Here is a 72089-nt window from a genome sequence, read left to right as displayed (position 1 = left end):
CCACGGGGCCAACCAAAGCGTCTCATCAGCTTCTTCCTTCATGTTCACTGTGGTTTGTTGTTGTCTGAACTCATGAACGCTAGTTGGTGCTCCAGTATAATCGGTCCGCCTGAAACTCATCCAGTGAGAAACGTTCCGCGGTGCAAAAATAAGTGCGATTAAAATTTGTCCATTTTTTTAGCGCGTTAATTTTTGTGTAATTAATTAATCTTAATTAACGCATTAAAGTCCCGGCCCTATTTTATATATAATGTTAATGCAATGTTTAGTGTATGTATATTGTATATTTCTGTCATGTATGATTTTTTACTTTAAGCACATTGAGTTAATGCCTGCCGTATGAAATGTGCTATATAAATAAATTTGACTTTATTTGACTTGACATGACTTGATTGTGTTCACTGCACATTTTCAGTGCTCAATGTACGTAAATAATATTCAGCAGCATGATCAGACTCATCATGCCGACAAATATAGGAACTTGAAAGAACAAGTGAGAACAGAAAAGATAAATGAATTGTTGGCAGGTTTGAGGAAACAGCCGTCTGTTTTCAGTCATACCCAAGAGACAGCTGTGAAAGTTATTGCTAATGAAATACCAGCAGCATCAAAGCCGTATACTCTGATGGTGAAGTTTGTGAAGACATACATGCTGAAGGCGGCAGAAACCATCTGTCCCAACAAGAGACAGGCTCTAGCATCAGTCTGACAAGAACTGTAGGGCAGGTACGATTTTAAGATCTTGTTGGAGATTTGAACAGCCAAAAGTAAAAGTTAAGTCATTTGCAAGGTTATAATAGTTTAGTTTAGTATTTTAGTTTTAATTTTGTTGTGAATTTTTGCTTTCAAATTCAGTTCGTTTTAATTAGTTTTTAGAGTGAGTTTGCTAGTTTTAGTTTAGTTTTTATTAGTTTTAGTTTTTTTGTACTGGGCTATGTGTTGGGTGCGAGATTCAAAGAGGTCATAATAAATTTTGCCTTTATTTCCTTTGGTTTATCCATCTCAGCCCCAATAAGGTTATTAAATCTCACAGTTCCGGGTGATTTGAATTTTGGTTGGAGTGTAGACATCCCAGTCTACATGTATTCTGCGGCGAAAAAAATGTGATTTGTCATATCATGGTTGAATTGAAGACTTTCACTTGAACACAGTGAAAACACAACATCCAAAGTTTACAGAGTGTTGCGCTGTTGACACTTTTACCATAATAACTAAACGGTTTGCGCTATCTGGAAAATTCCAAAGTTTTCTGAAAGCTGAGAAGTTGCTCTTTACAGCCAACATGGCGTCATTACGGTAATTCCACTTGCACTTCTCCTGGAAGCCCACAAAACAGGAATACACACACTCAGTGGTGGAGAAATAGAAGCACTTGATTATGTATGAAAAAGTTGACAAAGACAAAAACAAAGGTTATTTTCACTATAATTTTAGTTAGTTGTAGTTAGTTTTGTAACCACACAATACAGTTTCAGTTAGTAATTGATTTTTTTTAAAACTCGTTTTTATTTTTATTTCAGTTAACGAAAATGTTTTTTCAATTCTAGTTTTCGTTATTTCATTAGTTTTCATTAGTTTTCATTTACTATAATAACCTTGATCATTTGTTTCATTTTCGGTTGCAACTGATTAAAGCACAGACATTACAGATGTAGCACAACTGGCCCTATTCATTCATTGTGTTGATAAGATTTTGACTGTCAATGGGGATTCCTTGAGTTGGTGCCTATGACAGACACCACAACAGCAAATTACATTTCTGACACTCTTGTTGGAGCCCATGGCAAGGGCAGCCTGTCTACAAATAACATGCTGTGACAAAATTCAGGAGGAAAGTAAAGGCCACAGGTGGATTGAATAGTTTTGGGAGTTTCCAATGTATTTTGCACCAAACATGTGTTGTAACTTGCTACGAGTGGATCATGTTATGGCAGTGGTTGCCCCAAATTATTGATTTCCTCTGAGCCAGAGTTCTAAATCATTTCAGTTTGACAGAATTCTTGCTAATGTGTTTGTTTGATTTACAATCGAAAATTGGACAACAAGTGGAGCAAAAGGGAACATCAATGGGATTAATGGACACAGAATGGCTGCCGGACCTTACATTTATGGTGGACAAAGCACTTGAACAATCTGGAAAAATGATGACCTGACCAGACTTATATTCAAAACAATATTAGTGAAACGTTATTGTTAAGGCACTGCCAAAAGTTTTGATTTGTAAATTGTAAGGCAGGGGATAACTAAACCTGCTTCCACTCTACACTGTAAAACCCAATGCTGCTTGTTTGTTATTATAACATTTTTTTCCTTTTCAATACAACAAAGGTGTGTGCAAAAAGTCATTTTAACTTAAAATACTGAGTCAAATAGCAAGATTAATTTGAGTTAACTCCATTGTCTTCGTTGTCTTGACATAAAATTCTTTCGCAGCATGGACAATCAAATATTTTAGTTGAAACAACAAGTTGGTTTTACAGTGTAGGTGTGAGAATGCTAGCATTACTTAACAGGAGTGGAAATATATGGAAAATTATTATTTTTCAACAATTAATAAGTAAAATGTTGTACTGTGTCATGTGCAACACTGTGATCTGTAAATTGTGATGAACATATCATGAGAGTAAGTTCTTTGATGGAATGTTGAAAATATGACACATATTGTTATAATTGCACGTTTCTTCACATGTTGTGCCTTTGTAAAACATTGTAGTCCCACTGTTATCTTTAAATAATCAACACATAATGACATAAAAATATATAAATATAGTAGCCCATAATACATCATGTTTAGTTTGCAGTGTGAATTTTTAAATCAGAATCAGAAAGTGTTTATTGTCATCGCACAGGGTAGTACAACGAAATTTGCCATCAACCCGTCCAAAATGAATAAAAAACACACAAACAATATGACAGAGGTGAACAGGACAGGAAGACAGAGATGAAGAGGAAGAAATACAGCACAACGTGAGGGGAGGAAAGGAGGAAAAAAATATGAAAAAACCTCAGCAACATAAGCATAATACACTTCACAAACATGAACAGATTTACCTCATGCCACAAGGGAGGGGGGGCCGGGCCAGCATAGTCAGGCAGCCATCGGTCCTGCAGCCATTTGAGACGCTGGACTCAGACCTGCCTGTCTCGCTGGGGGTACGAAGCGTCAGGCTGTAGGCGAAAAGTGGCAGCACTTTTCTGCTACTCAATCTTGTCGATAATGTCCATACTGGTCTCCGGATCGATCCTGCCGCTTTTCCGGGGCCATCAGTCGCTCCTTGATTTCATCCAAAGTGTGTTTTGTGACCACAGTCTGAGTTCCGACAGCTCTGGCCATCGTGTTAAATAACTTATTTATGCTATTTAAGATCTATGTTTTAACCCCTGTTACTAATTTTGTCCTTGCACTGCTATGTGTTCATGAGCCATGTCAAGCTCATAACTCTGCTTCTTGGAGTTTTTAACAGCAATACTGTTTTCAGGGATCACTTTTATTTGAACAACATCTCCAACCTAAATGACAGAATAGACCGTTTGGCAACACCACCCATGACGGCTCATATGAGCGTTTGTCAAAATGAGCGTTTTGCGTCTCACAGTACAGCAGATCTACCGCTCTAAAAATAGCACACACGTCATTATGCATATACATACGGTTCACGGTTGTAAAAGAGGCTTCAGTTATGTTATGTCAAAAATTGGTTACTTTTGTTTTCATATGGGGCATGAACCCTGTTCTCCTGGGTACCGTTTGTTTACTATATGGAACCTTCACCAATGATCATTAAACTATAAATAGCTGGAGAAACAGTAGTATTGAGTATGACATGACTCTGTCATTCAAAACATCGGCCAAAAGTATCTGGCAATAACTTGGTGTCCTTAATGATAGCTATGCTCCTGCAAATATCATTTAGTGTACTCATGTGATCCCATCTTTAGTTCAGGATGGAAAAGGAGCTATGCAGGAAAATTATGTGATCACAATGATGCAAAATCAGACCTCCCCAAACCCATTCGTGTCTCCCTTTGTGGCATTGTGAGATGGAAGGAACCACCTCTTTGGTCATACACATGCACGCAGATGGCACTAGGGATGGGGGGAAAAATTGACAAAAATCACACAAAAAACATTAAAGACAAAATATTGCATTAAAAATGCTGAATGCAAACTGCAAAATTTGAAAAACCTCTGCAAAAACTTACACTTGGTCGAGGTTTTTTTTTTTTTTACCTTTGTTGAAAAAGGGTTGATGCACTAAATTGGACATGGAAACTTCTGAAAAAGCTGACAGCAGGGCTCCATGCTGCTTCGTTTTTACGTCTTGCTCCGGTGCTTTCGTGGACTCCAGAGGGTTAAAGCAATTGGAAGTAACAAATAAAATGATATCCAGCAGCAGGAACTGGTGGCCTTCTTCCAACATGAATCTAACAAGGTGAGTGAAACAACTTAATATTCCCACTGCATTGCAGGAGAGGTGTGCAATCTATCAGACATTAGGTTGTAAACGACTGCACTGTGAGGCATTCACTGAACTGGAGGAAAACAATGTGAAAGAATCCCCTTTGGTCAACCCAGGAGGTCGCCAATATCTCACTGTCACTGGGCTCAACACTCTCAGGTCAGACACCCCTGTCGAGGATGAGCAAAATGTGACCATGTTTTTAATAATTATTATATGTCCCCTTCATGGAATGGTTGGCTGTAGCAAAAATAAGTTATACAGCAAAAGAGAGGAAAAACTGATGGAATTGATTAATATGTTGTCTCTCTTCATAGGTGAAAAATGCATCAAATAACTACTTCTATTGTTTGGATTCAGTTCAGATTTGAACTAATAGTGGCCTAATATCTGTCATATGGCAATGTGAATATTCAAATATGAGTTAGCAAAACTAGCATCAGTCATATATATATATATATATATGCATTACATATTACATTTTTTTAAATTTTGCTTTATTTCGGAGAAATAATTATATAAAAACCACAAAATCCAACTTAAAACCAAGCAGTAATTGCACTTACCATGGCACTTACCATATATATATAGATATATATATTCATTTAAACATAAAAATTATACAAATTATAAGTTTATTTGATAGGGAAATTATTATCTAGATCGTGATGTAAAAAAACTGAGATAAAATTATATTAAGACTAAAATATACCATTTCTTTCTAATATTAAGTCTAAAATAGACAAATCTTTGAATAGAGTTGTTAAACACTTGTTAAATACACTGTTAACAAAATCAATTTAAAAATGTTTATTCACTGAAAACTAAATAGAAAAGCTGAAAGAAGACAACAGCATTATAGTTACTGCTCTCTGTTTATCATTACTATTAGAACCTTTTACAGCGTGGTTAACTACGTTTTTGGGGTCAAAGGTCAAATAAATCATCATGTTTTTGGAGCATAAAAATGACATCATCAATGTAGAAAAAAGTGTCATATCACTGACCTAACTATAACCCATTTGGCTGGCCAGTTAAAACATGTAAAAAAACTTTAAAGCTTTTTTTCTCAGTTTTACCTTTTGCGTAGTTATTGCAGTTAGACTTTGTAGGGCAGTATACATTCTTCACAGAGTGATATGTTTGTAGCTTTCATTGCAGTACAAACAGTCTCCTCTCAAATTATACTTAGTCTCTCTCTCTTTCAACAATCTTTGTGTATTGAACAAGTCAATTAGTTTTTGCTTTTTAGATTATCTGTGCAGTCTTAAATTTGAACAGATCAATACGTTTCAAGGTTTGTGCTTTTATAAACAGTGAGTTAGTGTGTTCTCGATATCCTGCATTATTAACCATCCTTATGGCTTTGTAGCACAGTAACTAAGATACAGTAAGAAGAGTGAGCAGTACAGAGTGTGAAATTATTTTTTATCTAGAATATGCCGTTTTTTCCCCAAAACTGCAATGCAGATCTTAACAAGAACTTAACATGACCTGTAATCGAGAGTGCAAATAAGCTGCTAGTGCTTCCCACCCTTTGGCAATACTGTCAGAGTCACAAATTCCTCTTCACATTAATTGTAAGTCAGACTGCATGCTGTAGTCGTCCCTTCTAAAACACAGGCACCAACTGTCAAAATAATACAGAAACTGCTCTACTTACAGTTTAGTTATTCAGCACACACCACACTTGCCACTTATGAGAGGCGGGAGGGCTGTGTTGGAGTGGCTAGTTTAATCCCTGCTTTAAGTGACGGAGTGAGCAGCAGTCACTCTGAATCTCCTCCAACATCCCTCTGACACATTCAGCTTGACCAAAGACCAACATTTAGTCAGTCTTACCAACAATAAAAAGAGGCACTTTCATAGAAAATGTGTTCTCACTGATGTTTTGACTCTTCCAGAAAAGCCCTTTGACTGTTTTAAACAGTCATTAAAACTACATAGTGAAACTATTTGATTTTGTTATATGAGGCCTGAGGCTGAACAAACACTTCACAAATCAGTCTGTGACTCAATACCATCAGCTCTGTGTTTTCTTTAAAGATCAGATTTCTGACATTGGCAAGGGAAGCACATGTGGTTTGGAAAACAGTAAGAACACTGACAACAGTATTGTGAATTTCCTGATGATTGATAAGCATAAACAACACCGCTTTGAAACAGTTTGCCAGTTAAGGCTAGACGGGAATACATTTCCCATCTAGCCTTGAATCAGACACAAATCTAAAACTCACATTATGCTAAATTCAATCTAGAGCTCACATTATGCTAAATTCAATCTAGAGCTCACATTATGCTAACTTCAATCTAGCGCTCACATTATGCTAACTTCAATCTAGCGCTCACATTATGCTAAATTCAATCTAGAGCTCACATTATGCTAACTTCAATCTAGAGCTCACATTATGCTAACTACAATCTAGAGCTCACATTATGCTAAATTCAATCTAGAGCTCACATTATGCTAAATTCAATCTAGAGCTCACATTATGCTAAATTCAATCTAGAGCTCACATTATGCTAAATTCAATCTAGAGCTCACATGATGCTAAGTTCACCACTAATTGCTGACTTAGTTTTACACCTGAGCAATACTGAATACCATCTAATCAAATTTATGGTTAAATTAATCTAGATCCATCTAGCTGACCTCCCCAGCCTGGCCTGTTTACTGAGGACTAAAGAGTCATGAGCCTGGAGGGATAGCTCAGGGTTTGTGCCCTTTTCGATCCATAATTTGTGACGTCAGGAGTGGACCGGAGAGGTGGGAGGAGGCAAAAGACTCGTGAGGTTTAAGCAGATGAGGACCAAGGCACAAATAAACAAATGAAAAGGACAAGGAAACACCCTCTTGTGTGTATGTTATTTACATAACTGTGTGTGTGTGTGTGTGTCTGTGTGCATGTGGTGTGATGTCAGTTCATTAAATCACTACCCATAATGCCTATCCGACTACCCATAATGCCTTGCGCACACCGGTCTACCAGGAGATTTAAAAATGACGAGCGTAGAAACAGAGACGCCGGCGGCGCAATATGCATTTAAATAAGTATTTTCAGTTTACACTGAATGTTGTCATGTCACATCGCTTATTGTTATTTATAAATAACTGTTATTGTACTGTACTGTAAAATAAAAAAATAAAAAATCACAGAACAAATTTCTATGGTAAATTATGCGCCACTGCTTTTATGAAACTAAGTAGTGGCCAAATTCAGCCAGGATCAGTGAAATATTCAGGTTTAATCCACTTTGTGGCTTTTACTTGCTAAATCGTGGAGATTCAACCTTAAAGCATCTTCTTCCATTTCCACTAATATGTGTCAGAGTGCTGATGCCAAAGACACGTCCATGTCATGAACTGATTTTTAAATTGCGGCACTGAATTTAAGCAGGACGTCCAATTACGCAATGACGCACAGCTACACACTCTGAAAGCTGTTCCATTTGTGCGTTACACCAGTGATAGGAAGGACTCTGGCCTCTGGAGGACCCGACTCTGAAGGAAGGATCCTACCAAGGAAGGATCCTTGACTTTGGGATACAGCTTGTGTCTCTGTCTGATTGTCTGAATGCCGGTTAAGGTGTGGATGTAATGGTTCCTGATGTAGGATAGTAGTCTGTGAGCCAGTTTAAGTGCCTTGTTTTGGATGATCTGTAGTCTTTGGAGCTGGTTGTTGGCCTGTTTACTGTGACAGAACAACCAGGCTGCTACTGTGTCACATGTTGATCTGTAATGGTCTTTTTAAGATGTTGCTGGAATCTTTGAGATGGCAAATTCTTTTGGATTCTTAAGACCTTTGTCTATTGATTTTTCCATGGACAGTTAGGTTTATATCAAGGGAACATAAGCGCAGCCAGAGGAGATCTGAGATTGTATTATGTGATGAAACTATCTGAAAGCCCAGAGCAGTGGAGTAGGTTATATAATATTATTTCTTGGAGGGAGATTTCTCAGCATTCACAAATATTGATTACACTGAGACTACAAGTAACCTATGAAGATCAAAAGTCTAAAGTTACAGGATGGATCTATGGACTGTGAACAAAAACTCTACTCTAGAAGGTGTGGACTGATGCCTCTCCCTCAGCTCTGCTAAATCTATGCTGTTATGTGTATTTGTAATTAGGGCCCAAGCACTAACAGTGGAGGACCCTGTTGAAATTGGTCCGTTTATTATTATAACGGCAAATTAATTGCATTTTTGAAGGCTTTATCACATTCAAAAACTCACCAAACTTGGGACAAAATTCAATTCCGTTGAAAATCTACGTATTTCATTCGTTGGGCGTGAAATGGGCGTGGCAAAAAGACCTACTAGCGCCCCCTAGAATTGAGCCCCTAAAACAGGTTTGTCGTAGAGACACGAAATTTGGTACATACATGTATCATGGGAAGACGCACCAAAAAGTCTCAAGAAGCCATACCCAAAAACAAACAGGAAGTCGGCCATCTTGGATCAAAAATGGCATTTAGATGTTTTAAGCCATTTCCACGCCGCATACATTAACAAACTCCTCCTCCCACAGATTTAATCTAATTGACTTCAGACTTGTTCAGTACCATCAAAAGGCCTTTGACATCAAAAGTTATTAAAAGCTTTGCGGACCGTCACGCTATGGGGGCGTGGCATGGAGGCAAAATATGGCGTTTTGGCATAAAACACGAGACTGTATAACTTGACCATACATTGTCCAATCTGCCTCAAACTTGTCATGCAAGATGATGATCCATCACTGAACAGTCCTTGATTACCTCGCCCCTTCAGTGTTCTCTGGACCAGGCGTGGCCGGCTCCCCCGACGGCTCCACTCTGCTCGGGCCCGTTCATCGCTGCTTGCAGCTTCAATTATAGTTATTTTTCTGATTGGCATTGGACAAAGATGACATCTGACTATGAGCTGCTTATAAATTTAAATCTCCTTCTTGACACCAGTGAGCTGACTGAAGCAAGCAAGGAGGAATTAAACACTAGCTGTGATTCATGGATCTTCTCTGCTGGGCAACCTGCAGGCCAGTGTACAGGTGTTGGATGGTGATGATGTTGCTAGGTGTCGTGTCCTTTGTTTCGCTGGGATTCGGCTGTAACCTGAAGTGCTAAATGACGCCATTCAGCTGCATGATGCTTTTTCTGTGTGTTGATCTAGCGCACTGCAAAAAAGGGGTGTGTAAAAACAAGTAAAAACAGTAAATCTGAGGGAAATGATCTTGCTGCATGGACAGATAATTTCACTTGACAAGATTTCTTTAATTAAGATTATTAAATCTAGAAATAAGCATGTTGTACGCTTAAAATAAGATATTAAAGTAAGATAAATTGGGGCTTTCCTGGTGACACACCTGGTAGAGCGCATACCACAGAGGCCCAAAAAATATCTTTAAAAAAAAAACAAGATAAATTAAGTTATTTGTTTCTTACCAAGATAAAAAAAAACTTTAGATTTAGAAGTGTTAGATAATTTATCTTGTTTTAAGCGTTAATTTCTTATTTTAAGTGTTCAACATGCTTATTTCTAGATTTAATAATCTTAATTTAAGATAATTTCACTTGTCAAGTGAAATTATCTGTCCATGCAGCTAGAATATTTCCCTCGGTTTTGGTGTTTTTATCTTGTTTTTAGGCACACCTTTTTTGCAGTGCGGCCACATTCTGCTTCATGATGAATGATGCACAGAGGGCTGAGGGTTGCATTTTACTGGAGCTGTGATTTGGACAATTTCATGTAACAAATAAAACTGACTGATTCCTTGATTTATTGCTTCACTTCCATAATATTGGGAGAGCCATGAAAGGTAGATGTAAAAAAAAAACACTATAAAGTCCTCACCCAACTCCTCTGCCATACACTTCTGTGTCGTTCAGCAGTGCTGTGTGAGTTCCCTTCAGTTAACTCAGTGACTTTTCTAGTGAGTATTCCCACTGTTCTTATGGATAAGTATTATCTGTGTTTTTTCTCGGGTTATTTTCTCGTTGCCTGTGTGTCTCACTGTCTCACCAGTCCTGTTTGTTTGCTCCATGTTCCAGCTCTCCCATGTGCTTGAGTTTTTTGCCTGAGACCTCCTGCCTTCACCAGCTGCCTTGTAACTTTTTGTTACTGTGGTTATAATAAACATTTGTGTGTGTATATACTTATTGGTGTTTTTGGATCTGCTTTTGGGGTCCAAACATTATCTGTCTGTAACAGGGATTAGTAATTAGTTGCAGATATTTGGTCATAAACTTAAATATTAAATTGAAAATCAAACCATCAGGTCAAAACGAGCAAAAACTAATTCATCCCTTTCATCATGGTCTGTACTAAAATTCATAAAAGTGGATGTAGCCACTGTGATGTCACCTATTGGTTTGTGGACTGGTGTTTTGAAGCCTTGAGTTTGGCATTTTGGCCATTGCCATCTTATTATTTTTGTTTGTTTGTTTGTTGTTTTGCTTTGGAGCCAGACAAAGTAGAGCTGTGAAGGAAGGAGGGGTTGGTCTGACGGAGAACATAATTTATCTTATTTATCAAACAAATGTAGAATCCAGCACAGATCTGAGCGTATATTTTGTCTTACAACAGGGTTCACTTGTGATTTCTCAAATGTTTGTATCTCTCCAATCACAGCGCAAACAAACAAGTGTAATTTAAATACCACGCTGTAATTTAAATGCTCGATTCAGATGCCTCGCCCCGAGAGTTTACAACACCAAAGGACGCAATATGGCCTAAAAGAGGATTTTCTTTTTTTTAAGTCAGCTTTATTAGCAGAGTCCATCGTCACAAATAACAACAGGAGCGAAAGACGGAGGTTTTTCAAATAAAAGTATACTCAAGTTCAGTGAATATTTTACATTTGGAGCACAGACTTAAATTTTTTACAGCTTTTTGGTTGAAGGAGTTAAACAGTGTTTTAAAGTAAGTTTTAATACAAAAGAAGAAGGAATTTCTCAGAGTCAGAAAGTGAAACGCTGACATCCAACAGCTGCAACACAAGAAACTGGTTTTGTTTGGCAGCAGAAAAAGTCAAAAGGAAGGAAATCAGTGGTGCTATCAGCAGAGTAGCAGCGGAGCATTAAACTCCTGGTGAGGTTGAAATTTGAAGAATTTCACGGACGCAGGGTGTATTTATTTTTATTGATGTTTTAATGATACTAATGATATAACCTTAACATGCTTTGGTTTGTCAACATTAAAAAACTAAACACCATAGAGTTTTATCAGCTCCAGGCATCGATACAATAGTCTAAGATCAATTCTCAGACTCAGACGTGTGGACTTCATGCTGACTCAAAGTTGCGTACACGAGCTGAGAGCAGACTGATATCTGATCGTACCCTCTGCTCACGTCCAAACTGATAAATGCAGAGCCTTGCGTAGAAATGATCGTACGCCCACTTTACGCTCACTTTCTGTCGTACGCTTTCTGATAAATGATGGCCAGTTTGCTTTTATTGTCTATTTTACTCTAAATGGGAACATAATTTATATAAAATGTAACATCAGGCCGTATTGAAGAAGACTTGAAACTTGCCACTGGGACCATAAACTCATTAGGAAAATATTAATTGAGGTAATACATTAAGTGCGAATGAATCATTTTTTCATAGATTTCTATACAGTCTGACTTGCAGCCAGTGGAGTCCAGCCCTGCTGGCCACTGGAAAGAATGCAGGTTGTTTGGGGTTGGGTCAGCTGCCATGGAGCTCTCTTTATCAAACAACCAGAAGAATGTGATTTGTTTTGTGACGCTGTTAGTGAGAAGAATAATTTTGCTGAACTGGAAACAAAAACATCCTCCAGTCTATCAAGCTTTAATGAATGATATAATGAAACATTTGCAGTTAGAAAAAATAAAATTCACCCTAAGAGGTAAGATAAATACCTTTTACACAATATGGCAGCCATTTATGGACTATTATACCAAATATAATCCCATGAAAAATTAACTGTAAATTTTAGAACACTTGACACCCTCCAAGTTGTATTATTACTATTTAAATATCCTTCTTTTATTTGTAAACATTATTATTATTGTTTTTGTATTTGATTTGACTCCACTTGGGTTTTTGTTTGTTTGTTGTTTTGTTTTTTTATTTATTGCTTTTTTTTCTACTATCATTGTTCTTTTGTGTTGATTTGAAGCATACATTTACATGTATCTTCTATATTTTTGTATGTGAACAAAAGGAAAAAAACCCAATAAAGAGAAGTTGAAAAAAAGTTGGTTTTTATTTCCTCCCACCAGAAGACATTCTAGAAGTTGTGTAAAATAAGTGACATACCCCTTTAATCAAGTCAAAAACCATAAATCTCATTAAAACATTAAATGGAGCTTTTATAAACTTGCTGTACTGTTTTCACACCTGCCTCATTCAGGGCTGTTTATTGTGGGTTGTTTCTACCCCACTTGGGTTGGCTCATCAACATCCCATTTGAAGCAGCCAGACAAGCACTTGACAGTCTCGGCCTCCAACCAGCTCAATTTCAGAGGAGTTCATTTGAGGTAAGACAGCGTCCAGGAGCCAGGCAGACAGCCAGGGAACCATGTTTAATGAAGCTTACTGCAAGGTTTCTTTGTCCCACCACACAGTACATGATCTGGTTGAAATTATGTTGTTATGATGGGTTCTGTGTGTCTCTCTGTGGGTAGAAACATGGGAATACAATAACTCAATCCAACACTGCAAAAATGGTGTGTCTAAAAACAAGATAAAAACACTAAATCTGAGGGAAATGATCTTGCTGCATAGACAGATCATTTCACTTGACAAGATTTCTTGCAGTAAGATTGTTAAATCTAGAAATAAGCATGTTGAACACTTAAAATAAGAATTTAACTCTTAACCCTTAATAGGCGCTCATTGAAATACTTGCAAATTCCAAATGTCAACCCTAGAGAATATTGGAGGATATTACATACCCGGGGGAAAGGGGTAATATTCTGAGAATTTTTTTTACAAGATTAAAGTGGCAAATCTACGAGAGAGAAATACACAGATTCATGAGATTTAAAGTGGTGAAGTTGCTTTTTCCCCCACTTTTTTCTCGTAAATCTGTGACTTTTCACATGCAGATTTGCCACTTTAAATCTCTTAAATCTGCAACTTTTTTCTTGTAGATTTGCCACTTTAATCTAGTGAATTTGCAGCTTTTTTCTCGAAATATTTCTCGGGTTTGTATTTGTATTTTTTAATTTTTGATATTATTATATTATTATCATACTGATTGGTGTCACCATCTGTGACGTAGCCTGATCTTTGCTGATTAGGTGGAAGAAATCCATGTAGTTCTACGACCAAACACAAAGACATGGGGAACCCATTTTGATATATTAGTTACCAAATATGGTTCTTCGCCCGATAAAGGGTTAAAACAAGATAAATTATGTAACACTTTTAAATCTAAAGGTTCTTTTTATCTTGATAAGAAACAAATAATTGTCAGGTCACTCTACTCGGGCCAGTTCATCGCTGCTTGCAGCTTTAATTTATCTTGTTTTAAGAGTTAATGTCTTATTTTAAGTGTTCAATATGCTCATTTCTAGATTTAATCATGTTAATTAAAAAAATCTTGTCAAGTGAAATTATCTGTCCGTGCAGCAAGATCATTTCCCTCAGATTTAGTGTTTTTATCTTGTTTTTAGACATAACTTTTTTGCAGGGAAGATAACTTCACACATCCACCTCTGATTACATATTGGAACCATAACCTCCAGAGTTCATATTTATACCACCCATGTGTAATGCGAAGACGTGTAAGCACTAATTAATACACTGACTATTGCTCATTAGTATAATTGGCTTTGTGTCATACTAAAGTATAACACACCTCAGTGTCTTCTGTTCAAGACCATTCATTTTTGTGTTTAGTCACTTGGAAACAACAGGTAAAACAACAGTATGCATGCATAATCATTCACTGAGGAAAATGAAAGCTGTTCATCATTCATGCATTGAAAGTAGAAGCGACCATATATGGTCCGCCCAGCTGCCTGTTCTCACTGCTTTTTGGAAAAATCAGTAGATGAACTCTGCCACTGCACTGCTTTGTTCATTTGTTCGAGTAAAGTTTGCTTGTCAGTTGGTAATTAAAAACAACATTAACATGAAAAAAAGACATGCGTTCACGCTTCACATTGTCCACCCACACAGGTGTTCCTTGATTACTGCAGCCCTGCTTTAAGGACTGTGGGCTTCCAGACTGAGGGTGATTGACTCTCTTGTTAACGGTGTCCACGCTTTTGTATTATATAAAGAACAACAATGCTGGTTTTATTGTGGTTTATCCTTTTGACAAATACTGTACATCATACATGGCATGATGTCTCCTGGTGATGCTGTGCATATATTATGTATTTACTATGTCATCCACTTTTTTATATCGGCATAAAAACAACTTCTATACTGCCCTACAAAGTCTAACTGCAGTAAGTACATTTTTGGGCGAAATTTAGTGATAATTAAAAATGAACTTCTTGATGTCTGTTTTATCTTGTGACAAGTTTTAGATTTAAATTTTGTTTTATTTCAGAGTTTATTTGTTTGCAGTAACTACAAAATCCAATTCAAAACCAAAGCAGACTAGCCTGGGTATACCCATACTGCCTTGCGTGCTCGATTTAATTTCGAACCTGCAGCCAGTCTGGCAACTATGGCCGTTTCTTAGCCCTGTTTTAGGGATCCAATCACAGAGCGGGGAGGGACGGCAAGACGATGACGCTACTACTCGACAGACAGAAGCTTGTAGTTTTGTAGTTTTCTTATGGATCCAACATGGCTGCAGCAGACGCGAAACTCTCTTTGGATCTAGCCGTAGACGCCGTTTTAAATAGTTTAGAGCGACAGTTGATTTTAAAAGAAAAACAATGTTTGACTTTACACTCCTGTTTCACCAAGAAAAAGGATGTTTTTGCCTTGCTTCCGAGGATTTGGCAAAAGCCTAATCTACCAACTAGCCCCGCTACCGCTCACTGCTGTAACGCTGGTGATCTCGCTACGAGCTGGGGGACAGCGGAGCCGCCCAGAGACCCCCAGCAGCTCGTCTATTGACCATAAAATCAGTGGATGTGTGTGGCTGAATGACATGAGGGGGAATAAGGCATAAAAATAAATAATCTTGCAGAAAGCGAGAACTGGAGAAGCAAAGCAGCAAGCAACACTCTCTCACAGACACACACACACACACACACACACACACACACACACACACACACACACACACACACACCAACACTGCCGGTAGACTGTGAGCAGCCAGAGCCAGAACATGCTGCAGAAAAACGTTGCAGAAGCAGAATTGAGCATTTTAGTCTCAAAGTAGAGATGGGCTAGTCTGGCTATGTAAATCAATTTCTATCGCTCTACATACGTCATCTGGTATAACTGATACTATTGGCTAAGAGCTACCTACAGACGCTTTTGATAGACATTCGTAGCGTCCAATAAACGGCTCTGGAGGATCGTAAACCACGCCTCCTCTAAGGAGAAATGAGGCTGGTTTCCAGACTAATCTCATTTGTGATATAGTCTGGCGTTATTTCACCCTTTGTTTAGTTACTGCAGTTAGACTTTGTAGGGCATAACAGACAATACAACTTTAACAAGTAAACCAAAGTATTGGACAAATTCAAAATTAAACCTAATAATGCTGTAAGAGGGAAAGTTAAATTAAGTGTTCAACATGCTTATTTCTAGATTTAACAATCAAAGTCAAAGTCAAATTTATTTATATAGCACATTTACAGACGGCTGAGCCGCACCAAAGTGCTTCACATAAAAGTGCAAAAAGTGAAATAAAATACAATAATCTTAGTTTAAGAAATCTTGTCAAGTGAAATTATCTGTCCATGCAGCAAGATCATTTCCCTCAGAATTAGTGATTTTACCCTATTTTTAGACACCTTTTTTGCAGTGTACATTGTTTGAGAACCATGAATGTCTGTACAAGAAGAATTTCCATGAGCTTGGTGAATGGGTGTAACATGGGCCAAGAAGCCAGTACATCTTGGAGCAGATCCCATCATGAGGACTACATTGGGATTGACACAAATCTTGCAGGAGTGGTCGTTTTAACGTTTGATGCAGTTCCTGAGATGTGCTTGCGCTCACCAAAAGGATTGGGTTAAAAAATGAAGTTGAAAAGTATTATTTTAAATGTCTCCCCTCTTCACACCAGAAACCTCCATGTTTCTAATTGACATAAAATGGACAGAAATGAAGTCCAGTGAGATTGTCATTCATTCTATGAACACCACTTTGACCTCTGTTACACATTCTACAGTCACTGTGGTGTCTCTCCCTAATCAACTTCTCACAAAACCTCATCTGAATTTATTACATTTTTGTGGGTTTTTGTTTTCTTTCCACACCCTCTTCCTTCCTCAGTTTGTATGACAGGCTTTCTTTTTTAAAATTGTTTAACTCTGGTGTAGTCAATCATGTTATTTTCTCAGATTTGGGGAAACATCCCCTCGTTCCACAAGACATGAAACAGCTGTTTTTACAAACTCATTGATTTGATTAACTATATTGTAAGTTAAAATTGATTTGGACTGATCCAATGAATTATAGGCTGATCAAGAAAATGACCTGAAACTGGATGCATCAGGGAAATCAGGCAATCAGTACTCAATGGAAATTTCAGAGAAAGGTTAAACTACATAGCAACAGCATGATCAACAAGGGTTTTCTAAACATGCTTTACTACCATATAAAGTCTAACTGCAGTAACTACACAAAAGGTAAAACTGAGAAAAACTGCTTTAAAGTTTTTTTTAATGTGTTTTAACTGGCTGGCCAAATGGGTTATAGGTAGCTTAGTGATATGACACTTATTTCTATGTAATGATGATGTAATATTTATGTTAAAAAATCATGACGATTCATTTGACCTTTGACCCCAAAAATGTAGTTACTTCACTTTTCTGTGAAAGGTTCTAATAGTAATGCAAAAAAGAGTGCAGTAGCTACAATGTTGTTGATTTATTTTAGCATTTACATTTTGTTTTCAATGAAAAAACATTTTAAAAATGGTTTTGTTATAAGTGTGTTTAACAACTCTATTCAAAGATTTGTGTATTTTAGACTTATTATGAAGAAATGTTATATTTTAGTCCATATCATCAATATCATTTGATCTCACTTTTTTACTTCATCACCATCTAGATAATAATTTCCCTTTCAAATAAACTTATAATTTCTATTATTTTTATGTTTAAATTAGTATATATATCAAATTACTGCTTGGTTTTGAGTTGGATTTTGCTATCATTATTTCTCTGAAATAAAGCAAAACTGAAATCTAAAACTTTGTCACAAGACAAAACAGACATCAAGGAGTTCATTTTTAGTTATAACTCAATTTTGACCAAAAATGTAATTACTGCAGTTAGACTTTGTAGGGCTGTATACTTTAAGCATGCAGTACAAGCAATCCAAAAAAGTAAAATAAATAAGAAAGCAAAACACACCTTTTGGTTGTTATTGATTTATTCAATATTTGTATGAATGCATAGAATAGTTTTCAATGTCAGCACAAACAAACATAACCTAAAAAATACAGTACAGCGTTGAAGAGTAATTTTTGGCACACAACATTAAATCAATTTAAAAGACTGACTTAGAAAGGGGCTGATGACCTCACATCAGGCATTAAGGACAGGCCTATGGGCTGAAATATGTGCCACCAGAAACGGAATTTTAATTATTTATATTTTAATTTGAATTGCTCAACTTGAATAATTGCATTAAAAAACTGAATTTGAATCACATAATTTGAATTTGTATAGTTCAATATGAATCATTGCACTGAAAATCTGAATCTGAATTGTAATTCGATATTTAGTTTATTAGTTTGGAACTGAACATTCAGTTCTCACAATTCAAATTCAATTTGCAAAATTTAATTTAAATTTTCTGCTACGAACATCCGGGTAGTTGAGGCAGAGCAATCGATCACAGATACACAGAGCACCTCTTCGGCCAACCAGCACCTCCGTTTTCTTTTGTAACATTTGTTGCCACCCGGTTGCCATAGCGCCTTTTCGGCCAAGCAGCAAATCCATTTTCTGCGCTCGATTGCTCTGCCTCAACTACCCGGATGTTCGTCGCAGAAAATTTAAATTTAATTTTGCGAACTGAATTTGAATTCTGAGAACTGAATGTTCAGTTCCAAACTAATGAATTAAATTTCAAATTACAATTCAGATTCAGATTTTCAATGCGACGATTCAAACTGACCAATACAAATTCAAATGATGTGATTCAAATGTTTTTAATGCAATTATTCAAGTTAAGCAATTCAAATTCAAATACAAATAATTCAAGTTCAGTTTCTGGTGGCACATATTTCAGCCCATATGGGCCTTTATACAATAAGTGATATATTATTTTCAGTCCTAATTAAAGGTAGACACTTTCAGCTGCATTTAAAAGCAACACACCAGAACAAAGGCTTTAGATAACTAGCACTGACACTGTTAATATGGCTTTCCTCTCTGTTTTATTGTGAATATGCCCAAACAGCTTCCTGGATATGCAGCCAAACACTGCTTTTCATGCTGCACAAAGATAGATCTTTAATCATTTGAAAGATGATGAGTCTGTACTCCACATCTGTAACTTTTTTTCAACAGCAGTGTGAGGGCAGATCAGTAGAAAATAAGTCATGTGAAAGTGCATTAGAAAATCATTACAGCAGCACCTGCCAGCTGGTCGAGTCTGCTGCAAAACACATCTAATGCAGTGTCAGACACAGAGGGTGTGGTTAAGTATTAACAACATTCATAGCCACATTAACACTTCTTCTCATTTCTCTTGTTCAAGTCAACTCCCTGAGCTTTCAGTATATTATTGAGCTTCTTCACCCATATCTGCAGCTTGGTCACTTTGGGACTTTCTGCCTCTCCCCCTACGGTCTGCTATTTCTGTGGACTCTTTTAAAAATCACCTTAAGACCAGATATATTTTTAGACAGGGATTTGGATGACCACCATGTATTGTACATATTATTTTATAATTTTTATGTTTCATTGTGTTTTAACGGTCTTATGTTCCCCTATCTTATTTCTTTCTTTTTATTTTCTGTAAAGCACTTTGTGATTTTATCTGTGAAAAGTGCTATATAAATAAATTTTACTTACTTTCTTACTTTACAGACACTTATTCAGAACTGCGGAATGTATCAGATCTGTGATGTTTACATTTCTCTATGCATCCCACAGTATGACTCTTCAGCCAAGAGTACTTGTCTCGGTGTACTGTGCAAGGTGTTAACATGTGTGCAACCTTTCATCCTCCTGCAGCTACTGTACTCCCCCAGGTTGTTGTCTGGATGATGATTAGCATCACTTAAGCTTTCGTGATTAGACAAGATTATGATGTGATGTCTTTAATTGGGCCTTCATCACAAAGTAGGACACAGACAAAGTGGAGTGTGCTCTAAAATAATGTTTTCTCGCAAAAGTCAGAAATGGACAATGATTTCACCCTGAGCTGTCATGATAACTTTGGCTTTTTTTGTTGTTGTCTCAGCTTGAACGAGTCTCATCACCATGCCCTGTTTTGTTACCTTATACAATTCTGAAAAAGCTATCAAAATATACATACCATTAAAGTTTACCTTCAAGGCACTAGTTTTTATTTATTTTTCTTTTAACTTCTAACTGACAACTTGGGTCTGGCCTCCAGTCATCCCCTAATCACTTCACTTCTCGTAAGACTCGGAAGCCAAGAGTTCGCTCAAAATCCTCACTGTCTTACTTGCTGTTAGCTTCCACACTGTCTGCTCTGGTTACAACTAGTGGTCGACCGATACAGGTTTTTTTAAGGCCGATACCAATTATTTTGACATCAGTCTTAACCGATTCCTGATATGTGCTGCCGATTTTGGGCCAATTCTTGAAGCCGATATTGTCTTTTCTCCCTCCATTTACGTGGTAAAAATGACACAATGATAACAAATGTTACACAAGTCTCAATTTAAACAAAAAAGAAACATTTATTAACAAAAAAAAACAAAACATATTAACAGTTGGACAGCAAACAATGTGTATGTAGTTCTAGGCCTGGAGGTGGTGGCGCCTCAGATGATCCACATATTTGATGTGTTTTTCTTTTTTCCGTTATCAGCAGCAGCTCACCAGAGAATGGCAGATGTCGCACCGAGCCTTGCCTGCTGTTGGCTCAGTGAAATGGGATAATTGATCGGCAAACGCATGCACGTATCGGCCGATGCCGATACAAGTAAAAAATGCAAATATTGGACCGATATATCGGCGGACTAATATCTACCTCTAGTTAAAACATTCCTCACGTTGCACAATCTAAGAGACCATGTTCTTGCTTGCTTTCCTTTCCTCACATGCTACCAATACAGTGCCTCAACCTTTCACTTCGGCCCATGCCAACTTAGCTTATTCCTCAGACAACTCAATGATATGTTACTGAAAGTGAATTAGATAACACCATGGTAAGTGAACTAAACACCGCTTTCCCAGCTTCTTGCAATAGCATCCTCAAACACTTAATGCAACCATGAGCCGAGGGTCCTCCCCAGCATATCGCCGCTACCTCCACTGATCCTTGCCTGTCAGCCTGCAGTTAAAGGGACAGGATAAGAGCTGACAAGTCACAGTAGTGAGATGTATTCTGTTGAATATCAATTGTTGTTATCATGTTTAACTCAACGCTAAGCATCACTTTTCATGACCTCATCATGCTTGTGGCCTTTCAAATTAGGTGCTGACCTGGTCTGCCTTTGATAAATATCATATGATTAATGGTGGGGTATTAACCGTTTGATGCCAATCAGTCATCTTTATGATCATCAATTACATTTCTTCATGAATTATTCACTCATTCATTCATTCTTGTTAATCGCTTATCCGCACTCACAGGGCTGACACATAGAGACAGACAATCACATTGTCATTCACTCCTGCGAGCTATTAAAGAGTCACCAATTAAACCTAAGTGCATGTTTTTGGACTGTGGGAGGAACCCGAAGTACCTGGAGAGAACCCACGCTGACACGGGAAGAACATGCAAACTCCACACAGAAGAGCCGCAGGCGGGAGGCGACCTGGCAGCCATCTTGCTGTGTGCTAACCACTACACCACCAAGTAGCTCTTCATGAATTAATTCATTATAATTGATGTACCCTAACCATAAAGTGTTACCACAGAAGCCTTAAAGTGGATATACATGAAATTAAGAGCATATAGATTGGCTGTTAACAGGTCCCAACATGGCTAGCACCTAAATTCAGCAAGTGTGGGGCGCTAACAGCGTAACCTGAGGGGGAACCTGCAGATGGTTGTTGTGCTTCTGCGACAAAGCCATGGGTCTGGAAGGCGTTATCAGCAGTGTAACTGCTGCATTGCAGAGTTGGACACAGAGAGATTCACATGCACTGAAATGCTTGCAGCCAAATTAACAAGCATTACAATTTGTTGTTTGTTGTCAACAAAGAATACAGAAGCTCAGATAAAAACACACTAAGGAGTATGACTTCCTCTCTGGTCAGGACACCATTACTCATCGATAACTGAAAAATATAATTTACTGTTGTATTAATAGGTTGATTGCTTTGTGTTGCCCTGTTAAAATATCTCTTAAGTTGTCACCCAGCCCAGACTGTGACCTGTGCTCCCTGAACACACCAGGAACATTTAAGCATATGGTATGGGACTGCACAGAGGTTTATGATTTTTGGAGGAAGGTAACAGTGATTTTATCTAATGTAATTGATAAGCCTGTACCTCTGGAGCAGACTCTACTTTTACTCAATGATGATTCACATTTGGGGCTGAATGAGAAACAATGTAAGGGTTGGTTGGCTGGCAAAAAACGTGTATAAGATGTATGTACTGTCTGACCTTGTTGTGAGAATCTATACTGTCAATAAAGCAGTTGATCACAAAAAAAATGAAATAAAAGATTTTTAAAAAATGCCGATTTAAGAGTTAATCTTGTACTGAAGTTACAACAGTTTGTGCAGCTGCACCAATCGTCCTGTTTCTATGTTTCATTGATATACAAAGTTAGCTAGATAGCTAGGAATCTTTTGAACCTTGGTTAATATTGTTACAAAGATGCCAAAACCACAGAAATGAGACCCTTGACCAGAATACTGGTATGTTAACTAGAAGGGCACTCAATAGAGCAGAACTCTGCCAAGGCCATGTCTTATCTCCCAGTGTTAACAAAGGGTGAACAAAAATTTGGGTTCCGCCCCATAACTTGGAACCTCTCCATGATTTTATGGCCCATGCTACACCCTTCCACCACATTTCATACAAATCAGGCCAGTAGTTGATCTGTAATTCTGCTGACAGACAAACAGACAAACACACTGAACAAAAAAAAATCATCTTGTCAGAGGTAATAAACGGTAATCTCTCACTTTAATTTGGAGGTGCCAACAAAGTTACCAATATTTAAGTTAACTTTAAACTTTTAAAATGTTTTTGATAGCTATTCAACACACACAAACAACCCTCTTAACAGAAATATGTTAGCATTCTCTCAATGTTTGTTGGGTAGTCTTAAGTGTCCTTTGGAAACTGTGATATTGTCCCATCTGTTGCATTAATCATATTGATGCAATATGTTTAAACATCTATTTTGTCTGCTTTCCAAAAACTACTGTATATGTAAACATCATTAGGAGAGTTCTGTGTGTCTGACTACAAAATGAATATGTCCACTGTACAGGCCTGCTCATTAATTATTCAACACTCTTCAGTTTGTGGACTTTGATCTGAAGATGACAGGGACACACTGTAGCAACGACACTGATTTTTAGAGTTTTTAGGGGATATTGGGAATCTTTAAAGTGATAACAGTGAAACATTTAGATTTTCTAATTTGTTCATGCGTAAGAGACAAAACAATTTAATATTCACTTTAAAATCATATGGGGCTCCCTGTAAAAAAATAACTGCAGAGATTGGGTGGTTTTAAAACATTAACTACAAAAAGTCATCAGTGCCCGAACTTGATTAATGAAACTCCGTTAGCTCTATAATGATTACAATATTATCTAGAGAAAAACGCCTATTTATACTAGAAGTGATCAATCAAAATGCTAATGAGGAATGAAGAAGACATTATCTTCTGTAAGAATGTTTAACATCACCATTAGACTATCTTTGATAGTAATAGTTTTTATGTGCAATTATCTTGTGTTTCATTAAATGAGATTGAGGATAATTAATATACTTCCCATGTATCTGTAAGAACATAAATCTTTTTACAATTTGATGGACTAGAATTATCTTTCACAAATTACATTATTACATTTCCTGAGATGAAAGAATGACTTTCTAAAATGCTGCCTGAACACACGTTTCACATAAAGCCCATCATTCTCCAAATGATGAAAATTTAAACAACTCTTTTTGTGGCATATGAGATCTAATGAAATTGGCTGTAGTCAGGAAGGTGCTATTGTTTCAACACAGTTATTCTGTTTGAAGGACTATTCCTTTTAATTAACTGCCAGTTTATACATTAATAATGTAAAATTGGCTAAAGCTAATTTTTGTTCTCGTGCAAACAAGCCCCGTCACGAATTTCTGTTACACTTTGTATACATCTACATCTATCATGCATTATGAAATTCATAGTGCATTATAATGGATTTATAATGATTCATGTCTATACATAAATACACATCATGCTTACTGATGCACTATATCAACTTTCATAAACATTATAGATGTGACCTATAATGATTTACGGGTTCATGGTTCATGCTATTGACCACTTATAAAACAAAAATGGCTGACCTCATTCGATTAATGAGATTTTGCCATTTTCGGGCAATGTGTTACAGGAATAGCTAATAGTAGTGTCTATGATGTGAATGTTTTGGGCAGTTAGTATTTTGTGCCTGTCATACAAACCAGTTGTATGCTTAATGCTTAATATGCTTAATGATATAATAAACCTTAGACTAACAATAATGATTTTGCACCACTCGGTGCTTGAACCCTAATAATTACCCTTAAAATTAAATGAGTGAAGTAAATAACTTCACGCCAATAGCTGTGTTTCCTTTAGGGGGAAAAGTGGCCACTAGGAAAGTCTCAGGCCACGCCCTCACAAATGTCCGCTCACTCTGCGTGTCTCCATTACAAAAAGGCCCCCAGAGGGATTTACTAGACTCCAGAAGTGATGTATGGTTTTCGATCGTCGCGTAATTAAACACTGGAGATGCAACTGTGGTCGCCGTTGCTAACTGTGCACAACGTCAGCAGCTGATCATAAACAAAGCAGCATGGCTAATTATGCACAGAGTCTCCGCTGATTATAAACATAGTGATCGTGAATTAACCGGCATCGCTAACTGTGTACAGAGTGTCTGGTGCTTGTTGTAAACAAACAGGGATCACTAAGTGAACACCTCCTGCAGCAGCAGCACATACAACACACTGTACTGCTACAGAGCTAACTGTTAGCCTATTAGCAATTTGCAGACTAGACGTTAAGGGGTTTACATCCCCTCTGGCTCTGTGACTGCAGCTGGGAGAGACTGCTGCAGGAGGACTGGGCCATTTTGATTCGTTCTTACTCTTCTTAAGGAGCCAACGGCCCCCGCAGATAAAGTCGCTGGATTTTTCTCCAGTCACTTATTTGAAAAATAGTCGCTAAGGGGGTCTGAAAAGTCGCTAAATATAGCAACAAAGTCGCTTAATTGGTAACACTGTTTCGCCAGCTTTTACTAATGGCACATCCAGCTTAGCGTTCCATCCAATCAGCAACTAGGCTTTTTTCATGGGAGAAAAACGACCCTGCTCTTCCACAAGGCCAAAAAAAGTCAGCACAAAAGCCGGCTCCGGACAGCTCATATTCAAATTAGGGGCGTTTCGGCGAGTGGGACCCGCCTCATTCAGGGTATTGGGCTTTAGTGGAAAGACCCTCAATGACAATGTGTTCGAAAAAAGTTGTGCATTACGAAGGCAGAAGAGGACAGCGGACAAGCAGCCCCACCCCCTGAACTAAGTGTGATCATTCAGTCAGTCACATACACACCCATGTGTAGGGCTGACCGGTTGAGTGATTATAATACTTATAATACATTATGACTACTTATACTTACCTATACACATCTCAACAATCAAATATAGGAAGGACTCATATGCTATAGCAGTCCATGTTGTATCAATAGTTGAGTAAAGTAAAGTGCGGCACATACTGATTCATGTACAATAATTCATACCTTATCACACCATTTCATTGTTGTTGTTAAGTATAATGCATTTTCATGTAGTCAACATCTAGTTTATAAGTAGTCAAGAGCATCCATAAGACACTTGAACATTATAAGTCACATCTATAATGTATTATGGCTGTTGATAATGTGTGTTTATGAGTGTATTCATGAATCATTATAAATGCATTTTGATTAATTATGAAAGCCCTCATAATGCACTATAGGACGGTTCTTCATAGAAAGTGTTACTGAAACGCGACAAAAACAAATTTCTGTGTGACAGCAGCAACCTTACATATCACCTCTGCTGTCACACAGTAACTGCACAATATAAAGTTACTTCAGTGCCTTAAAATGTCACAGCTGGAGATGATTAATGCAGGATTAATGCACCTCAGACAGCAGTGAATCTTGATCCAACAGATCCAGAGCTGCACATCATGCTGGTCACCATTGATGATGATCCCTCCCCCTCCAAGGCCTCTGCACCAATCAAACCCTGCCGATGCAAGTTGAGGATGGAGTCAGCGATGATGCGGGCTGTTTTCTTCTGGTATCCCCCAGATGTCACCATGAGTATGGGGATGCCCCGTTGCCTTGCAGCTCTGAACACAATCTCATCTCTCTTTACAATGCCCTGTCAGGAAAAAACAAGGGAAAAGTTTATCAATCAGTCCATCCATGGCCTTGGATAGTACTTTTTCCTTTTCTGTATTGATTTATGCTATAACTTAGCCATTAGACTAAGAAAAAAACCCAAAATACTAGCTTCTAGTGCATGCCACAATTACAGGTTTATAAATATAATGGAATATAATGCTATAAGACTTTGGGGCATTCTGCATTGCTTTAGAGTAGAAGTCTCCTGTATTTACAATTTACAAAATGCAGCTGAAGGCACCATGAGCTGAAAACAGTATATTGCAAAATAAAAAGGTGTCTAAAAACAAGACAAAAACATTAAATCTGAGGGAAATGATCTTGCTGTATGGACAGATGATTTCACTTGACAAGATTTCTTAAATTAAGATTATTAAATCTAGAAATAAGCATGTTGAACACTTAAAATAAGAAATTAACTCTTAAAACAAGATAAATTAAAGCAGCAAGCAGCGATGAACTGCCCCGAGCAGAGTGCACTGCAAATTATTTGTTTCTTAGCAAGATAAAAAAAAAACTTTAGATTTAGAAGTGTTAGATAATTGATCTTATTTTAAGATATATTTAAAAGATATATTTTAAGAAATCTTGTCAAGTGAAATTATCTGTCCATGCAGCAAAATCATTTCCCTCAGATTTAGTGTTTTTATCTTGTTTTTAGACACCCCTTTTTTGCAGTGTAGACAGAAATAAAACTCACTTTAAACAAAAGAAAGTAACTTTGTGGCATTTGGCATCCTTTGCCTGAAAAAATGATCTTCTACTTGCACTGTATTTTTCTTGACTCTGTGAGATTGACGTCTGCTCCAGCTGTTTATCCTCAAAGTGGAGAGACAGCGGACAACTGTTTGTTTAACTGCCGGGTAAGCAGACAGATCATGTAACTGAAAATGTAGAAGTGCCAGTACTGCATACTGGTGATGGGCGATGTATGGGCCCACTTTGAGCACTGCTTCTAATTAAGGCTGGGTGATTTTTTATTTTTTTTTTCAAATAAAATGATGGCATCCGATGATAATGAATACAAGGCAAGCAAGATCAAATTCCAGAGATCTCAGCTTCTGTGTGAAATGCTGATATTTCTTTAAAAAATCTAATGTAGGAACACAGGTCAAGCCTTAATTTGTTTGTTTATTTGGTTATTCAAGACAAGATATATTACTTTCTCTTAAAAAAAAAAGGAAAAAAATCTGCTCTGTAATAGATTTGACCCTCCCTCAGAAAAATGAAAAGGCATATTTTATTTGACGAATAAAAGATAAGAGAAAACATATTTTGTAGATTTTTGTCTGAGAAACAGAATCTTTCTCATTTTCTTGAGAAAATCGGTATCGTGAAACACATACCAATTTGTCCAGGAACTGAGAGTGGAAACAGCTCGTGTCCAAGACCTCATTGATTATGAGGCAATTTGTAGCCCAGTGACTGATTCAGAATAATAAAGCCATTACAGAAACACATGCTCAAGCATAAGTTTTAATTGTTTTTAATTCCAGGCCATATACAAGTCCATATAACGAATTGGCTCTGCGGCATACATCAGTGTACCAACCACACTAACACATTCTGCAGATTCATTTTATTTACAGTAATTATTCTGTGGAATTTGCAGCATCACTGGCAGGATATCTCTGCACACAGGAAGTAATAAATTGAAATTTGGCTCATGTGGATCAGCTCTCGGTATGCTTTCAAATTTCCTGACAAAATGAGCTACATGAAGTGTTCACGTGACCTGACACAGCTGGGATGTAAACTGTTCTTTACTTTGACTTGTAACAGGCACGTTGCTACAGATTGGTGTCACCTGCATCCCTGTATGTGATGTCATGTAAAAAGGAGCAAGAATGACAAAAAATTTGGTTAGTTATGGTTCACTTTGAGGGAATTTTGCGGTATACTTGCCTTATCTTGTTGTGTAACACTCGCCGCCCGTAATCTAGGAGTCATTTTTGACTCAAACCTCAACTTCGAAAAGCATATCAATAAAGTAGTTCAGTCCTGTTTCCTTCAATTCAAAACCATATCCAGAATCAAAAATTTCCCGCTCCGATTTGGAAAAAGTAATATATACATATTCTCCAGATTAGATTATTGCAAGTCACTTCTTTCCGGAATAAACCACAAATCACTCACTCGCCTCCAACTGGTTCAAATGCAGCACCTAGGCTTCTTACTGGTTTTAACAGACAACATCACATCACTCCGATTTTAGCTTCACTGGCTCCCTGTTCGTTTTAGAATTGATTTTAATATTTTACTGATCACTTTTAAAGCATGTCAGGGGCTGGCTCCAAATTACATTTCAGAGATATTGACACTTTATGAGCCGGCCTGCAGCTTTAGGTCCTCGGTGGGTCTCTTCTTGCTGTGTGTGTATATATTTTATTTTTTATTTTTGTTTTTATTTCTTCTTCATTATTGGTTTCTTCTTCTTGCAGGAGTTTTATCCATGCTTCTTCAGTCAAAGCACTTTGTGAACGCTGTTTTTAAAGGTGCTATATAAATATAGGTATTATTATCTTGTACATGAGTGTGGACATAAGGAGGATGCTCTGATAGTAAAGCATCATAGGTTTGAAGCTGAAAGCAAGTTATTAAAAGATACATCCCCTGAATTTGTTAAAGATTACATTTAGTTGCTTAATCGGAAGCGTGATAGTCTCCTTTATTTTTCTGTAGATGGTTACAGTAGGTAAAGCAAAATTGAAGAACTTTCAAAACTTGGGTGGACATGAAACAAAAACACTGTGAGAAAAACTACAACTCTCAAAAAGCATTTTTGAGAGACACATTCCACAAATAAGAGTCTTTAGGAAGATGATGTTGTGTAATGTTGTGCCTAATACTAAACTTCAAAGCAGAATTATACAAGAATTTGTATTTTTAGCAAGTTGGTGCTCCCACAGTTTGAGAGTGCAATGCACTTACACACCGCTGTCGGGCATAATGAAAGCTGCATGCGTGAATTTGTTATAAGAGTTTTTATAATCAAAAAATTGAGAGTCAACAACTTTGCTAACACAGCCATCATCAAGGAAGTGCGACAACACATGACGAAGCTCTCTGCAATAACTAAAAGTAAACTGAGATTTACTCTTGTCCAGCAGCCTCTTGCTCGGTCACTCTCTCCTTTTCTACGTCAACATCCTCTTTGGTCTATTCACGTCTGCCATGATGCCTGCCGTGGCTGCTGAACCCCCGAGCTGCTAAATTATATATGAGTGTATGTAGTAACTGGAAAGCACACTGTCCTTCCAACTTACTGTTGTTGTTTTGTAACTCTAATATGAACTGTAAAAAGTAACTGTCACCAGTCACCAGATACTTCACCGTGCCCTTGCTCATCTGGAGGAAACTGGTGCTTATGTGAGAATCATGTTCTTTGATTTTTCAAGCGCATTCAACACCATCCAACCCAAAATACTCAAAAACAAGCTCACAGAGATGGGAGTGGATCTTTCCTTTATCTCCTGGATCACAGATTACCTGACAGGAAGACCACAGTATGTCAGGTTGGGGAACTGTGTTTCTGGGACATTAATGAGCAACACAGGGGCTCCACATGGCACTGTTCTGGCTCCATTCCTGTTCACACTGTACACAGTGGACTTCAAATACAACTCTGAGTCCTGCCACATCCAGAAGTACTCAGATGACACTGCTATTGTGGCGTGTATCAGGAATGGACAGTAATCTGAATATAAGGATCTGATAAAAGCCTTCAGGGACTGGAGTCAGAAGAACTATCTCCTACTGAACACCTCAAAGACTAAGGAAATGATCAGAGATTTCTGCAGGTTCAAGCCCTCTCTTCAGCCAGTGAATACCTGTGGGGTGGACATGGAGGTGGAGCCAAGTTCTAAGTATCTAGGTGTTTACCTGGATAATAAGTTGGACTGGTCCCTAAACACAGACGCTCTCTACAAAAAGGGGCAGAGCTCCTCTTTTTCTTCTTGAAGCTCAGATCTCTGGACATGTGAAGTAAGATGCTGCAGATGTTTTATCAGTCTGTGGTGGTAGTGTGTTGTTTTATGCTGCAGTCTGCTGGGGAGGCAGCATCAGACACAGAGATGAAGGCGGTTGGACAGACTGGTCTAAAGAGCTGGTTCTGTGGTTGGAGCCAGGTTGGACACACTGGAGGAGGTGGTGGAGAGATGACCTGTCAACATGTTCCAGGCCATCATGAAATACCCGGATCATCCGCTACACAAAACCTTTATGGACCAAAAAAACAGCAGTGGACGGCTCCTCTCTCTCCGTTGCAGGACGGAGAGATTCAAAAGATCCTTCTCTCCTACAGCAATCAGGCTGTCTCATTCTAACAGAGATTCTACCAGACTAACTGAATTTACCCTCGGGTATAAATTAAGTAATTTTGATTTGATTTTGATTTGATTTGATTTGAGATGGCTTATCTATCAGTACTTCTGGAAGACATTTACATTGAGTTTGACATTGTTTGTCAGAGCAGGTACAGTACCTGTGGTGATATGGAGAGTCCTCCAAGGGGGTCTCCATCCAAGATATCCGTCCCAGCGTTGTAGACGATAATGTCAGGTCGGACTTCATTCAGTGCTCCGCCAGTGTGGAGCTCTACTTTATGAAGGTACTCTGTGTCTTCAGTGCCCCAGTCCAACTCCACCCTCCTCTTTATGGCTCCTGGACATACAGAGAAATGGAGAAATAATGGATGACCACACTGATTATCATCACAAATCCACAGGACATGGCTGCCATCACACCATAAGAAAATACAACCCTGATTATAAAATAGTTGGGACACCATCTAAAATGTAATAGTTTGATAAACCTTAATGACTGTTAAGGCTTACAATGCTAATTTCTGTCTCATGAAATGTTCAGGTAGGTAATTGTGTTTCTCTATCTATAGAATACTCAAACATATACATCTGCAGCAGTTCTCAAATTAATTAGTATGTACATTTCCAATAATTACAGCAAATGATGAAAAGGGTTAATTAGAAGACCTTTATGTTTCAAAATTCAAAAAGAATTAAGCTGCAAAAGCAACACCGCAACAGCATGTGAAACAGATTGCTTGGCAGTTTCTATGAGGGATTCCTGATAGTTTTTCAAGAAGACTTGAAAGGAAAAAAAAGTGAAGAACAAAATTGTAAGCTTTGTTCTTTAAAAGTACAAGGAAATAAATGTGTCTTCGAAGAAATATATGAAGCGGAATAAAACCATAAGGTTTTTATCTTAAACAGGCCAGAATGTAGTTTACTTTCACCTTCCTAAGGGGTACAATAATAAAATGCAATTAGTTGCAGAGAATAAGATAGCCAAAGGATGGGGAGAATTTTAAAGGCTTGACTATGACATTTAGTCCCTAGAGTATTGTTAGAACTGGGCCCATATAGTAACATGGCTGCTGTCAGATCAGCTTTAATGTACTGACAGATTAGTTTGTGTAAAAGCCATGTTACAGTGTTGTATGGACTCCTGCATGATAGATTTCCTGCTGAGTGCTAATGGAGTGAGTGGTAGAGCAGAGGGGAATGACAACCTAATTAAAATGGCATGGAAAAACAGTGTTTATGATAAATGTAGTCCATTAAAACAACACAATCCATAGTGTCTAATATATTGACCTAAAAAAGCTGAGTTTGCAGCGCCATCATTTGACATGACATTGATGTAGTTGGAGGTAAGAAAGAACTACGAACTACGGTCGCCAGGGGTGCACAGATGCTAGGGCTGGGCGATACATCGATATATCGATATAATTTTTAATGTGATATGGAGTTAGACTATATCCCATATATCGATATAGTTAAAAAAATATTTCTTTATATATAATTGCTTTGTCATATTTAGTTCTTTTGCAATGTTCATTATTCTTTTCTCATAATATATTTAATTCAGGAAAAGACTGGCCCATTTTATTACATAGGGTATTTTTATTTATGATTTTTTATTTATTTAAATGTGCACTTTATTGAGCTTTAAAAAAAAAAAAGCTACTCCTGTTGTTATACAGTATTTATGTTCACTTAAATAAACGGTTTCAATAAAACTGTGACATGTCATATTTGACTTTGACTGATCATTTGCTCTCACTTTGCGGTAAAAATATCGGGATATATATTGTATATCGATATTCAGCCTAGATATATCGGGATATGACTTCTGGTCCATATTGCCCAGCCCTACTAGATGCCACTCAGAAACTTTGTTGTTCGCTTGTATTGCCAATTAGTTGTGTTTCAAACTGCGAAAATGTTAAAGGTTAAAGGCGAAAGGTTAAAATAAAAGCCACTTTGAGAAGAAAATAGGACTTACTTTTGGCATATCCATCACCAGGATATATGTAGCGATTATACACATCCATGATGAACACTCGCTTGTCGTCCAAGAAATCACGCTCGTGTCCATTTCCCTACAACAGAGCAGAACCACATGGTCCATTTAAAAAAATAGAAGCACTTTAATGCTGTCTCTGCGTCTTTAAACGTCATTTAACACTAGGAATGTAATGATGCATTGCAAGACAGTTAAAAAATTGAAACAAATGTGTGACGATTTAAGTCGGTTGAGTTGAAAAAAGAATCGTGATACCCTTTTTCAACAGCAGAGGCTGTAATCTACTTTTGATTTCACTTGTGCGACAGCTTACGTCACTGTCAATTTGACAAACTGGAAAACTGAACTTTGAATTGATTGAATTGATTGTAGTTTATGCTACAGGCCAAAAGTTTGGAAGCAAGGCCAAACAACTTCAATTTTCTGTTCACAATGACTTTTTTTAAAAAAACAGTTAAAAAAGAAAACCTACTTGGTCCAAATAACAAGAAAAAGAGACATAAGTGGGCAAAAGCACACAAAAGTTGGACCTATGATGACTAGAAACAAGTTCTCTGGACTGCAGAAAGAAAATGTTAACTATTTGGTTCAAATCGCAGACTCTATGTCTGCAGACAAACTGGTGAACGTCTTAAAGCACCATGCATTGCTCCCACAATAAAGAATGGAGGTGGTAGTGCCATGGTGGGCAAGTTTTCAGGTGATGGAGTAGGAGATCTATTTGAAGTAAAGGGTATCATGAAGAAGGAACAGTACCACTCCATCCTCCAGCATCACGCAGTTCCATCTGGACATCTTAGACTTGTGGGTGGAAAGTTTGTTTTGCAGCAAGATAATGACCCAAAGCATTCCTCCAAGCTCTGTCAGGGTTACCAAGACTAAAAAGAAGAGTAAGGTGTTCTTGAAAAGATGGTTTGGCCCCGCAGTCTCCAGACCTCTCTCCTATTGAGCTTGTGTGGGACAAATTGGATCGATCAGTCAGTCTCTCAGTGATAAACCTAAGAAAGCTTCCTGGCACATATCTTTAAAAAAAAAAAAGTGGAACAAATGCCTCGTATATGCCATGCTGTGGTTAAAGCCAGAGGAGGTTACTTTGAAGAAAGCAAAGTCTATCACCCTTGATGATGTCTTATTCATGTGTTATACAAATCAGGCAATAATTCAAAGCATTTTGTCATTTTTGTCACCACATCACTTCACTGGGCCAATGTCCACACTAGTGTCACTCAAACTTCCCCCAAGACAGGTTGCACTGAGTAACAGCACCAGATCAGGGATACATACTCGTCATCTGTGGTTACTTCATCACTTTTCATGTCCTTTCCTTCATTTGTCACCCAAAGTGTCTGGATGCTGTCAGTAGAAAACTAGGCATTGTGCCAAGTCTAGTAATACTGAAAGAAAAAGAGCATGTATGTGACAAGCCGAGCAGTTTGGTGTCAGCTCGGGTTGGGATCATGCCCAAGTGACTGTATAATACAAGGGTGGATTTTATGAAAAAAAAAAAAAAAAGAACAAACTACAACTTTGAAGTCAAGATCAAGTGGTAGAATGCTCAGCCCAGATATTAGTTAGTTAAGGAGTAGTTCAACATTTGGCGAAAACTGCTCATTGTGTCACAGTCAGCCCCTCCTCTGCCTACTCCGCCTTCTTAAAATTATACAAATCTAAATCTAAGGATGTGTACAACATGTTTATTGCTGACACCAATGTACCCTGATATAGGTATGTACCTTTGTTGATTTTGTATACACATCAATAAAAAAAATATTGCTGTTAGTTATGGCAGTGACGGTAACATAAATTGTATTGTTGCTATCAGAATGTTTCAGCACAGTACACAGTAAAACCAATACACCAGTACATTTCTCGTCTTCATAAAGGGTATAGACCACTGTAATAGACTATTGCTTTGGTTTTAGTTTGTACTGCATGGATAAAGCAGCAAACTCATACTGCACTGAAGGCTTATGCAGGCTTTCTTGCAACAATGACTAAATCAACATGTAAGTGAACACTCTGCTCTGCTCCACCTCTAAATGACAGCCAGACTATAAATCACCTCATATGCTGCCTGAGCTCCTGCTGCCTGCAGTCTTATTAGTCTTATCCTCTCCCCCATATACTGTACAATAAAAGATTGCTGCTTCACTACCATTTGTTAGTGTCAGCCAAAAGCCTTCACTGGTGGCTTCAAACAGGCCTTTCAGTTCTTTAAAACTCTTTAACCAAGTTCAAACATCTGTATTAAATGTTAGAACCACTACTTAACAAAACATGATCAAAGAGAACTGACAATGGTGGAAAATAGTGTTCATAACAATTGTTAATTCAATTTCAAGATCATTTTACAGACTGTATATTGTTCATTTTAACACATTGGGCGTGTTTATGTTGCATACATATAAATGATTGGAAACCATCACTACACCAATAATATATATATATTTTCTCATGCCAAAAATAACTCCAAATATCTCAGATTTACCCTTCGAGGCTTGGAAGAGAGTTTCCACAAAACTTGGCGATCCTTTATAGAGTTAGTGGCTGGTTAGTCTTCACTAGGTAACACAGTGGTAACTTACTATTTTTCATTTCATTTTATTGTCTTATTTTTATTCATTTATTTTTTTGTGTATTCCTTGTCTGCGTGCTGTGCTATTTGTTTATTTTTCCCCTTTTCTGTGGTTTGTCATGTGAGTGCTTTATGTGGGAAATAAAAAAATTATATATATAACACCAAATATCTAATCCAGTGTTTCCCCTTATATTCATTTTGAAGTATTGCAGTGGCTGTGGTTAGTTTGCATGTCATTGGAACGTTGAACAACCAACTAATGATGTTTGAATGTATCCTATTGTATTTGGTTTAATGTATTTCTATTCTTATTTTCATCTTACTTTAACAAATTGAATGATGTTCTGCTTTGTTTTATCCATGCTGTAAGGCGACCTTGAGTGCCTTGAAAGGCGCCCTATCAAATAAAATGCATTCATTCAATGATTATTATTATTATTATATTTCATCAATCCGACCATCAGACATGGATGCTGGCCTCTCCCCTCTTCACTCATGGGAATCCTTCTTTTTTTTCCCTCGCTGCTAAGTAATAAACAACCTTGTCATCAAGCATGCAGTTAAGGGTCAGGTGGAGTGAAGACAACATTGTTGGCAGCCTAACGACTCAAGAGGAGCTCAGTGGATGACTCACCAGCGTGCTGAGGGATCTGGTGCTTGTGCTAGACCAGCGAATAGGTGTGGTAGAATGACCCATCAGCCAGTGAAAACAGACAGTAGACAAAGTTGGACAGCATCACAGCTCCACAAGTGAGGCCAACACATGTTGATCGCCACCTGGTGGTGGGCTAAAGTATAGATGATAAACCCGCCCTTCCATGTTAATGGATGGTACAAACCGAAAACTCAAAGTACAGGTCAAATATATTTTTCAAATTTTCTGTCACATTAGGTAGTTCACACTACTATCACACTATAAAAAATAAAGTTATTATTATTATTATTATTATTAGGGTTGCAACTAATCTGTCGATTATTTATACGATTAATCGATTAGTTGTTTGGTCAATAAAATGTTGAAAAATATCAATTAGTGTTTCCCAAACCACAAGATGACGTCCTCAAATCTCTTGTTTTGTCCACAAACTATTCAGTTTATTGTTATAAAGGCACAATAAACCAGAAATATTCACACTGAAGAAGCTCAAATCAGAGATTTTGAACTTTTGTCTTTAAAAAAACTGCTCAAACCAATGATTTGATTATCAAAATAGTTGACGATTAATTTAATGATCGATTATTGTTCGATTAATCAATTAATTGTTGCAGCTCTGATTATTATTATTATTATTATTATTACTATTACTGATGTTTGTGGAAAGGACACAAGCAAGGCGGCTTGATGTTGCAAAGTAAGTTTACCATTTTGTTTTTCTAAATGGGCGCTATCTTGAGTAAATACTGCCCAATTTTGTTTGACTATTTAACATTAGTCTGCCAGGCTTCTGAATATACATTAGCCAACCATTGGAAACAAAAGTTAGATGAAATCACTCAGTCAATGTTGTGAGACCTTAGTTATCTAAGGCAGTTGTTCTCAAATGGGGGTACGTGAGATTTTAAAATATTCATTTAAAAAGTAGCATCCATGCAAAAATCCTTAATTAAAATAATTATTTAATAAATATTTTCGGAAAATATAAGTTTATGTTCATAAAATTAATTTTATATTCAGTAGGCTTTTCAATTTGATTCTCCTAAAAGCCCAGAGTGTTCCCAATACCAGGATGGTTGGACCCAACCTGTCATATGCTACCTGGCATCACCTGTCAATCACTTGAAAACTCAAAGATGGAGTCGTGGTTGAAGCGGAGCAGCAATTCTTTGAAAACACAGAAGGGCAAGTGGCAAAGAAGGCCAAACCAGAGCCGGCAAAATTACGGCTGTATCTTGAAGATTATGTTTTAACTGGATTCACGTCCACAAGTTGCAACCCACCAAAGGCACTGTGTTTTTTTTAGTGGGGAGAAATTAGCTAACAGTAGCATGAAGCCAGCACATCTGCGGCGTCATCTTAAGACCAAACATGGATGTCACCTTGGTAAGCCACCCGACTTTTTTAAGAGAAAACTGTCTGAATTCAGATCATCTCAAGACACGATGCGGAAGGCCTCCACAACATCAGCCAAAGCCCCGGAGGCCGCGTCTTTGCTCGTAGCTAAAGCCAAGAAGCCATTCACTATCGCTGAAGACCTGGGCTGTGTTCCGATATCCATACTTCCATGAGTACAACTAAACGCAGTACACTATCCGCACTTACTAAGTACGCAGATTTCAGCAGGTGAAACATCCCGCTTTGAACGGCGAAAAAAATACCCTTTGTGTTGTTTAATCGTTGGTTTACTTCTACAATCCTGCAATATGGCTCCATTAACACAGAAAATCATTTCGGCTGCCATTAAAATGCACATTGCACACTCAGCCTTAAGGTATACTTATTTTCGTGGCGATCGGAATCGGAAACTAAGTACAGTAAGTATAGTAAGAACGGGAAGTATGGGTATCGGAACACAGTTCTGCTTCTTCCAGCGGCTGTAGTGGAAGAAGCAGAATATTATGTAATGTTATATATGTAATGAGAATATTTTTTTTCATTCATTCCCATTAACCGCTTATCCGCAATCGGGTCGCGGGGGCTGGAGCCGATCCCAGCTGTCATTGGGCGAGAGGCGGGGACAGGACACCCTGGACAGGACACCAGACTATCGCAGGGCTGACACATAGAGACAGACAATCACACTCTCATTCACACCTACGGGCAATTTAGAGTCCCCAATTAAACCAAAGTGCATGTTTTTGGACTGTGGGAGGAAGCCGGAGTACCCGGTGGGAACCCACGCTGACACGGGGAGAACATGCAATCTCCACACAGAAGAGCCGCAGGCGGGAGGCGAACCGGCGACCCTCACCACTACACCACCGTGTAGCCCTGAATGAGAATATGCTGGACAAAAACGCAGCGGACAAATTAAAGACAGTGCCTTTGTCAAATTTGCCACAGAGTAGATATGTGCATGTGTGCATGCAGTGAAGTTAAATGTTAGCCTATGAATATAATATCAACCTAAATAATGTCATATCTAGAATACACTCCAAGACCATCGTTGTTCTTGAAACACTTTCTGATATAATGCAGTGCAACAGCCTCCACCAATAGCACATCTAAATGTACACTAGAAGTGACCCCGTACACAAACAGTTAAAGTAGTAGCTGTGTTTGTGTTGGTCATCCAGTGTGGATAGAAAGGTCAACTATTCATGGGTGAAGTGTGACATTCATCCTCTGGGTGTCACACACTCACTGTATACAGAAGGCTACTTATAATAAAACAAATAGGAATATGCCTTCACAGCAGGGCTCCAGCCTATCTTGTCATAAATTGAACCTAAAAATGATCATCATTGTTTTGTTGTTGACTGGGTGAATGAGCAACACAGCCCTGTTGGCCATAATCTCAATTTATGTGAGGACAGCACTATAAGTGTCATGTTTCAGGGTTGTAATTAGGATTTTACAGCATATCCCCAATATTTCTCTCTGCCCAATTATCTGCTGAGAGGGGCACTTTAGGCCCATCTCCATGCAGATTTGCTCTTTGTTCTTCATGAATTATTTACACAGCAACTCTATTGATCTCCATCTTGTGTCAATAGGTAAAGGCACATCATTACCCATGAGCCATAGCTCAAAATGAGCTCTATTCCTGGAATACAGCCATGGACCTCAGGAACCTTGAGACATCATCAGTGAGTGTGTTTACATGGCCATGAATAGCCCGGTTACAGGGCGTATCCAGCTCTGATCATATTCAGTTCCCATGCACAGAAAAATGTGGTTATTGCCCCATATATATGGTAAATTGGTGGTGGCCCCAAAGAATTGAAAAGATTGATAAGCAAATGTGATTGGCGAAGTCTTTCCCACAGTTGACTAATCATCATCGTCTTTTTTTATTTATTTATGTTTGTGTAAAAATAAATTCTACTGCTCCTCATCCCATTTTGTGTGTGTGTGTGTGTGTGTGTGAGGGGCATATTTATGTCAGCGAACTACTACACACATATCCTGACAGCTCTGTTGGCGCTTGGAGTTCATCTATAAGTTATGCTTTCTTATAAACAATCCCGTATGAAGCTGAGACTGTGTGTAACAGCTGATCTGTGTAGATCTGCTGCAGAACATAGGAAATGAATAACTGTCAGGGCCTGATGATCCAGTGGACCTCGTGCATAAATGCCCACAGCCTCTTCCTCAGTTTGTTCCTGAGCAATGGTCCAGTCCTGATATACTGTTATAGGCATACACGCGTTACAGGTGTTAACGCGCGTGTGTTATTGTCCTAAAGCCAACGCTTCAGATGCCCTAACGTGTGCACATGTAGACTGAAACAGCCTAAACTGTCTCATCGTCTCTCTAACTAATACATGGACTGCTTGAATTGTGAAGTGAAGCAGCTGTTAAACTCAAAATGTGTCATCATGAAGTAAATAATTATTTGTACATTGAGAAGAGTGTGCACACAGGCTTCCGCTACGTTTGCACGTGGCACGGCACTTGTCACCTGTCACTCCTTTATTATCTGGTGTACTCGCAATATGTGTGCCTGAACGTACGCCTATTTATCAGTCTTTATGCAGGCGCAGGTGACGCGTTTCAGGCGTTTTAGTATAGTGTGCTGGCATAAAATGCGTGTGCTGTTCTTTGTAATACTGAGAAGGAATGGAAAAATGGTATCACTTATTTGGGTGCTGGCCTAATTCAATCCCTCCTAGTATAGCAGTCTACAGAAGGAAGCACAATGACATGGAAGTGAATGAGTCAGAGAGACAGTCAACGTGTGCAGCCGTCAGCTGTTTTCTACATACCTCTAGCTGCTGAATTATCAGATAATTGTTCAAAAATGTAAAAAAGCAATCTGTTAGTGCCTGCTTTGCTCCTGTGGGTGCTTTGATTACTTCATGTTCATTCTTTGGTTTTTATTAAATCAGTCATTTAGCTCGCTTATATAGCCTGAATAGAATGATCCCCTGTTTTATGAATACATTTTCCCCCACCGTTATGATTCGACTGCGAGATTGGCAGTCGAATTAATGTCTGTAAATCAAATCGTTTAATATGCGGATTTGGGAAATAAATGGGGATTGAAAAACAAAGGGAAAATAATATAGAAATTGATGAAAATGAAATTAATATGAGAAATTAATACGGATAATAATACATCAATAAAGGGAAAATAAAAGAAGAAATTAAATAAATAAGGGAAAATGAGAAGGAAAATAAATAAATAATCCAATTAAAACAGAAATATCAATTCATGCCACATCTCAATTAATTGATGCCTTCATTTATTCCTAATATTATTGTGATATATATAATATTATTTATCAAGTTATTTATGTATATATATATACACACACACACACACACATATATATATATATATATATACACACATATATAAATACAAATATAAATACAAATATATATATATATATATATATATATATATATATTACTATCAATATATAAATTCCTTCACATTATATAATGAAAGAAAATCCAATTTAAAAAATGAATATAAAGTATAAGAGGTGAAGCTAATTTTTTAGACTGTTATCAGTGTGTTAACCATCCCACACATATATGTAGCTGACGACTGCAGATATCTCTGTGATGGTCCAATATTATCCAAAGGTGGTATGCACTCAGTTGTTTGCCACTGGAGATCTTTTTAAGTACATTCCACTGAATAAGATAATGAGGGCCAATTTGGCCCACTGGGAGCCTCATTGATTGGTGTGGTGGTAAAAGGAGAGTTATCTCGACATCAATGTCAACTCCTCAGCTGCAATGCACATTGACACAGAGAGAGGTAATGGTGTCCGCTCACCTGATGAGCATCCAGATCAATGATAGTAGCCCTGCAGATGCCTTCCACTCTCTCGAACAGAAACTGAGAAATAAATGGGAAAATGTTTGCTTTCTCTCTGACACATTCATATCACACTTTCACACTCCAGATTCTTTCAGAGATTCTAAAGTAAAACCTATTATCTTGACATTAAAGTACAGAAAACCCTACAAAAACCTGGCTAAGCTCATACTCATTATTGGTTGTTCCTCTAGGCCTTTACACTTGGGTCAAAGGGCACAAAAATGCTTAATACTCACTTGTGACAATTAACAAACTATTCATAATTTATGCAAATTTGTGACAGTTCCAACACTTATAATGTTTAAATAGAATGACACCTGCTCATTGTTCAGGACCAACTACCAGAAACCTATTGACCCAGAGCAGCATCTTGAAGTTAGCTGATTAGGCTAAATTAATATTTCATTCCTTCAAAATGCTCTGAGTGAAATTGAATTTCCTTTGCAGTTTACGTCAACGGCTTTTACTGTAAAAGGTAAGAACCGGAGGAGTGGATCTTCTGCTTGTATTGACAGAACCTTTTTATTAGATGCATGTATTAGCATATTTAATATTTATACAAAGTCTGTTTCTACAGATGTGCAGAAAATCTAGAATATTACGAGCCTTATAAATGAAATATTCTTGTGCCATTAATGTGTATGGGGAGTTAGCTTAGTAAGATTCTGCCCATGCTTTAATGGACCTAAAATCATACAAAACAGTGTGTTTTATTTCTTATGAATGTGACTTTTCATTTGTAAAAAAGGAAGACTGTGTTATTTCTTCTTCCAAGAGTTACATCATTTCACTTTAATCAACTCACACCAACATATGATTTCACATGATTTCTTACATGTAAAGATGCATCACCTCCGCGGTTGGAGTTAGGAGTTAAGTTTAAGGTTAGTCCTTGTAGAGAGAACTGTTTGGGGTTAAGGTAAACTTGGGCTCATGTTAACAACTTAAAGGAGGACTGGTTGGAGTCAGGGGTCAGGTTGGTGCAGGTTAAGGTAAGGGGGACACATATCGACGGGGGAACAGACTTTGACATAACACCGGTAAGACACCCGGGGGGCCGGATATTATTTACTAAAAATTGTTTTCACATCCGGTTACGAAATGATGCCAGTCATAAATAGGAGCCCCGGCTTTAAATTGAGGAAATAAGGTACTCTTCAATTTGGTTTGAATACATAATATTGTCAAACTGGACCTTTTGCTTTTGCTTTGACACCAAATCCTCTAACATTATCTTGTGGGTCAACTATTTGTGTATTTTTGTACTAGAACAAGCAACCCGGAGTCATATTCTTAGTATGTGAACACGTACCTGGCCAATAAAGAAAATTCTGATTCTGATAAGTAAAGTCTTATTCCTGCTATTCTGTCCTGCAACTCAGCTGACATACGGAGCAGGCACTTGCAGTTCATATTCCATCAGCCCCAGCTGCGCTTTGGTGTTGTGTCACTGGCTGCGACACGGCAGTCAGTGCTAACTGTTGCCTCTCGAGGGAGGCAAACCTCACACTCCTGAAATGCTGTCGCTGTAGTATGTGCTAGTATCTGCATGTATACAGTGGGTACGGAAAGTATTCAGACCCCCTTAAATTTTTCACTCTTTGTTTCATTGCAGCCATTTGCTAAAATCATTTAAGTTCATCTAATCTGTGCCTTGCCACAATTCTGTCTCTGAGCTCTTCGGGCAGTTCCGTCGACCTCATGAGTCTCATTTGCTCTGACATGCACCATGAGCTGTAAGGTCTTACATAGACAGGTGTGTGCCTTTCCTAATCAAGTCTAATCAGTTTAATTAAATATAGTTGGACTCCAATGAAGGAGTAGAACCATCTCAAGGAGCATCAGAAGAAATGGATATCACATGATTTCAGTTTTTCTTTTTTTAATACATTTGTAAAAATTTCTACATTTCTGTTTTTTTCTGTCAAGATGGGGTGCTACATTAATGAGAAAAAAATGGACTTTGAATGATTTTAGCAAATGGCTACAATGAAACAAAGAGTGAAAAAATTTAAGGGGGTCTGAATACTCTCTGTACCCACTGTATGTATACAGTAGTGTTCAAAATAATAGCAGTCCAATGTGACTAACCAGATTAATCCAGGATTTTAGTATACATTTTCCTCAGGCTTTCAAAGAGAAATGCATGTCCAACAAGTGCTGGCTTCATCCTTAAATAGAGGCCTCCTGATTCACACCTGTTTTTTCACAAAATTGATGAAAAAATTGAATGCCACACTGCTATTTTTTTAACACATTCCTTTCAACTAATTGCCCAATTGCACAGCCTTAAGAGCTGCATATCATGAATGCTGGGTCTTGTTGGTTTTCTGAGAATCTACTGCACCTACTGGTACCTTATTTGACATGTAGCAATAAAAAATATACTAAAAACCTGCATTAATCTGGTTAGTCACATTGGACTGCTATTATTTTGGACACTACTGTATATGCGGATACAATGCACAGGCTACTACAGGCAAGTATTTATTTTAATCGGTGTATAACACAGGTAATACATACTACCATAGCAAGCCTATTGTGCACAACGTCAGCCTTACCTTGATGGCCAGAGTGATGTCAGCGTAGGCACAAAAGCCCCCTCCCCTGTCGCCGGAGCAGTGGTGAAAGCCTCCTCCTGGGAAAAAGAAAATCCACTGGCTCAATGTCAGGCCCATTAGACAAGCTGAGCAGGTCACTGCACATCTGAGAAGTCTATTATTCTAAATGACCATAATTGGTCCCGGGCTGTTATTGAGTTTATTGCAGCTTATAAAAATGGCTGCTGCTCCCCTGTGGTACAACAATGGGTATATTGACACCAGAATGGGACCGTTCAATTGCTACTTAAATGCTTGAAGAGCAGTAATATACAGTAAAGGGATGAAAAAAGAGACAGACTTTTTTAAAAATTGGGATGATAACCATTCATTCAGGTTAAGAATTCTACTTCCCCTCTGCCCCGCTATGCTCCTGTTCATTAAACCATAGTGTGGAGTAGAATACTAATAAAGGCCAGTAAGGCGATGGGTGAAATATGATTACCATTTATTGTCTGGCCTCCAAAAAAGGCTTTTATAAAGCCTCTGCTCCTTCATAGTTCTCAGGCACACAATATGCAGATGTCAGATATATTTGAATGGCCTTTATATCTTTATTAAAATCATGTTTATTGATGCAGAACAATCTTTCCCAGTGATTCATCAACAGAAGGTATGAAATAGCTGAATAAGCAGGATGTACGAAGTAAAAGTCTATTTTGAGTCCCTGCTTGGCAAAAGCTGGGGGCCTGACTGTTCTCAAACTGAAGTGTGACAATCAGTGTCAGCCTGTTGCTGTCTGACGTAACTTCAGACTACACCAAATGAAAAAACTGTCTGTCGCACAATCCCCCCAAACTATTGCATCTCTGAACTATCTCTTCAGCCAAATCACACATATTTAGGTTTTCCATGTTATCGTGAAAAAAATCTCTACATGTAAATTAGGCCCTATTCAGTATCTATATTTATCAATATTTATTATCACCAACATTTTACATTTATTGGACTTCATATACAGTCTATGCCTGAAAACCTATATTCTTGATATCAGTGATGAGGTCTTAAATGTAGGGCTGCCACTAACGATTATTTTCATTATCGATTAATCTGTCGATTATTTAAACGATTAATCGATTAGTTGTTTGGTCAATAAAATGTTGAAAAATGTCAATCAGTGTTTCCCAAACCACAAGATGACGTCCTCAAATCTCTTGTTTTGTCCACAAACCAAAGAGATATTCACTTTATTGTCATAAAGGAACAAAGAAACCAGAAATATTCACATTGAAGAAGATAAAATCAGAGAATTTGGACTTATTGTCTATAAAAAACGGCTGAAACCAATTATTCGATAATCAAAATAGTTGATGATGATTTTAATAATCGATTTTTGTTCGATTAATTGAATAATTGTTGCCCCTCTACTAATATGACTGCACAATGTTCTGCTAAAGTTAGAAGTCTGTTTTTTTATCATTTCCTGAGAGATTGTGGTGGTCAGCCCTCTTGCCTCACAATAAGAGGGTCGCCAGTTCCACTCTGGCCTCGGCTCTTCTGTGTGGAGTTTGCTTGTTATCTCCAGGTCCTCCAGCTTCCTCCCACTGTCCGAAAAACGTGCAGCTTAGGTTTAATTGGTGACTCTAAATTGCCCATAGTTGTGAATGAGACTGTGCGTGGTTGTCTGTCTCTATGTGTCAGCCCTGTGATAGTCTGGTGACCTGTCCAGGGTGACCCCCGCCTCTCAACCAATGTCAGCTGGAATCGGCTCCAGCCCCCTGCGAACCAAGTTTGGATAAGCGGTTCAGGAAAATTAATGAATGAATGACTCAGAATCTGCTGACAGTTGGAGGGATGCTTTGTTACTGTCAAATCTGATCAAAACATACCCTACAGTCAAAAACTCAACTTATCTGCTTCATTAGGGTTGTAATAAATAATAAAGCTGGACTTGTTAGGTTAAACTCATGAATATCTTGACAACCAACTGTCCCTCAATGCAAACATTACTGCTACCACCAGATCCTTCAGATTCTTGCTGCATAACATCAGAATAATCCTCCCGTTTCTCACTCAGAAGGCAGCTCAGGTCCTGGTCCAGGAGCTGGTCATCTCACGCCTGGACTACTGCAACTCCCTCATGGCAGGTCTGCTGCCAAAGCCATCCGACCTCTGCAAGTCATCCAGAATGCAGCTGCTCGATTGGTCTTCAATCTTCCCAAATTTTCACACACAACACCCCTCCTCCCTCCCTCCACTGGTTACTGGTGGCTGCATGGATACGCTTCAAGACTCTAGCTCTGGCGTACTCCGCTGCTAACGGTTCAGGTCCTGCTTACATCCAGGACCTTGTCAAACTCTACACCCCTGCCCGTCCTCTCCGCTCTGCATCAGCCAAACAGCTGGTGACTCCCACCCTGTGTGGGTCAACTCGTCTCAAAACCTCTTCCAGACTTTTCTCTGTCCTGGCACCCAAATGGTGGAATGAGCTCCCCACCGACATCAGGACCTCAGACAGCCTTTACATCTTCTGCTGCAGGCTGAAGACCTACCTCTTCCAACAATACCTCCGTTAAGTCATGGTCACCTAAAAAACCTTGACTCTATGGAGTCTTGGGCTATTTGGTCCGTTTTTGAATCCTTTTCATCCTGCCTATACAACACTTAAAAATGTTTAAATGCCAAGATTGGTTTTTTTTTTAGCACAACCTCACCTATATGACCTGATAATAAATGCTTTTTGTTATTCTGACTTACTGGATCAACATTTTGAACTAAAAAGAAACAAAGAAAAAACAACATAAATGTGATCTTGTGATTGTGTGTGATCCTGTCATTCAACTCTGTTTTTTATTCTAGTGTGACACTATTTTATTTGTGTCTTGTGTTTAGCGTAACAATTTTGGTCGTTTTGTGTCTTTTGCTGTCTTTTTTTTGGTCATTTTGTGTCTTTCGTTGTGTCTTTTTAAGTTATTTTGTGTCTTTTTTGGTCCTTTTGTCTTTTTTTAGTCATTTTGTGTCTTTCGTTGTGTCTTTTTTTTTTGTTATTTTGTGTCTTTTTGGGTCATTTTGTGTCTTCTGTGGGGTTTTTTTTCGTAATTTTGTCTTGAATTTTAGAGGTTAATTTACAGTAGGGCTCAATGCTGCTTTGTTTCTACGTCTGGATGTGATGAAGAAGTCATGCTTTGGCGCTTTTGGAGACTCCAGAGGGTTAAAAGAAAAGGAAAAAAAAGCTCTTCTTCTCTTCTTCAACGTGAAGCACTCCTGTAGCAGTTACAGTTGGCTCTTAAAGTTATGTACTTACTTGATTCTTGTGGTCTAAGTCTAGTACCATCAGGTTGAATGCACTTATTGTAAGTCACTTTGGACAAAAGTGTCAGCTAAATGACATGTAATGTAATGTAATGAATATGAATGAAATGTGGACAATAGAAATGCATAGACCCAACTTTTTTTTCTCCCCATGCCGATTCTGATATTTCAGCTCAGGGTTTCTGATACCATTTCTCTTCTCCCTCTCTTTTCCTTATTTTAATCTATACAGTTACAGTTACACAGCAACTGTAGGAGACATTGGTTGGACATTGGCAGCAACATTATTCTCACATATTGGAATTAATGCATACCAGTTTCATACAGAGGGAATGGTTTTGTATTTTTAGTGCAAAGACACTTACCTACATTGATAGCCCATCCTCTGTCAATAGCCAGTTTTCCTGCCTGTGGAAGACAAAATATTTCAGTTAATTTTTTAAATCAACGTAGGAAGATGAAATGAAAAACAACCTTTGAGTGATACAGAATATCAATTCATTAATGAAAAAATGGAGCAACAATCATCATCTAACCCTAACCCAAAAGTGTATTTTACATTCACCAGAAATTATTTGCTGGAGAACATAATAAAACAATCTCTATGAAATTAGAAATGTTTTTGAAGGTGATGCATTCAAACGCTGCTTTTCAGTTCGGGAGAAAAACCTGGATAAAACACAAATTCTGTTTACAACAGTTTATGTTTTTTCCCCATTTGTATTGATACCCTTAACCCATGTAGGGAACATATGTGCATATATAGCTTCTAAATTCACATACAGCCAACAAGAAACACAGACATTTTGTATATCCCAGTAATCAGTTTTATGTGTACAAGGCATTGTTAATATCATTATTGACACCTTTGGTGAACTACCTTAAAGCTCCTGTTTGATACATCTTGATTAAAAGTGGCTCAATGCGAGCAGGCAGCATTGACTTAGACTGAGAGCAAACCAGCTTTGTCTATATCTGCCCAGCGACGTCTCAGTTACTGGTTGCTATTGTTTTTGTGGTCAAACTCAGTTGTCATAGTCCTGCTTATAGCTCTTACTGCCCTCGAAATACAGCATGCATATGCATTGTAGTGCACTTAAAATTTAAAATATGCATTTAATTCTTAGCTCTGCATGCACCAGTCCACATACAACCCTGATTCCAAAAAAAGTACTCAGCCAAAACCAAGCAGCCAAAAAGATGAAGAAGACTGACGTTTCAGCAATAATTCCTCACATTTTATATGTCAAATAAGATTGTCAGAAAATGTCAGAAAGATGCCCAATGGATTTGTGTCCATGATTATATACAATTTGAAGCAGTTTGAATTGAGACTACTATACAGGGAATCTTAAATTATAATGGAACACAGCAATGTCCTCCACTTTAAAGTGTTTAACTTCAGAGGCTTAAATTGTATATGTAATGTTGTTCAAGATAACCCTGACTTTGAACTTGTAAAATGTGATGTTATTTTACTGTACATTTCTGGAGAAAATAAAAAGGAAAAGCAAGCTTAATTTACATCAACATAAATGTAGGTGCTCCGGCACACATTTACCTCTGGAATAACTGTGTATGGTAATGGGCATTTTCACTTTTACTCAGGGAATTGTCTTACAGCCCCACTACATGTTAAATCTACTCATAAGAGCATTCTTCCTGAGAAAAGAGAGACAGCCAGTGTTTGTTTCATATGTTGATCAACCTCATCCTAATGTGCATGGCCATGCATGAGGATTGGGTAATTTAGAGCTGGCTGCTGCACTGGCTCATCCTCTTAAGAAATCACAAGGGCATATCTACTGCACTTCACAAATAAAGGACATTCTTGGGAATGTAGCAACAAAATGTTTTGGCTTGACTGTGAAAATGTAATCAGATAAATCATTAATATTTACATCAGCCTACATTCAAGTATTTCTTTCCACTGAGAGAAATACTGGTATATGCAGTCGCAGCAGCTCCTTTCAAAGCGAGGTCAAGATTTCTTTCTGGGATGAAAAAGGGGGTTGTATATTCTCGAAATCAGTATGTAGGATGCCAGAGGGGAGGAGATATGCTGGGGAGCTGGGGAGATTGTGAGTAAATGCCAATATGGATGGATGGGTGTATCAACACACTTTAGCATACTGCACACACCCTTGCCATGGCTCTGACGCCTCTCTGGGTGTAAATCACAAGTTTTATCACAATATGATATTATATCAACTCTCTGGACTACAGTGTGTATATATATATGTATATATATATATATATATATATATGTTGTTTGCCATGTAGCAATTAAAAATACACTTAAAAACCTGGATTAATCTGGTTAGTCACATTGGACTGCTATTATTTTGAACACTATTGTATGTATATATATATGTGTGTGTATATATATATATATATACACACATATATATATATATACATACATATATACATTTTTATTTTTACATTACATTAATGACATTGTATTGTTCCTCATTTAATTAAAATATTGATATGGATTGATGCATTGTTGCACCTCTAGAAAACAACCGCTTAGTGTAAGCAGTGTAAGCACCAGGCATATTTTACTATAGCCATCTAATTGCATCTCTTTGGCACAATGCTTGGTCTGATATAATATTGTAAGTACACGGTTTGCACTGAAGGCCATATTTGCATAATACTGATCAGCTTATGCACATTCAAGTGTGAAGCCATATGTCACATTAGCTTCCTCGTTTATTTCAAATTCATTATTCTTCTTTTTGTATAACAAGATTTATAAAGATAGCTCCTAGTTTCCCTCAAGCTCTACTGAAAATAAAGTAAACTTCACAAAGAGGACAAAATCAATCTAGGTTTTAAGTGGGAGGAAACTCACAAACTAACCCCAAACAAACATTCAATCCAAATCATTTGAGACATTACATGGAAGTGAGGCTTTGATCATGGAAATTAACAAACACAATCACATCACAGTTTTCTATACAAGATACACTGAAACTGCTGTTTTTTGCTACTTTTTGGCACACTTACAGGGATAAAATCCACTGCATTTCAGTTTATTCAACACAACAGGAGTTTGGAATGTTCTGCCTCTCTATAGATAATTTGATGATTTGTGATCTTTGTCTGTTATGTGTCCTCTCTACTGAAGTACTCAGGGCAATGTCCTTGGCCCATTCCTGTTTTTTCTTTGACTCAACCAAAATTTGTATGGTTTTGCTCATTGCCAATCCCTGAAAGTACTACGATTTATTCTGATGAGTGATTGGCCCACTTCTGCAGCATCTGTAACCCATATAGTTAGTGGTGCACAGATATATAGCATGGTACATTTAACAGAGTTGGCATTTGAGTATTTAATGTATTCTTGTAACATTATTAGATTGGGGGTGAGTGATGGTTGCATTTTACACAAGTGAATGCCTCTTTTCACATGATGGGTAGACACCAACAACATCCACGAATACACAGAGACTGTGAGTGACTACATCAGCTGGTGCACGTCCATATGTGCACCTCCCAGGACTGTGAGTATGTTCCCCAAGCAAGAACCCTGGTTTAATGGGGACATAAAGCAGAAAATCGGGAAGAGACGGGAGGCCTTCAAGTCAGGAGATCAAGGGGAATACAAAAGAGCCTGGTACAAGCTGCAGAAGTCCATCAGAGCAGCTAAAGGGGTCATTCCCAAAAACTTGAAGGCTACTACCTAAACCACAACACGTGCAGGGAATCCAGTCTGTCACAAACTACAGGAGTACCACAGCAACCACAGACCCCCGAGATGCCACCCTCCCAGACAGCCTTAACACCTTCTATGCTAGGTTCAACAGGCTGAACACGGACACACCCTCAAAAGCACCCCACGGACACTGTTTTTCAGATGACACACACACAGGTCCTGAAGGCTCTGAAGAAGGTAAACCCCCACAAGGCAGTGGGACCTGACGGAGTGCACCGCAGAGTACTAAAGGCCTGTGGGGAACAACTAGCTGGTGTGTACACTGACATCTTTAACCTATCACTATCCCAGGCCGAAGTTCCCCGTATTTTCAAGTCCTCCACCATCATATCAGTCCCCAGAAGACCAGACACACCCACCCTTACCGACTTCAGGCCAGTGGCACTCACACAAGTCACCATGAACGGCTGTGGCTCAGTTGGTAGAGCGTTCGTCTGGTGATCGGAGGGTTGGTGGCCTAAATGTCTAAGTATCCTTGAGCAAGATACTGAACCCCAAATTGCTCCCGATGATGCATTCATCGGTGTGTGAATGAATTCCCAATGGTCGCAGGTGGCACTGTTTAGGGTAGTCCCTGCCACCAGTATGAATGTGTGTGTGAACGGGTGAATGAGCGCAGTCTGTAGTGTAAAGAGCTTTGAGTGGTCGCAAAGCGACTAGAAAAGCGATATATAAATGCAGGTCAATTTACCATTTACTATGAAGTGCCTAGAAAAACATCAATAACACCATCCCGGACACGGTAGAACCACTCCAGTTTGCCTACCGCCCCAACCGATCAGTGGACGACGCGGTATCAGTTGCCCTCCACCACATCCTGCAACACCTGGAAGGCGGTAGAATGTATGCCAGGATGCTCTTCCTGGACTACAGCTCTGCCTTCAACACCATCCGGCCGGGCGAGCTGATCGGGAAATGACCACAGGTGGTGAGGATGGGAGGACAGGTGTCCGCTGAGCTCACCGTCAGCACATTCACCCGTTCATACACACATTCATACTGGTGGCTGAGGCTACCAGAGCACACTGGTGCCACCTGCCATCATTGGGAATTCATTCACACACCGATGAATGCAGCATCGGGAGCAATTTGGGGTTCAGTATCTAGGAAATCTAGTATTGCTCAAGGATACTTTAACATGTAGGCTGCAATGGTCAGGCATCACCAACCCTCCTATCGCTGGACGAATGCTCTACCAACTAAGACACAGCCACCCCAGTGACATCCTTGTCTATGGAGAGGAGAATGACCACATCCTCAACACTGACAAGCCAAGGAAATAACTCTGGACTTTAGAAAGAATCCTCCCCCTCGACAGCCTCTTTTCATCAGAGGGACTGAGGTGGAGAGGGCCGACAGCTACATATTCCTGGGACTGCAGGTTACATCTGACCTGAGCTGGACTTTTAACACCACAGCCATAGTGAAAAAAGCCCAGCAAAGACAAAAGCCGGACTGAAACATCGCCCTCTCACCCAGGCCTACAGAGGACTGATAGAGAGCATCCTCACTGCAGGCATCACTGTCTGGTACGGAAACACCACCCAGGCAGAGAGGAAGGCTCTGCAAAGAGTCATAAAGACTGCAGAGAGGATTAAAAGGACAAAACTCCCATCCTGCTCCACCGAGAAGAGCAGAGGGAATCATCAGAGACTCATTCCATCCAGCCCACTCTCTGCTCAGACACAACTGTGCACGCACAATCTGAGACACAGCAGAGCAGACAGTATCATCACACATAAAACTCACTTTTTCAACAGCTTCTTTCCTGTCACAGTCAAAATGATGGCAAAACAAAACTAATGAATATGTGCATGTGTACAACACTACCTCACCTCACTGTACCTGTGCAATATTCAACTATCATTATCTCTCTCTGCCCCCCCCCAACCCCAGAACCATTGATTTATTTATTAATATATATTTATTACTCTGAGTCTGCATATACCAAACTTTCTGTACAGTGCATCCATATTTTATATACCGGTATTTATATTTTTCTTATTATTAGGATGCCTTATTCCATAATGTTGTATGTACAATGTCCATATTTTAAGCTGATGCCCTTGTATATTTTTTATATTGTTATATTTTATATTTATTCTCTTTATTAAAGTTTCTTTGTTGCCCACGAGAGAGCCCTGCACAAAAATTCCTATGTGTTTGTGTTTGACAGTGGTCTGTTCACAAATGGCAAATAAAAACCTTTAACCTTGGACTTGAACCAGATATTAAGCAATATAATAAATTGTGCCTGTCTGAGAATAATTTATGATGAGAGATAAAGCAGGGTATGGTGGGTAGCTTATGGAACTCAACCCTTCAGTGCCAGCACAGTGAATCATGTACTGGATTGATGTGGATTTGCAGTGGTGCTGCACAGCAGGTACACTGCACAGTACAGATCCAGTCAGACACCAAGAGTAAAGTGCTGAATATCTACAGATATACTTCACAGTATTCCATTAACAAAGTCATAATTAATGCAATTATTCACACTACAAATGAAACATTTTATAATTCTATAAAATGAGAAAACTGTTGATTGAAAACTAAATACACTGATTTATTTTAAAATATAGTATTTTATATTTTTTTATAATAAAGCATTCTTAACAGGGAAGTTACATATTCAAGACTATAATGATATATTGCATTATAGTTGATTTCAAAATATTTTTCGAAGTAAAGCTGTTTTTGAGAGCCTGTATTATTTGACAACAGTAACAAATACAGCAGTGGATTACATCGTTTTTTGAGCTCTTTTTTATTCCCTGTTGAAGAGCAGGGTCTTATTTCTCCCCTGAAAAAAGCCTGGTTACTGATTGGATAGATTGCTAAGCGGGATGTGACGTAGTACTCGATGCCACAACAACACACACCATTTGTAAAAGCCAGCAAAGCAGTTTTTCCCAACTTTGCGACTTTGTTGCTAAATTTAGCAACTTTTCTGACCCCCTTAGCGACTATTTTTCAAGACAGCGACTGGAGACAAATCCATGCCGCTCAGTGGGGGAGCCACTGTTAGCGGCAGTTAGCAACAGTTAGCTCTGTAGCAGTACAGTGTGTATGTGCTGCTGCTGCAGGAGGTGTTCACTTTGCGATATATGTTTGTTTACAACAAGCACCAGACACTCTGTTCACAGTTAACTGTGCCGGTTAATTCACAATCACTATGTTTATGATCAGCGGAGACGCTCTGCATAATTAGCTATGCTGCTTTCAGCTGCTGACGTTGTGCACAGTTAGCGACGGCGAAAACCATACGTCACCTCCAGAGTCTCTAACTTGTAATGGAGACACACAGAGTGAGCAGACTTTTGAGAGGGTGTGGCCTGAGACTTTCCTGGTGGCCACTTTTCCCCCTAGTGGAAACACGGCTATTGGAAGATGGCATGGCATACATTCCTCCACACCACCCTTTCTCACCTGAGCAAGAATAGAAACTATGTGAGATTGCTGTTCCTTGACTACAGTTCAGCATTTAACACCATAGTTCCTTCCAGGCTTGTCCCAGAGCTGAAGGGCTAGGGATTACACATTTTACTGTGTCTGTGAGTCCTTGACCTTACAGGCAGATCCCATGTGGTGAGGGTGAGCAGACACACCTATTCCAACCATCCTAAACACTGGACCACCCCATAGCTGCCCCCTGCTTTACTCCTTGTACTACCTGTACAGCTGTGTAGCCACTTTGGACTCCAAAACCATCATCAACTTTGCTGATGACACACTTGTGATGGGCCAGACCACAGATAACAATAAAAAAAGACCGACAAGAACGAAGAAGAGGAGCACTGCAAATTATTTGTTTCTTACCAAGATACAAAAACTTTAGATCTAGAAGTGTTAGATAATTTATCTTGTTTTAAGAGTTAATTTCTTATTTTAAGCGTACAACATGCTTATTTCTAGATTTAATAATCTTAATTTAAGAAATCTTTTCAAGTGAAATTATCTGTCCATGCAGCAAGATCATTTCCATCAGATTTAGTGTTTTTATCTTGTTTTTAGACACACCTTTTTTGCAGAAAACCTACTCCTAAACATCAGCAAGACAGAAGGAGGACTTTGGGAAGAAGCAAGAACTACGGCCCTCTCAACAGGTCCTTAATGGAAAAGGGCGAAAGCCTAGTACAGAAAGCAGCACGAACAGGACTGCACGGCCCTGCAAAGTGTGGTTTGTTCAGCCAGACTTACAATTGGCAGAGCTCTATGCTGTCATATTTTTACCAGGCACTGCAGGGATAACACTCAGAGAATCCCTAGGGATCCCAGCCACCTGGATAATGATCATTTCTCCTTAAACTTATATAATTGCTTGTGACGAATAAAATATTTAAAAAAATGATTCATGGATGCCTTCCTCTGACAAATGAGGGTGAATAGTAGCAAGATTGGTAAAATATTTAACATTACTAGCAACTAAAATGAAGCGACATGATGAGGAAATGAGGCTAAATGAGGCCAGGTACTGACCATGATTGTTCCTCCAGTCTGTGTCCGCAAAGGCTTCAACACTTTCCGCTGCACCAGGAAATTAGGCAGAAACATGAGAGGTGGGATTTCTGTAATCGTTGCCACCACCAGAGACCACTAAAGTGAAAAGAACACAGTTAGTCACAGTATATAGAGACCTTTTTCTGTGCTACGACTTAATCCATCAAAAGGTCAACAGAATCATGGATTGACTATACTGCCCTACAAAGTCTAACTGCAGTAACTACATTTTTGGTCAAAATTGAGTTATAACTAAAACGAACCCCTTTATGTCTGTTTTATCTTGTGACAAATTTTTTTATTTCAATTTTGCTTTGTTTCAGAGAAATATTTATATAAAAACCACAAAATCCAACTCAAAACAGTAATTGCACTTACACAGTCTGCTTTGTATATATATATATACTAATTTAAACATAAAAATAAAAATTATAGGTTTACTTGAAAGGGAAAATATTATTTAGATAGTGATGAAGTAATTATATTAAGACTAAAATATAACATTACTTTATAATATTAAGTCTAAAATACACAAGTATTTTGGACTTAATATTATATTATTTATACAAGTTGTAAATACACTGAAAGAAAATCAATTTGAAAAGGTTTATTCACTGAAAACAAAATATAAAAGCTGAAAGAAGACAACAACATTGTTGTTATTCCACTCTGTTTGTGCATTACTATTAGAACCTTTTACAGCAATGCAGTAACTACGTTTATGGGGTCGTCATGATTTTTTAGCATAAAAATGACATCATCATCAATACATGTGGAAATAAGTGTTATAACACTGACCTACCTATAACCCATTTGGCTGGCTAGTTAAAAAACGTAAAAAAACAACAACTTTAAAGCAGTTTTTCTCAGTTTTACCTTTTACGTAGTTAAGGCAGTTAAGACTTTGTAGGGCAAAACAAACAAACATATTTATAGTTTTGCCCACCAGGGTTTGAATATAAAGGTGTACAATAGCTGACTGAAGAAAGTTGGACTTGGCTTGAGCCTAGACACGCACATGAAACCAGGACAGCACAAAAGAATGTAAATTTACGACAGAGTACTGAGGTGTATCTCTTGAGCCCGTCAAGATTTGGTTCTGTGTGCAGTTGACGGGAGAGAGAATGAATACAAAGTCTTTGAACATGGTTGAACTACTTATCAGCTTTAAATTTACAGCAGACACTCCTTTATAAGAGATCTAAAGCCACATGTCAGTATTTCTGTATAAATGACTGTATGGCAAATGGCCAGAAATAACTGAACTGCATTTGACTGGTTTTTCATTAAAAACAAATCATTAAAAAATCCTGATAAGTCCCTCAACTCCTCAGTGCTATTGAGTAATGCATGAAATACAGGAGAGTTAAAAAGAAGTGAAGAGATGCAGAACTGTGAATGTGACATGCTGTAATGAGGAGAGATGTGTGTCAGGTTGGCAGTGTTGAGGAACAAAGTAACCTTTAATCTGTTGAGGTAACGTTTAGTGTGAACCACAAGCAGATCCTCTTCAGTAGCTTCACAGGCTTCCACGATGTCCCCATCAGTGATGAATTGCTCCTCTAAAACAAAGGCAACATTTGAGTCCAATAGGTAACATACTGTTATCTATTAATAACTATTAATAACATACTGTTACCTATTAATAAAAAAATCAGTTTGAGACCAGGCTAATAATAGGGGCAGGCTATTATTTGCAGGAGGCTTTTATTAAAAAAAGAAAATCAGATCAGCTCTGACCGGCACTTTTTAGAGTGTTTTACACAGCGCATTGTAGCCAGTTACCCGGATGTCGGCCATATTGGAAGTACTGGGATGTAAACAAACAATGAACAGCACGCTGAATGTTCATTTTAAGCAGGATTTAAAATGTCTAAATTACTAAAAAAGCCCAGAAGAACGTGCGTAAACGGCTGGACTTTACAGAGAGTGACTAGGACAGCGGGAGAAACAACCATATTTACCTACAGTACTAATACTCGTGTGGCCAAACTTCAAAATACAGGTGTTGTGATGAAATCTGTTACCGTCAAATGATGTTTCCTGAATGGTGTTCTCCGTAGCATCACCTCCACGGTTGGAGTTAGGAGTTAAGTTTAAGGTTAGGCCTTGTAGAGAGAACTGTTTGGGGTTAAGGTAAACTTGGGCTCATGTTAACAACTTAAAGGAGGACTGGTTGGGGTCAGGGGTCAGGTTGGTGCAGGTTAAGGTAAGGGGGACACATATCGACGGGGGAACAGACTTTGACATAACACCGGTGAGACACCCGGCTTATAAAAGAGGCCGGCTTTTATTTACTAAAAATAGTTTTTACACCCGGTTACTAAATGAGGCCGGTCATTAATAGGGGCCTGGCTTTAAATTGAGGAAACACAGTAGGCATGAAAAACATGTACTGTACATCACTTCTACAAAAATAAACCTTCATATTACAGTTGGACAAGCTGAACAATTTTCACAACACTAAATTACACTTGGAAAAAAAACAGTTCGAAAATCAGTTTAGAAAATCTAAATTCCAACCTCAAAGTTAGACAATCACTAAACTGCCCAGTAGTACAACAACTAAAAGGTTCAGCCAGTCTCTGTCATGGAGATGAACAAAACAAACAGTTCTATGTTCCTGGTTTGGTATTAACCCTCTGGGCCCACTCTAATTTACTACCCTTTCAGACTCTTCGGGCTGAAAATGTCCACTCCCAAAAAAACGCGATGAAAACTTTATAGATTAATATTTTTTTCCAAATTTTTCTGCATAAACAACTTCCGCCCTGCCCAAATTACCAAATATTTTCCATATAATAAATCATTTTTGGCTGGGGCATGGGTGAAAAAAATATTAATTTGTAAAGTTTTTATAGTGTTTTTTTTGGAAGTGGACATTTTCAGCCCTAAGGGTCTGAAAGGGTAGTAAATGTGTGTGTTGCACACATTTAATGTGTTAAATATGCACTTTATGGAGCTTTGATTTTAAAAAAAGGTACTTTTAGGTTGTTATACAGTATTTATGTTCACTTAAATAAACAGTTTCAATAAAACAATTTGTGACCTGTCATATTTGGCTTTGACTTTGACTGAACATTTGCTCTCACTTTGTGATGAAAACAACGGGATATATATCATATATATATATATATCTATATATATATATATATATATAGATATATATATCGGGATATGACTTTTGGTCCATATCGCAGAGCCCAATGCAGGACTATTTTATATTGTCTTGGACCACTGGCAGACATAAAGGTTGTTATTCACTACTGTTTTAAAAAATCCAGCCTCTGACTTTGAATGTCACAGACAGCTCATTAAAATCAAGTTCCCTTGTATAATGTATTTAATAAGCTGGTTAAATCTGTAAAATCATCCACTTTTGCTTAAATTATTGCAAGGGTAAAACAAATCCAAGGTTTTCCTCTGTCAGCAGAGGCTCAGTTCTTTATTTGAACTCTTAACTTCTGAATGTTTTACTGATTCATTAGGCTGTGTATGACACATTCTATAGCAAAAACAGTCCATGGAGCAATAACAAAAACATCGTGTCAGTTCCCTTGGCCTTGGAACCTGTGCTGGGCCTCATCCACTCTACCTGACCAGACTCCCACAGGGAGTTTTCTCTAATTATCTGTGCTCTATGGCTCTGCATTTCCCCTCTTAAGACACTACATCTCACCTCTCCACTCTCTTCTCTTTGTACTCTACCTCTCTGATCCACTCTGAGTGATTCTGTATACATCAGCTCAGGGAGATGTTCTCCCACTCTTTCTTATTCTCTTACCTTTCAAGAAGTGAATGACTTTCCCCCACTTCCCTGCATCAAATGGATGGAGCTTTTCAAGGCCCATGAAGGTGATGTTGTAGTCTGGGTGGTACACGATGGGCAGATATGTTCGAGGGATGCTGGTGTACAATTCAGTGTGGTGGGAGCTAAAAAAGAAAAGAAAAATACTTTAAAATGCTGTACTACACTGTTGCATTACATTAATATGAAGTGATTTCCCCAGTGGCATTAGAGGCATTCTTGGAACTGTGAATATTGTTAGCTTGCATTACTCACCTCCCTTTCCCTTCATTATCTTCTTTGTGAGACATGTTTTTCAGGCATTGCTAATTTCATCTGGGGAAAAAAAGGGAAAGATTACCAATGGAAAATGCAAGAATTCATCTGTAACTACTGTAAATAATACTGATAAAACTTTGTCAGTTGAAGTTGGATTTTATCAATGTTACTCCTCAAGCAAGACTGTATGGAATTCTATTTAAGTTCATATAAAACAAACAAACAAACAAACACATAGATAAATGCCTATGACAAAAATGAATATGGCTATAAAACACAATATAAGTTGCAACAATATATAACAAAATGTACATTCTTTAAAGAACTAAATCCACTTTAAATCATTTTAGCCACTTGTATTTTATAATTCTACATTCATTTGTTTCAGGTGGTTTTTATTTCATAATACAACATTTGTTTCTGGGTATTTTATAGGGTTGCACTACGGTGGCCCTGAAGTGCAAACCACACCAGCAATTCACTCAACACACCACGATTCACCAGCAACTCACACAACACACCAGCAATTCACACAACACACCAGCAACTCACACAACACGCCAGCAACTCACACAACACACCAGCAATTCACCAGCAATTCACCACAACACACCAGCAATTCACACAACACACCAGCAATTCACCACAACACACCAGCAATTCACTCAACACACCAGCAATTCACCAGCAACTCATACAACACACCAGCAACTCACACAACACGCCAGCAACTCACACAACATGCCAGCAACTCACACAACACACCAGCAATTCACCAGCAATTCACCACAACACACCAGCAATTCACACAACACACCAGCAATTCATCACAACACGCCAGCAATTCACACAACACGCCAGCAATTCACACAACACACTACCAATTCACACAACACACCAGCAATTCACACAACATGCCAACAATTCACCACAACACGCCAGCAATTCACCACAACACACCAGCAATTCACCACAACACGCCAGCAATTCAGCACAACACACCAGCAATTCACCACAACACACCAGCAATTCACACAACACACAAGCAATTCACACAACACACCAGCAACTCACACAACACGCCAGCAATTCACAGAACAGTATTGTTTTAGTAAAACAACTTGTGAATGCTGAGGGACAGTTATGGTGAATTCCTCACTAAATTCAGATTGCCAATTACCCTAAAAGAATATGCAGTGGTGTTTGCTAGTGTTAGTGCTAGTGTGCCGCAGGAGATCGTCAGGTGTGCCGTGGGAAATTATCCAATTTCACCTAATGTGCCATCAGTGGCTGTGCTGTAGTAGTGACTGGGACTGGGACTATCATGTAATACTCTTCCATATCACTAGATGGCAGCAGATAGCTAATTGCATTGTACATAGAGACAAGAGAATTAGTGATACATGAATGCGACAGTTGGTGACAGTGATGGAGAAGTTTTTGAAGAGGAAAAATGCTAACTCCGAACTGGGCCCTGGACAAAATTCGGACCCAGATGAAGGCCCTAGTATGAGTAGAGGAAAGAAAGCAAAGACGGCGAGCTCGAGGCAATACAGCGAGAGTTATGTTTCATTTGGATTTACTTTCACCGGGGATGCGACAACACCAATTCCGTTGTGCTTGGTGTGTGGTGAGAAGCTATCCAACAGTGCTATGGTACCAAGCAAGCTTAAACGCCATCTCCAAACGAAACACCCATCGCTTCAAAACAAGAGTGTGGACTATTTTGTTCGCCTGCGTGAAAACAGAGAGAAACAGGCAACATTTATGAGAAAAACCACAAAGGCACAAATGAGAGAGCCCTCAAAGCTAGCTACCACGTAGCTGAACTTGTAGCTTAATCAAAAAAGTCCCACACTGTGGCAGAGACGTTATTGTTACCCGCATGCAAAGCCATTGTAAATGAGATGCTCGGACCTGAAGCGGTTAAAGAAATAGCCAAAGTCCCTCTCTCAGACAACACAATTGCCAGACGTATTGATGACATGTCTGCAGTCATTGAAAGCGTGGTTTTGGAAAAGATCCGTATCAGTGAGAAATTTGTGCTGCAACTTGACGAGTCCACGGATATTAGTGGACATGCTCAACTCTTGGCCAATGTGCGTTTTGTGGATGGAGATGTAATCAGAGAAAACTTCCTATTTTGCAAGTCTTTGCCAGAAAAAACAACAGGCGAGGAAATTTTATCGGGTCACATCAGAATATCTTGAAAAAGGAGGACTTAAGTGGGAAAATTGCACGAGTGTCTGCACTGATGGAGCTGCAGACATGGTCGGACGTACCAAAGGCTTCTGTAGCAGAGTTTTGCACTGTTTCTTACACCGTGAGGCCCTTGTGGCCAAGACTACCAGCAGACCTAGCCCCTGTGTGGGATGATGTTGTACACATGGTAAACTTTGTAAAGACACGACCTTTAAAAAGCCGTATATTTGCGTCTTTGTGTGAGGTGATGGGAGCGGAGCATAAAGCCTTGTTGTTTCATACGGAGGTCCGATGGTTGTCGCACGGCAAGGTGCTGGCCCGTGTGTATGAGCTGCGGGAGGAACTCAAAGTGTTTCTGACAAATGAGGGATCTGATTACGCAAATGCTTGCAAGTGATGAATGGTGTGCAAGGCTGGCATATCTGGCGGACATTTCTCATCATCTGAATGAACTGAACACACGAATGCAAGGCCGTAATGAAAACCTGCTCACAAGTACGGATAAAATAAATGGCTTCCGTTCAAAGGTGCACCTCTGGCAACAACATGTGGAAAGTGGCAACCTTGAAATGTTCCCACTTACCAAGAAATGGCAAGATGTTCACACTACTGCACTGTGTGAGATCATAAGTAAACATCTGAAAACTCTTTAGGAGAAGATGTCATTTTATTTCTCTTCAGCCTCCACTGATAGCCTTGACTGGGTCAAGCAGCAGTTGTTTGCAGGAGCAGGAGGAACTAACTGAACTGAGACAAAATCGTGGTTTTAATCTAAGCTTTGCTGATCTACCTTTGGACAGTTTTTTGTTGACTGCTGCCAAGGAGTTTGCCATTCTAGCAAACAAAGCTATTTTGACATTGCTCCCATTTTCACGACATATCTGTGTGAGGTGAGCTTCTCAAGCCTGACTGCCATAAAAACTAAAAACAGAGAGAGACTGAGAGCTGTTGAGGAAGAGCTTTGTGTGTGCCTTTCTTCAATTCCTGCCAGGATATCAGCTCTGTGTTCATCCAAACAGGCACAGGTTTCACATTTAGTGAGTAAAATACATTGAGATTGAGATTTGTACATGCAACTCTTCATGTTTCTCAGTGTGAAATAGCGGATTCTTTCCCAAAAATATTGCTTCTGTCAGAATAAGCACTATATTTCTGGATTCCTGGTAACAGAATGCTTTTGGACAGAATTAGTTTGCAAAACACTATTTTAGTTTTCTACTACCTTTAAGACCACATTGTTGTGGCATTTGTTATGTTCAAGCTGTGTTTTTGAAGTGGACATGTTAAGTGCCCTTTTTATTTGAAAAAAGATATGAAATATGATAAAGTTCTTTTTTTGTGTTTATTTTTCCTATTCAGGACACTTTGATGAGAATGGCTATATTGTTAATTAAATTGCACTTTTTATTTGAAAGATAAATATAAAAGATCATAAAGTACATTTTTCTTTGTGTTTATTTTATTCCTATTCAAGACACTTTGGTAAGAATGACTATATTGTTAATATAGGCAACACAGTATCATTTTTAAAACAATTTTAGCTGGTGGTGTGCCTCGTGATTTTTTCAATGAAAAAAATTTACCTTGGCTCAAAAAAGGTTGAAAAACACTGGATTAGAGGATCAACAATAGATGTCTCTTTGATGGATCCACTCAGTAATGCTTTGTTCCTCGGAAGCAATGATATCACTAAAAATAAATGCTGGAATAAACTCAATAGCAGCCTCATGCTGACTGTAACTGTGCCCTTAGCAAAAATAATTTTGGACAGCGTCATATGGGGATATTGATTGGAGGCAAATTTGTCTAGTTGGGGATACATTTTTCTTGAATAATAAAGTTAAAGAGGTCTCCTTTAAAATTATGCATAAAATATATCCAGCAAAAAAAACTTAGAGAGACTTAATCTTGTGTGTTCTGTGGTTAAGAGGAGGAAACAATTTGCCATATGTTTTATGACTGTGTATATGCTTGTCACAACCCCCGGTTGTGACTTGTCTGTGGCATGCATTACTGCTGGGGGGCGTGGTCTCGGCAGCTCCAGCCTACACACCTGCAACGCATCTCATCAGTCCTGCACTCCGGTTTCTCATTCCACAATCAACACTCCTATAAAAGACCAGACCAGCCTTCCAGTCCCCGCCGGATCGTCGAATCAGTTTGTATGAGACTCACCAGCAACTTAGTAGTAACTCTGTTTTTGTGCCTGTTCCTAACCTTGTTTTCTCTGCCTCGCCTCAGACCATCGTGCCTCAACCTGTTCCCAGCCCAGCTCACCAGCCAGCCGAGAGCTCTGGATCCGAACCCGCTCCTGAATTCCCAGCGCCCCCTCTTCGACCTGTTTTTCCTTTGTGAAAAAATCCAAATAAATCATCCATATCTCTCTGATCTCTGGTCTGCGTCTGAGTTCTGGTCACCGGTCCTGACAATGCTTGAATATTCTGGAGGGATGTGCAACATTTTGTCAACAGGAAAACTGGACAAGCAATCCACTTTAAGGACAAATACATTATTATTTGTTGTGAAGAAAATCAGAGTTAAAGGGACTTGAGTTTTTTTGTACAGCTACTACAGTTTCACATACATAAGAAATGTTCTGACTCCAAACCAGCTGTTCACTTTCTACATTAACTGGAGCAATACTGCACTTCTATTAAAGGACTTAAGAGCAAGAAGGCTCTGAAAAACTGACTTTGTTTTGGACAAATACTGTAATGATTGATGAATTATACATCATGCTTTTTGTTTTTGTTTCTATTCTTACCCTGTGTTTATTCTGGATCTCTGTTTTGGTATTGATGTTTGTCGGTTTTTGTGTGTTTTTTTCATTCTGTAACCCTCTGGCAAGAATAATGTGTATATTGTAAATTGTTATTGTGTATTTTCTACAAGATTCTACCAATAAAGAAAATGTTACAAATTTTAAGAATAACTGAGGATCATGTTTAGATTTTGCGGAGAAGAAGAGGAAGACATCTTACATCTGTTTTGTCCAGATGTGGCTCTATTTTGGTGCAAGGTGACAGTTTAGCTGTCTGAGCAAGGACTCATCTTAACATTATCACCAATCAATATCATTTGGGATTTGCAAGAAGAACAAAATATGTTGTTAAACACCATTGTGCTTCTGGGGAAAGTTTTTATTTTCAAAAAAGAAAAATATATTAAATTGGAACCATTCATTATGTACCAAGTTTATGATGAAATATAAAAGAAAGCCACAATCAGATGGTTGGCAGTTATAAAAGATTGGGATAAAGATCAATAATTTTTCTTTACTTTTTGATTTTAATGTTTTATAGATAAGTTTCTATTGTAACCATACATTTTCCTATTTTTCTGCTCTGGCTGTCATGAAGTTAATAGTTTAAATATGGAAATGGCTGAATTATACATTCAAGATATGTATGCCTTTTTTTTGTCTTTTCTTTGTGGGGGTGATTTGGGGGTGCAGGTTTCTTACGTGGGTCCATCTTTTTTTCTGTTTTTTCTTAGTACCCTTGTTTACTTGTATGTTTTTTTATGTAAATGTGTTTCCAAAAAATAAAAAAATGTTATTGTGAATTAAAAATAAATAAATAAAAATGGCTGATTTGTATCGATTAAGGAGGCTGCTACCTACGCAGCCCTATCTCTCACTTGTTAAACCAAATATCCAGTCACATCGGTTTATCAGTCACAACCCTAGTATTTTATTTCATAATACTGCTTTTATTTTATTTCAGCGTATTTTGTATGATATGATCAAGCCCAAGTTACGGAAATTAATTATTTCTGAGTATAAAAATAATGGAAAAAGCTGCAAATAAATAAGGCATTTGGAAACAATATTCCCCTGAAATAAAAAAAAGGGTTGTTTTGAATAATTTAAAGTAGCCCTGAGAAAGATGTATTATGTATTTTGGTTTGTTTTGGGGGTTTATTCAGTAGTCATATTTTTTTAATTTCATGTGCTTATGTATTTATTTGGTAATTTGTAACTAAAATTAAAATTAAAATGAATCACTAAAATGATGGATTTAAATAGATACATAGATCACCATTTTGTTTGTGTCTCTATGTAAATGCAGCTATCTTAAAATATGGAAGTTGAATGAAGATACATGAATGTAAAAGCTGTATGTCAAAGTGTTAAAAACTGAAAATGAAATAAAAATATTGTGGGAAAAGACAAAAACTAAAATGGATAAGGACGGGGACAATTTACCGATCAAGCCCAATTAACATAATTTAATTACTTTTGAGTATAATAAATGGAAAAGCTGAAAAAAACGTGACATTTAGAAACAATATTCCCCTGAAATAAAAAAAAGGTCATTTTGAATAATTAAAAGTAGCCCTGAGAAAGATGTATTATGCCTTTGGTTTGTTGGGCGTTTATTCAGTAGTCATATTTTTTATTTCATGATGCATGGTGCTTATGTATTTATTTGGTAATTTGTTTACTATTAACTAAAATGGATAAGGATGGGGAGAATTTACCGCGCATGCGCAGTGATGTGTGTACATTTCCAGAGACGCAACACAAGGAAACGAGTGAACAGACACACACAGCCTCCAAACATGTGTATGCAGGCCGTTTGTCATCAAACACGGCTCATTTTTTGCGTTTAAGACAAAAACGTTACCACAGCTACTGTACGCAACAGTGTGGAAGTGTGTCAGAGGAGAGAAAGTAGTACCAGCCGATGTGACTCACCTGCTTCTCTGTATGGAATGATACCGACCACCGAACAGCTGCTGGTAGTGAACAGTCACTGGAGACGGTTTATGCTTGTCCTCTCCGACAGGCTGTAGCTGGTGTAAGCTGTCAATAGCTAGCCAGCGGAGACAAAACCTGTTTTCTTGAGAGTGTTATCTTCTCAGGATCCTTGCTCCGTCCTGCTCCACTCTTACGTAGAGTACGTACGACTGCGCGCGAGCTCCGTCCGTTACGTTTTTAGCGCAAAGTACATTTAAAGTGGAAGAAGCAAATGCTTTCACTTTCCTGTTTTTCCCGTTCTTCCTGTTCTTCTGAACGTAGGGAGAATCTCCAGTTGGTGAGTCTCCCTCAATAAAATGAAAGTAAAACTAAGGGTTAACACAAGTTATCCAAAGCACATCTCTTCTCAAATAGCCAGTGTCTAATAGATTATGATGCAGTATAAACAGGTTAAGTACACTGTTTCAAGACCACATGTGTAGACAAACTTAATCTTCAGGGTTTCCTATTAATAAAACAAATCTGCTTGTTTTTATCAGGATGTTTTTATTATGTTTGTTTAAAACAATATATTCTAATAGCCTTTGATGTAAATAAACTCTCTATTTTTTATTTCAATCAAATGTGTTTTTTTTTTAATTGACCCATTAAACCAGACTGTAATTGTACATGCCTTGAATGTTCTTAAAAGAGGTCTAAGTGTGTGTCATTTTTGGACATCCCATAATATGTTTTTTTCTGTCATTTCTGGTCATATTATGCTTCCACGTGTATCAACAGACTATAATTGTCCCACTTTAAGCATTTTTGGCATTTTGAAATTTGACAAAATCTGACAAAAATCGACAGGCGGGGGTGGTGGGGCAGTATCATTTTTTGGACATCCCATAATATGTTTTTTTTCTGTTGATACCATTTGTTCAACACAATTTGCGCTGCATAAGGCATTTTTTTTAAAATATTGAAATAAATAAAAACTGTCAAAAAGAGAAACTTAGAAACTTAAATCACAACATGGATTTTTCTATGTTGTGCCATGGAAAATTGAATATATTTTCCCATGGTTTTCTTGATAATGGTTTTGGTTATAAATTAAGCTGATTTTATACAGTGAGGTCAAGCTTTAGGAGATGCTCTTACTGCAATGATATGCCACTATGGGGACTAACATCATCACATGTGAATAAAATTGAATAAAAGAGTGCAAATGTACAGGGTACCCCAACTTACCTAGTCCCAACCTCGCCACCACAAAATAGCACTAACAAGTTGAATTTAAATTTCAAAGCACACAGACTGCAGGTGAATCTGATTCAAATCAGATTCCTACTCAAATCCGATTTTTAGGGCTGACTGTCCACACTGTTTTTAGCAAGTGTCCAAATCGGATATGGCTCTGTTCAGACTGGGCCACATTATTGACTGATCTGACAGGTTGCTGTAGTAACGGCGTCAGAGCGTCTGACGTCATATAATTGCGACAGCGACAAGAACAACAACAACAAACATGATGGAGGCAGGTCACCTCAGTATATTGGCCTTATCACTGTCCAGTAGAGGTGCAGAACATCTCAGACGCACCAGGGGAGAAACCAGGCGGATGGACGCCCCCGTCGGGCCCGTATGAGTCAGGCGCGGCTGCCGGTGGACACCTCGTCCCCGTGCTATGCGTAGAGTGACGTCACGGACAGTCAAAACCGATCTGAGTGTTTGGAGCGGTTCAGACTGAGACGCATCTGTCCAAATGCGATCTGAAACTACGTCCCAAAGGTGGTTTCGATCCAGTCTGCAAAAATCGGATTTCATGTGATTTGTGAGTGTTCAGACTTCAAAAGAGCCATCCAGTTCCAATGTGGATGGTCTTAAAATCGGATTATGGCTGGCAGTCTGAACGCGGCCAAACAGTCCTCTAGCACATAACACCAACCTTAGCTCAAGCAGCCCAAAACTTAAATTTGCACAGCAGCTGCTTTCTGGTTACTTTGCAGTTCATTTTTTTGCTTTTTAAATAGGGTTAGGCCTATTTGCCATGGAAATTGGCAGTAATGGTGGAAAAAGTAACAGGCCGGGAAACATAGGACACTTTTTGGGAAAAGCGGGGAAAAAGGGTCCTATGTTCCCCAGTCTCATACAAAGAGGGGAACATAGTACCGGGGGAACAGAGACACGCTCCCGCACAGACAAGCAGAATGTTACCTGTCATCCCAGTGAACTGGGTGTTTCTGTAATCCTGTCTATTGACAGCCGAAGAGGGAGATGTCTATAAATAGCATGATATGTTAATGCCTGTGTACGGTAACAGAATTGGTTTGCCTCTGAGCGTGATCTCTCCGCAGGGCTGGGAGTCTGCAACTTCAGAAAAACATTTTTCTTATATTTCTGGCTGTAGTACCGTAAGTAAAAATGACCTTTCTGTGGCCTGAGGTATATTTTTAGCTGATGCTCATATCCTATATTGTGTCTGAAAAGGATACTGCATATGGTTTATCGCAGTGATGTTACTATATTAAGGAACATTTGTTTTCATGAGCATATCTTTATATCTTTGCATATATTTATGTCATAAATGACAAGATGGAGGACAAAACTACAAGTTCTAAATTATATATATGAACTGTAGTGAGGTAAACATCACTTGTGTCGCGGTGTCAGCTTGGCTGCATGTATAAATTCAACAGTCTCGCACAACCATGCACATACTATTGCAGTTTATGTAATAACTGAAAGTTTGCAGTTTTCCAAGACTGCAGTATTTCTCCTCATCAATGTGTATCTCTTAAAGCAGTGGTTCTCAAATGGGGGTACGCGTACCCCTGGGGGTACGTAAAGTAAGTATATAAGTATAAGTTCATAAAATTAATTTTATATTCAGTAGGCTATTCAGTTTGATTCTCCTAAAAACCCAGAGTGTCCCCCATACCAGGATGGTTGGACCCAACCTGTCATATGCCACCTGGCATCACCTGTCAATCACCTGAAAACTCAAAGATGGAGTCGTGGTTGAAGCGTAGCAGTTATAGTTTTAAATGGTTATATGCTCACTGTTTTTACTACATTAGTTTGAATCACTACATTTTAGTGATGAAAACATTTGCAATAAATTAAGTCATGGATTATTAACATTTAAAATGTTTGAAATTTTTTTTTTCCCAAATGTTTGAATTTTGTATGTGTTTATCAGTTCCAAAGTTTAATAAATCAGACACTGATGGCACAGCACTCTGTTTGTAAGTCTTTTTTTTTCCAACCAAGAAAGCTTTGCCCTGGTTAGGGGGTACTTGGCTGAAAAAATATTTCACAGGGGGTACATCACTGAAAAAAGGTTGAGAACCACTGTCTTAGAGTGTCTGATGATGTGAGGGAATGGCGTTTAAAATGTTTCTGATCACGGAATATGTTGTTTGGTTGAGACATATGAATGTGACTGAATGTATTCTGTTTGTACATTGTATTGCTTTCCATCTAGAAAGCCTTGAAGTCATCACTGTTGTGACATCACGTTGGTGCGTCTCACAAGACAACCACATTTAAATATCAGAGACGTGTAGATATTCCTTTAATATCAATGTAATAATGCATACATGTGTGCATTGTTAGTTCTCAACCCTAACCCACAACTAACTAAATATGCCGTATTCAACATCTTTTTTTTTCCATTTCTTTTTCAGGTACACACTTTTTTTCGGCCTGCCAGGTGTAATTTAGTTTTTCCACATCAGCAGAAGTGATTGGCAGTGCGAGGTCCACGTCTGACATGAATTAGGTGGTCTGCCTGGGCAATAAACACCTTACTAACAATACTGAGCATCAGTTGCCATAGTGACTGTCAAAGTAGATAAGACAGCCGTTTTTCCCTGATATGAGCAAGAACAGACAAAACAAAGATCACACCGCTGAAGTAGAGCAACTGATGCTATACACGGACCACCAGTAAAAACTCTACAGTAATACTTATAGTGCAACTATGACCTGGTTTCATAAATCCTCCTTAACTGTACTGTATTTGGTGAGGTTTTGATAACTCCATATGGACAAATCAATCATCCCTAGCTGTTTATTAGATAGATGAGAAAGCAACGTGTCAAGTCTTCAGGGAGCTTTTACTTCCATCTGTACCACTAAAGCCAGAAGGAGCAATTATCTCATGTAGGGATTGAATATCTCCTTGAAAATTATTCATGTAATCATTTCTCAGACCATACAGTGACTGTTAGTTAAAGCAATTAAGTGGAATGGACAATACTTCATGCTTTAGAAAACACAATATATTGTTAGAAGAGATTACAGCAAGATGTGAAAGTTTTATAAACTTAAAGCCTATTTCAGAATGCATTTGGTTTTACAAAATTAGAGTTTAGCCACCCAAAATTGCTGGTTAGTGTCATACTGTTCATGTCAGGGTATATACAGATATACTTGAATTTGATACCTTTTAATACCCTTTTTAATACTTTCACAATATTTTTTAATACCAACACGACAGTGATCTGCAAATGTACTTTTTTTTTTGTACTCATTTTTTATTGATTTTCACAGGTATATGTATGCATCGATACAAACAAGACAAAGAATATTTCCGAAAGCATAACCTTTGAATTTACCCTCCCTCCCCCCACCCCTCTACATGGGAATCGAATAACAATCACACCGGTTCACAAACAATTACACAAATAAGACCATTACTTTTTCTTTAGTAAAAAATCCTTAACTCTAGTAATTCCATTGCACCAGGTTGTGCCACCCTTGTATCCCAGAGGAAAGTTCAAGAAAAAGAAAGTCCAGAAACATAAGCAGCCAGTATTCCAGCGATAAATTGTGGGGAGGGAGCCAAACCTGTACAACCATTTTCTTGTCTGCGGTCAGACCTGCAAGCCAAACTTTTCTAGACCTTTCATTTATACAAATTTGAGAGTCATCATCCAGAAGATGTAAAGCAGGGTCCATGGGTAGTTTAAAGTCAATTACATCCGACAGTGTCTGTACAAAAATTTTCCAAAAGTTATAAATCTTGGGGCAGGCCCACATTATATGCATAAAAGTCCCTACTGTATTTTGGGAGCAAAACATAGAGAATGGGTGTGGTGCCTGGCCCATTAAGTGTCTTATTCTGGGCGTAAGGTAAGGAAACCAGATATGTTGTTCTTGGCTGCAAAATCAAAAGCCACTTGCTGGACATCATGTTTTGTGGACAGAAAGCCCCTATGCGCCAAGGTCTTGAGGAGGCAGCAAGCTCCTTATCCGGATCTTCTGGAAGGTAAGGCTTCTGCCCTGACACATGTTCTCTGCCACACAGCTTTCCACTGATGCGTCTTTGCAGTGTGGATCACGGCACACCCAGGCGGCAATCTCCGTGTCTGAGCATGGAGGCCAACCAGGAAGTGCCTTAAGCCTGCAATCTACCGAAAATTCCAGCAGGGGGTGCTAAGTTTGGCTGCAAAAAAAATCTGCCCATTCATTTCAATGCAAAACTGGAAAACTTCTGACTTGATTTATTACCTCAGAAAATTTTTGTCAGGACAACAATATGGTCTCAATCGCAGTAAAAAAAATCATCTTCAAGACAATTTGATGTCAATAGTTCTAATAATGGCCCCATTTAGAAGAAAATAGAAGATAAAGAATCGTATGATTTGGGGCGTGGCTACCTTTGATTGACAGGTCACTGACAAGGCGAGCCGTCACCAGGAGGGAAGCAGAGCAATGTGTATCCACGGCAACGTGTCAATAAAGTTACGTTATATAGAAAGAAAAGAGGACGTTTAGCGGTTTGGTCTCAAAACTTTGACCCTTTCACTGTATTTTCATTAATGACAGTTTATTTGAACGTTTTGTTCAGTAAAAATGTCTTGTTCAGCGTTTGGTTGGACTAACAGACACTCCA

At 38.4% G+C, this 72089-nt stretch overlaps 1 protein-coding gene across 1 annotated transcript; it reads right to left on the bottom strand.

Annotated features, from left to right (window-relative positions):
- Positions 1-24231: 24231 nt before the first annotated feature.
- On the bottom strand, positions 24232-66396 carry hdac11 (histone deacetylase 11). Its single transcript, XM_059329062.1, has 11 exons — positions 66206-66396; positions 59302-59361; positions 59023-59171; positions 56700-56800; positions 55218-55334; positions 47380-47422; positions 43724-43800; positions 41118-41180; positions 32628-32724; positions 30805-30983; positions 24232-26298 (listed from the first exon to the last, which is right to left on the bottom strand). The coding sequence occupies exons 2-11, from the start codon at positions 59334-59336 to the stop codon at positions 26056-26058; spliced, it is 1104 nt and encodes a 367-aa protein (XP_059185045.1). The 5' UTR covers positions 59337-59361; positions 66206-66396; the 3' UTR covers positions 24232-26055.
- Between the last annotated feature and the right edge of the window lie 5693 nt (positions 66397-72089).

The sequence above is a fragment of the Centropristis striata genome, chromosome 3 (genome assembly GCF_030273125.1).
Source record: "Centropristis striata isolate RG_2023a ecotype Rhode Island chromosome 3, C.striata_1.0, whole genome shotgun sequence".
Taxonomy (NCBI): domain Eukaryota; kingdom Metazoa; phylum Chordata; class Actinopteri; order Perciformes; family Serranidae; genus Centropristis; species Centropristis striata.
This window is presented reverse-complemented; position numbering and strand designations above follow the sequence as displayed.

Excerpts from the sequence above, each read along its gene's own strand:
- hdac11 (XM_059329062.1), bottom strand. The coding sequence starts at position 59,336 with ATGTCTCACAAAGAAGATAATGAAGGGAAAGGGAG. Across the intron at positions 32,725-41,117 it reads TTGATCTGGATGCTCATCAG|GGAAATGGACACGAGCGTGA; the intron begins GTGAGCGGACAC and ends GCTCTGTTGTAG. Across the intron at positions 30,984-32,627 it reads TGGTGATGGATATGCCAAAA|GAGCCATAAAGAGGAGGGTG; the intron begins GTAAGTCCTATT and ends CTGTATGTCCAG.